General features: G+C 46.3%; 2 protein-coding genes across 5 annotated transcripts; both read right to left on the minus strand.

Annotated features, from left to right (window-relative positions):
- Positions 1 to 17,707: 17,707 nt before the first annotated feature.
- EDEM1 (ER degradation enhancing alpha-mannosidase like protein 1) lies at positions 17,708 to 32,686 on the minus strand. Of its 2 annotated transcripts, none has more exons than XR_012674960.1 (12): positions 32,174 to 32,686; positions 32,026 to 32,098; positions 29,015 to 29,118; positions 28,013 to 28,184; positions 26,637 to 26,820; positions 25,934 to 26,108; positions 25,248 to 25,368; positions 24,615 to 24,801; positions 23,930 to 24,003; positions 22,805 to 22,901; positions 21,878 to 22,063; positions 17,708 to 21,002 (listed from the first exon to the last, which is right to left on the minus strand). XR_012674960.1 is itself a non-coding variant. In XM_075158580.1 (12 exons), the coding sequence occupies exons 1-12, from the start codon at positions 32,578 to 32,580 to the stop codon at positions 20,913 to 20,915; spliced, it is 1,854 nt and encodes a 617-aa protein (XP_075014681.1). In that variant the 5' UTR covers positions 32,581 to 32,680; the 3' UTR covers positions 17,708 to 20,912. The 2 variants fall into 2 exon arrangements, 1 of the variants encoding a protein (XP_075014681.1); XM_075158580.1 differs by having other exon boundaries at positions 24,615 to 24,785; positions 32,174 to 32,680.
- A 2,225-nt stretch (positions 32,687 to 34,911) lies between these two features.
- Positions 34,912 to 53,923, minus strand: ARL8B (ARF like GTPase 8B). Of its 3 annotated transcripts, XM_075158584.1 has the most exons (9): positions 53,615 to 53,687; positions 45,068 to 52,971; positions 43,622 to 43,702; positions 42,907 to 42,980; positions 42,394 to 42,487; positions 41,671 to 41,738; positions 41,371 to 41,441; positions 40,369 to 40,564; positions 34,912 to 39,910 (listed from the first exon to the last, which is right to left on the minus strand). In XM_075158584.1, coding segments are annotated over exons 3-9 (564 nt in total). In that variant the 5' UTR covers positions 43,682 to 43,702; positions 45,068 to 52,971; positions 53,615 to 53,687; the 3' UTR covers positions 34,912 to 39,909. The 3 variants fall into 3 exon arrangements, with proteins under 3 accessions (XP_075014685.1, XP_075014683.1, XP_075014684.1); XM_075158582.1 differs by lacking the exon at positions 45,068 to 52,971 and having other exon boundaries at positions 53,615 to 53,862; XM_075158583.1 differs by lacking the exons at positions 40,369 to 40,564; positions 45,068 to 52,971 and having other exon boundaries at positions 53,615 to 53,923.
- Positions 53,924 to 71,114: the final 17,191 nt, after the last annotated feature.

Consider the following 71,114-nt stretch of genomic DNA (forward strand, 5'->3'; position numbering starts at 1 on the left):
CGGGCTCACCCAGCACAACGCCTCTTTGGGAGGCAGACACGGCCTCGCATCATCTCTGCGTCCGTGGCATTGCCGCCCGACGGACTGGGGACGGAGTGAATCCAGTAACACGGGAGCAACCGGCTGGGAGCATGGGTTCAACAGGAGAAGCAAGACCCGAGGCTGGCATCGATCAGCACCGCTTCGTGGAAGCCAACAGAGCTAATCCCTGTCACCTGCTGAACTTCCATCTCCTTACACGTGCCCATATAAGAGTGTGTGTGTGTGCACAGACAGCTCCATCTCTGCCGCGCACACCGCTGTCTGCCAGTCACACCTCACACTTTACAAATACATTGAACATATATGCAAACTGCAAGCAAAAATTACATAAGCTGTCCTTCTTCTACTCAGAATTGCATTTTTATTTATTTTCTCTACCCAAAAGATACATTTTTATACACACAGTTGTGGGAGCACACACAGAGGTGCGTGTTACACATTCCCACCCACATGAACTAATGAGAAACCATTCAGATGGAAACGACGAGATTGTATCTTACAGCTAACTGGGTAAATGGCATGGTGCGCTGAAACCTGGAATAATAAACCTGGAAGCAAGGTACAAAGAAGGATGAATATCAAGTAAATTAAAGTGTTTGCAGGAGGCTGATCGGAAAAAAAAACCACTCAGACAATTACCATCAAAAAATCCCCAAAGCCTCTAGCTAGAAGTCCAGCTTCAGTAGAGGAAGATGAAATCAAAGCAGAAAACAAGATTGGTGGTTGTAAAGAGTGGAGAAATCTGTTTTAAATCAGATAAAGATGCTGAGGTCCCCAAGAGGAGGCTCTCTGGTATCATTCACCTGCCGCAGGGAGGAAATAACTGCTTCGGAGGAGGTCAACGCAGAGCACTCAAAAGCCCATTAAACAATATAAACCACATTAAAATGTGAAGCACCATCAGCCCAGGTGAGCCCGGATTTCATTTGCACAAACCAGGATTCAGAAGAGGGAAGACACAGGTCGCTCCAGGAAACAAAACGCAAGGTTGCCGGAGCAAGCAGCACCCGTCCTGATGCTCCCCTCCGGCCCCCTCCTGCAGACCGGCTGTCCTGGTTTCGGCTGGGATAGGGTTAAATTTCTTCCTTCTGCTGTGTTTTGGATTCAGTATGAGGAGAATGTTGATTACACATGGATGTTTTCAGTTGTTGCTAGGTACCCTTCTAGTCAAGGACATTCAGCTTCCATGCTCTGCCAGATGCACAAGAGGCTGGGAGGGAGCATAGCCGGGACAGCTGGCCCAGCTGGCCAAGGGGGTATTCCATACCTTGTGACGTCATGCTCAGTATATGAATGGTAGGCGTGGTCCAGGAAGTAGCAATCGCTGGTTGGGTATCAGTCAGTGCGGGTGGTGAGCAATTGCATTGTGCATCCCTCACCTCGTATATCCTATCATTATTATTATTATCATTTTCCCTTCCTTTTCTGTTCTATTAAACTGTCTTTATCTCAATCCATGAATTTTACTTTTTTTTTCCCGATTCTCTCCCCCATCCCACTGGGGGTAGGGGAGTGAGCGAGCAGCTGTGCGGTGTTTGGCTGCCTGCCGGGTTAAACCACGACCCGTGAGCAAGGGGAGAGCCAGTGCTCAGTGCACCCACTGGAAAAGTCCACCCCAGCAGGTAGTTTTACCACCATCTGTGTTATGTCAGTGCTGGCGAACTGCAGCCAGGCCCTGGGTCTGCCCAGTGGAGCTCCACAGTCCTCCTGCAGCATCATTTCTTATCAACTGCATGCAAACCCTCAAAAAAGTGTATTTTCCTTAAGCTGCATTTCATGGATGCTGCAAAAACAAGCAGTGGACCCACTGAATAGTTCACCACACCGTAACCTCCAATACTGGTCAACAAAACGCAGATTCAGTCTCTAGCCCTCTCTCCTACAATAGCATGTGTAAAAGACATGTAAAAATTAAAAATAATCCCTAAATTTGAAAGCAGATGTGCAACTTCAAGTTCATTCAGGGAGCACAGTTAGGCACACACATCTGTGGTAATATCACCTAATTTTGGTCCACCTGCATTTGCAATGTCAAGAGAAAAATTATCTTTTTTCAACAGATTTGGGTACTTTTTTCCCAGCATATTACCTTGACCGCAAGCTCCTGTCCCCATGCATTCACTTTAAATAAGTCTTTTGACTTTGCCAAGGAGCAACTCCCGCCAAGTCTTCTAAGACATGAGCTTCTTCATTGATCTCACTGCATTATAAATAATTTCCATAGAAACTGGAAATATTCCCTAAACCAACAGAGGCTTCCTTATTTCCAGCAATTATCTTAAGGTCTGATTTGCATTTTAAATGTCACCTGTATAAATTAAAACTGTTTACTGCTAACACTGTCATTATTCTGAGTCATCTGGCAATAGCCAGCTACAGACTTGTTTTGTTTCCTCCAGAAAGCTCTACCACAAGTACATCCCCCGAAACGCTCGCTGGGGCTGTCTCCTCCAGACACCGGTGCCCGGCCCCTTCTGCAGGCAGTTAAGCTGTCAAACACACATTCTCCCCCGGCCCCTTGCTAATTCTGGCAATACAACTACTTCAGAATATCACTTGGGATACATTTTTAAGCCGTTGCTGCTGTTCTTCACTACTGAAAGGACATACAGATGACAGTCTCTGGTATTTTCAGGCACTGGTTTGGATTCTCCTACAGTCATTTTTTAGGTTATAAATACATTTTTTTCTTATACTAAACTTTCATGACAAACAGAAGGTCTTCTCCCCATTTAAAAAGTTTGAAACCCAATTAACCAAAATAAGTCAGGTAACCAACAGGCTGTGCTCCTAATGAACAACTGTCAAACTGGTTGGCTCCCAGTTCAGACTGGAAGACCTCTACTGATCCACAGTGCACGCAGGTTAGGTAAATCCTGAATTAGCTCCGTTTCCTTGCCAGCGAGGCTCAGCACCCTGGTTCACTCCCAAAAGATTTGGCTCGCAGACAATACTGCTTCTAATTTCCAACACTAAAGCCAGCAAAAGGCAAATCGTTCACCGAGATCCTGCTGTGCTCAGACCAATGTTCTGCAAACTTCAGGGAAAAACAGAGCCCACCACGTCTACCTACATCACACAGATAAGAACAAGCAACGGTGATGATTTGCAGTTATACCACATCCTTTCATCCTCTGACCTGAAAGGGGTTTATAAAAACGAGAATGCACTTGGTCTAATCCCGCCCGACGGCAGGGATGGGGTCAAGACCTTTCATCTAAACCTCACACCCCTGAGCGGGAACCAGAGCACGTTTCACCTGCAGCCTCAAAGCCTTACTGCTGAGGAACATCTCCCCAGCGTTTTACTAACAGCAAGGTCCCTTGAAGGTAAGAGAAGCTGGAAGTGTAGGTCCTGACCACCTGCGAAGACCCTCTGACCGGTTGGTAATCACATTCCCCCTGGTTTTTGTATCATTGTAACAACTTGCAACATTTTTCTTCAATTATTATTCTGGTTTTTTCCACCCTTTATCTGCCTGCACCCGGGACTGAAAACCAAAGAGGAGCTGCTAAAATCACAATTGCTTCCTGGAAATTAAAAATTGGGAGGAGAAAGACACTTGCCTTAAATATTCATGAACCAAACCTTTCCGTTATAAAAAAAAAAAAAGCAGAAACATTGAAGATCTTGGAGACCTTCCCATGAGGTCTGAGACCCACCTCAGCATCCACAGCTGTGCGCAGAGCATCCGAGACAAAACTTTCCCACTCTTGTTTCTAAAGAACAGCAGCAACACTTTTTCATCTTTCTTCTCAGATGCAGCGTAAGCAGGTATCAGAGCCCCACAAGGTGACTAGCTGATGTCCTTCAGCATAACTGTTCAGGAAAATTATTATTCTAAGGAAGTTTACGAAATGATTATTTTGTCCAACTTTCCAGTTCAGCTTAGAGATCAATCTAGGTGAACTAATTTCATCTCCCTAATGATTAAATGCTTCATATTAATATAACCCTGAGAAGGGAAGTTCGAGAAGCCTGGTTTTTCATTCCCTGGAATAATTAGATCTTGAGAATAAATTTGTACCTCCTTGGCTTTCTCCAAATTCGTTATTTCTTAAAAAAGCTTTCCTGCACCTTTTGTTGCCATCTGTCCTAATAGGCAAACCAGCATTTTAAGCCTGGCTTCACAGAGTAAATAAGCTAGAAAAGCAATGAGGAGCCAGGCTCAGAGAGCTGAAGAGATCTACACCAGTATCACTCAGCGGGGCCACGATACAGCCAGAAACATACCCCATTCTGCAACAGCACATTTGAAAATATGGAAGTCAAGGTTCTTTTCTTTGCCGTGTAAGTCATCACCAGAACCAGATTTTGCCAAGCAGAGGACCGCTTTCCGTAGGTATGACCTTACAGCCCAGCACTTGCTGGTTTTCCAGTGGTGCTGGCGAAGCCGGGCAGGGCGTGGGGGCTCTCAGAAGATGACTTCCCACCTCCTGTGTCCCTGGTCCCGAGCAGTGAGAAAAGTTCTTTAAACCCATCGATGTTTTCAGAAGTTAGGAAAATTAAATACGTGTGAGATTACTAAAACTAATGAAGGTCCTGTAAGAAGCTTGAGGCTCTGGTGCCCGTGCAGAGCAGACGCCTCTCCACCCACAAACTGCACGCCAACGCCAGGAGATGGCCTTGTGGACCCAACGCCTACAAAACGCACGGGGACTGCTTTTGCCAATATCAGAGGACTTTGTGCAAAGCCCTAACTTAAAAACATATCCTATCTCAGGCTTTCATTCCGCTTTCCCTAAAGCTCATGTTGTAATTTTGCACCACAAAGTCTCTGAATTTTCCTTCACGGAGGATTTTAACCGGTGGTGACAGGGTACTCTGCTGGGGCTGGAGGACAGTATTTAAGGTCTGACTGCAGTCAATTCTTCAACATCTGTAATATGGAAATGTCCCTTACAGAGGAATACTCCACTTGTCATTAACGAGTCCTTGCAGACAGACAGACACCCTGTCAGGCACACTTGAAAACACTGCTCTTGGGCTTGGACCTCCAGCACTGCCCAGCCTACGGTGCCCTGGACAAGCCTGGTAGCTGAAGCATGACCTTTGCATTAAACACAGCCCAAAGCAGCAGCTGAAAACAAAGTGCTTTCCTTCTAACCCTGCTCTGGCCTGCCAGCGCCGAGCCCCGGCTGTGCCCGGTGGGGCAGAGAGCAAAGGAAGGGCAAGGACAGCAAGGAAACTTTGCAGAGTGATGCTGCCAGCCTCTGCTACGCCTAAAAATCATCCCATTTTAGTTTTCTTTCTAAGCTATTAAAACTGATACAGAAGTTGTTAATTATGTCTTTGTTTCCTTTGAGGGCTCTCAGCTCAATTAATTTGTATAAAGCACCGAGGTTCCAGTTCAATCTTAATGACAAGGTCTCCCTTCACGTACCACCGATTCCAGCCAGCACTTAATTTTAATGATAGTTAAATGAGGAAATGACAGTTATATACTGCACACGCTCTGCTTAGGAAGCACAGTGTGAAATCTCCACTGTGATTTACAGCACTGTAGATCTTATCTTTCAGACATGGAGCTATGGCGGTGTATAAGTTAATTGCACTGATTTCTTTCAGGAAATATTGCCAAGGCCCTGATGGGAGCTGCTTTGTTTCGCTGCCATTCACATGGAGATATCCCACATCACAAGTCCAGCTTTGTGCTGACCTATAATCCCAGGATTTCTTAATACCTTCACTTGCAGGAAACACGACTGACAGTTCGGGAGTTTTTCTTTCCGCAGTCTGGGATTAAATCCGCGCATAGAGATAGGGGAATAGCAGGGCAGAAATCCCATCTTTCATATGAATTGCCACGTTTCTTCATGGTCTTTAACGGAAAAGAACATTAGGGTATATTGGTCATTATGGTCTCAACCCTCTTTGGGGTTTTTATGCACGATCAGGACAAAACCAGAAGAATAAAACAAAAAATAATATCAGATATTTATTTATGCTCAATTAAAAAAAATTTTTAAAGCCAACGTTATGCAAAGCTCACTGCTCCTTTAGGCAAAAGGAAGATATCCTTCTGATATCTTCTGAGTTAGATATATCAGCCCATTTGTGTCACCTGACAGCACCCGCTCTGCTGGGGTTTGCAGCACGCCGCAGGGCTGCCGCGACCTCCCCACGAGCACCGCGCACAGCCCGCACCAGCCAGAGCGCGGCAGCCCTACTGCAACGGCGGCAAGAAATCAAGCTCACACCTTCGAGCGGGACGCAGCACCGAACACACCAGGGAGGCCAATGCCTTTCACCCTTATTTATAAAGCAAAAGTGGTCATTATTTGCTTTGAAATAGCACCTAGGAGCTCAGCTCCCTTCCCCTCCAGGGACCAGGCTGCAAGAGCGATGCGATGCTCTGGCCGTAGCAGGGAAAGCTGCTCCCTACGAGTACACCTACGGGCTTATAAGGCACCACGTTTCCCAAACAGCTGCCTTTGCACGGCACTGCAGAGGTTTATGATGGCTGTACGCACCATTTAAAGCAAGAAGCAGCGTATCGAACTCCTCTGAGAAACACGAACCTCCCGGATGATCGGCCCGAGCTGCAGCCTGTGCCCCGCTGGGAGCCGGCGGCTCCAGCCCGTGGGTGAGGGCACTGCCCGCTGCGGACGCGGTGACAGCAGGGTGACGGCAGGGCGGTGCACAGCACTGCCCTGGGACACCCAGCAGCAGCACTGCCGCAGGGAAAACCACTGGAGCTCCTTTTCACCCTTCTCTCCCCCTTCTGTCTTTCCTTTTTCTCCCTCTCTTCTCCTGAGCAATTACAAAGCTTTCATAAATCCGGGTCCAGAGGCTCTTACAGACCCCACCCAGGGCTTGCAGCACAGCTAATTAGGATTGCCCTCATTGACTTCAACCCTGTGATTCTTACAAACCAGGACTTGCGCAAACTGCAAGAATCCAGGGTTAGAGTAGCCTTACTGATTGCTGCTTTATGGATAAAACAGCGTTTTACATAAATATATCTCCCAGACATCACCCGTATTGAGTTCCAACCCCAGGATTACCCCTCCCTCCTCAGGTCCCACCAGCTATCCCGATTTCCAGGCTGAGCCCCGCAGCCGCAGGAGCCCGGGCTCTCGGAGGGGGCCCCCCCACCGACCAGGGCACCTGCGTTTCCACAGCAGGAGCTCACCCCAACCTGCAGCCGAACCGGAGGTGAACACCGCTCCGTTTCAGTATGATGTGCCCTAATATGTTTTTGTTTAATCTACCTTTCATTTTTACTGTTATTACAAGGCAATGCAACTTTCATAACCATGCATTCATTATCATTTGAGTTATCCCTCCAGGAAATTACGCTGGAGAATCTGAGAACCAAAGATAAATTACACATTGTAATTATAGTGGCAAGCTCGCTACTACAATAGCCTGGAAGTTGCAACAGGGAAGCTATAAAACAGACACAGGTTAATGCTGCTCGTAGCCAGAGAAAATAAGATCAGACCCCAAAGCCTCGCTATTAGAAATAACCGCGACGGAGGTTGAACAGGAGTCAGAGCATTGCACTGCGAAGGATTACAGTTTGTCTCTCTGTTCAAAAAGGATTTCACATAAACAGATTTAAAATTAAATTGCTGTTGAGTGTTTACTCCAAAGGCCACTCTCAGCTGTTTGTGTATAAAATCATTCAATGCAACTGAAACAAATTCCTAGTGATCAGGTTTTATGTTCTTTTTTCAAGGTTTGAGTGAAATGTGACGGGTCACACTGACATTTTCTTAACGTTCCCTTGGTTGTGGCATGCCCACTAGTACCGAGACTAACAGATCTCCCCTGAAACCAGCGATTCCCCAGCAGCACCAGCAGCGTAAAGGCAACAGAAGTGCTTTTACGTGTAAAGAGGCATAAGCTTATCCCTAAAGCCTCTTCACTTACCTCCCAAGAAAATAAACCACTCCTGCTTTTAAGCTGCAGATGATATTTAGAATGCAAATTATAAAAGGCCCAAGAATCAAAAGTAAGTGTGCAAAAACCGGTGCAATTCAGGAGGGAAAAGCAGCTGCAGAGCTGGGAATTAAACCTCCTTCTAGGGACCAAGAGCTGCCAAAGCGGCCGGAGGAGCAGAGGCCGCCCAGACTCCCGGGGGGACCCCGGTTTCCACAGGAGCTCTCGCTTCTTCCTTCTGCTCAATGACTGTAGCTGGAAGTATAAAATAACCTTTTCTTTTTGACCAAGAGAAGTATCAGTAAGAAGACCTCACGGCACAGACCTCAAAGAAGTCCTTAATCTAATGGTAAGGTTTAGAATAGCGTTTAAAAATCATAACCTCTAAATTAAAAAGGCAAGTGTACACAACCTCCAGTATTGATTAAACCCCACGGCTTTATCACCAGGTAATTGCTTCATGAGCGGTTTTTCAGCAGCACAAGCCTCAAACTTCCTGAATAGGAAATTTTAATTTCAGGTTACCGCTAATTTATTGTGCCTGTTATTGCTACGTTACAAAAGCTAACGCAGTATCTCTACAGGCATGGCATTCTTCTTCTGGGCTTCGGCTCGATTCATTCCCCCATTTCCAAGTGACAAAACCTGCACTTCCCCTCCCTGCGGTGCGACTCTGCATTCACGCTGCTTTGCGCTCTCACCGCCGTCCCCACACACCTGAAAAAGCTGCCAAACAGAAAGGCTTACGGGGAGCACCGCGCTCCTGCCCTTCTGACCGAAGCCCCGCAAACCCGCGCTCTGCCTTCGGGCGCTGACTGCAGACACACGGCAGACCGCGAGATCGGGAGCGTTTCCACGTGCCCTAAGTTTGCACGCACCCGTTACATGAGATTCACAAGCTAAAAGCGATGCTCAGGAGTCGACACCACTGCAGCGGTGTCCTCAAGAGTAGAAACAGCAAAAAAAAAACTCCTTCACGTCAGAAATTCTTTACGCTTGCCGGCGCCGGCGCGGTGGAGGCACCAACACTGCATTCTCCCAAGCAGCAGCTGCCCCGTCTGGAACACGGGGTTGGAGCAGACGAACCGATGGAAGGACTTTCCCTCAGCGCAACCACTGGGCAAATTACAGTTTTCAGAAGCCTTAAATGTGCACTTATTATTTATGTGTCTTTTTATCCATTTCTTAATGAATCTGGGTTTCTCAGCAAAAACCGTTGGTTCTATGACGATAACAATCTGAGAGCTGTAGCATTTCACCATTACTACGGCATTTTGTACACCACAGAGCAGCTTACCCAGCAATAACATCTTTTGTTTTGAGGTTCTGTGATAACTGGTGACACCATTACAATAATTTATACGATGTTGAGGGGTTTAATTATTATTTTACAGTCATTTACCTTTATTTTAAAACTAAGAAGGCTATTGCCAAAGATAATTACTCAGAAATAAATGTCAAGCTACCTAATGACTTTATTATTATTTTTTTATTTCCTACAATATTTTCCCTTTACGCAGCCAAGCCCGGGACCCAGTAAAGTCAATATCAAAAACACCCGCTGACAGCAAAAGGGGATGTAGTTTGTAAAACTTTATGCACAATGTCATCAAGATTATTTTCCTCAGACCACCATATGACAAACTGTAGCACTAAAGGAAAATAGATTTTTTTCTTGTTATTGCTTAGAAAAGCGATCTCCCTCTTGAAAGAGCAGTGATAAATTATGCAGTACCCCCCTCTCAAAGCACCCCAAGGTTTGAAACATCTGCCTGCGCCTGCGCTTTTGGTTTGTACCAGCCCTGCTGTCAGTCGCTGGCGACCATCGGCAGAAGCCACGGGGCGAGGAGGGATCCTGCGTCTGCGCGCAATGATTAATGTCGTTGCTCCACTTCGGATTGCCATCGGACTGGTTTGGACTTTTTCTGGGGCTGGAACACTGCTTACATCTCCTAGTTTTCTCTCCTTTTCATTGTTTGTATTTATCTTTTTTTTTCATGTTGCATCCGCTTATATCTTTTTAATTATCTTTTAAACAGAGATTAGCAGTTTTTCCTCAAAACTAATTCAGCCGCAAGCTGTTGCGCCCAAAGTCAGCCAAACCACAGGCTTAACCTAAGGAGAATCCTGCAGCACCTACCGCCCCGTCACCTGTGTCCCCCTCTGTCCCCAGGGAAAACAAGCTCCTGGTGTCAGCCGGGAGCCGGCGTGCAGCGGTGGGTCCCCAGGTGCCGGGATGCACCGGCAGCTGCCCGAGCTCATCTCCAAAATCCCTCCATGCTTTCGAGCTATGACCATCAATGTTTTGACACGAGAGGGTGAAACACATAAAAAGAGATCCTCTGGATTCTTTCAGTGTTAAAGCCTCAAAATTGTTCCTGCAAAGAATTTGCTGAACTTTTATCACAGCAAATCCCAGTGAAATCCCTGGCCCCAGGCAGGAGGAAGAAAAGGCTAAGGCAATACGCTGGAAAACAAAGCAGAGACTTGTTTTATCGCATCCCTCCCGTAACACACTGGCAGCACCACTCCATCCAGACTAACCTGTTCAAAAGCTGTAGGGACCAAAATAATTACACAGCAGAAAATACAGGGGCAGGGAGGGGATGGATGCATTCAGACTGTGCAAATTCTTCAAACCTATGTCTTTTTTGTACAGCACCTTTGGGATGGAGGCAGGTGTAGCCCCCACCCGCGCCCCCAGCTGCCCCAAGCCGGGCTGCCCAGGGTGCCCGGCCCCAGGGACGGGACCAGCTCTTCATCTACAGAGAAGATTTTTTTTTTTTCCTATGAAAACTGGTATACAGTGTATCAGACTGGATTTTTTTAATAATAATACAAAATGCCTGGAGCAAGTTGATTTTGCTGTTCCTGTATTTATTATGCAGGGAGAGTTGTCCCTAATTAGATAATATTAGATTTCTTGGCTCACACAAAGCAATTCAGAAATAAGACTCTCATTATTGATGGGACAAAACATACAAAGAAACCGAGCAGGGTTTAATAATGCAGAAAAATATTCAAGGGAGAAAGGTTTTAATTCTTAATAAGTAGATCCATGGGTTTCATTAACCAGCATTCAAGATTTTTTTTTTTAGGGTCACTTTTATTACCTAATTAATTAAAACCTGACCAATAAGATAATCTAATGGAATCGCATCTTGTACTAATAGCAATACTAATTAATCACCAAACTGAAACGTTCCTCACTTGCTGTAGAGAAATCTTTCCGGAGTTAAGCTAGAGAGAACACTGAAACAGAAAGGGAAAGGATGGCTGAGCACGTTTTCCTTCCCCAAAATGTGGTTTGGGGGAAGCTGGGAGGTGAAGGCAAAGCTGCAGCTCTGCCAGCTCTGTGATGTAAGCTGTGACGCGCGTGTGACATCACACCCCTGCCATAGCACACAGGTCTAGCGTCACCCACAGCGGATGAACATGGCCAGCCCAGCTGACAAAAGCCAAACTTCAGAGTTTTACCGTTTGAGAGTCTCCGGGGCTTTTGTTATCAGCAGGGAAACACGAACCTGCAGGCAGACAAACGGGCAGGTAAAAAGGTTGCGGTGGCTCCTGCAGAGCACCGTCACATCTCGTCCCGTTCGCCTCTGCATCCCGACGGATCAGCCCTACGGAAGCCATTCGCTTGTTTTACTAACAAGCAGGCAACCAAAATATAACTATGCATCCAGTTTGGGATCGTCAGGATCACATTACAGCACAGGTCACCCATGAAATTACTACTGCGTATTTTTAGGGCTAGCGCATGCTAACAGACAAGGTCTATTTGTTTTTCTTTACCATCAAACTGATTACTAAATCGCTTCCCTGGTTCAAAAAGTTCTGGTGCTTATTTGTGTTGTGTCAGTAGCAAAACAAATTCAGGTGCAGTAATCCTCCAAACCTAATAATAGTGTGTCAACAGAAGTGAAAGGCTACATTTTTCACATCATGAGTAATACATTTTTAATAGCGTTTTCATTTCTGAAGTTTTAAATGTATCATTTTAAACCCCTTTCCCTGGTCCCATCGCTGCTTTGCCCCTGTGTGTTACATCCCGGTGCAAACGCATTCCCAGGATGAAGGCAGCCATGGATAAACCAAGACCGTACTGAAACACAGGGGACCTTATTTTTTTTTTGAATCACTGTGATCTCCATTCATACGTGAACTGCCTGAACTTCAATGAATCTCAGAATTAACATCAGACCTCCTTTCTTTCTCCTTATCACACATTTTCAGCCAGCACCAGATGCTGAGATTTCAGGATGTTTTAAGATGAGAGCCATTTCAAGAGCTGAGGAGTCATTAACCTTATCAAAGCATCCCCCATTAGGAGCTGCTTTACAGCAGCTGCAGAGCCACAACACCCATTACACCAGCGTTTGCAATCAAAGCAGGTTTTGAAGGATTCAGAGGGCTGCAGTCCTGCTGCAGTGCCTGGGGCTGCCCCGATGGCCAAGGAGAACATCAGGTTCCGATCCGACCCCTCCTGTACAGCCAGCACCACTCACTGCAGCCCCCGTGGTCACGGTGAAGGTCCCAGGCTGCTGGAGGCATCTCTGGAGGTCGCCTGGTCCAACCCCCTGCTCAAGCACGGCCACCCAGAGCTGGTTGCCCAGGACCATGCCCAGAGCATCTTCTGAGCATCCCCACGAACGGAGGCTCCGCAGCCTTTCTGGGCAACCTGTGCTAGTGCTCAAAGAGGAGGAGGAAGGTGCAAAGCACCCGTGCAAAGAGCTGACCTAACTCATACCACCAATTCGCACGGGGAAGCACGGCCCCACGGGACCTCCCAGCTGCACACACTGGATTGTTCCTTTGCAATATCCTCTCAGGAGCATGAGACGAGGAAAAGGGACATGCACTCACCCGAATTTTCTAATGAACAGGAATTTTTCACATCAACAGGTTTAGCACGAACAGCGCATTTCCAGCCTCCAGTCGCCAGTGTTTCATCAAGGTGCCCTGTGTCCTGCTCCCACCGGGTGATCACAGGTACAAAGGGTTGTACGGAACAGGTATCGTTTAAGGTTTCTTCTAGTTGAAGACTGGGACACTGCTATCGTTTGAGCGTCACATGGGTTTGGCAGCTGCCGAGATCTGAGGAGAGGTTTTGGGAAGGTTGCCCTTCCCGCTCTCCTGCCGACAAAGACGATGAAGCTGAAAGCCAAGCTGTAATAGAAGCAGCAGAGAGAACCTTCCACCTACGCCAAGGCACAACGGCGTCCGTGCCATAATTTAACTATTTTCAGGAATTTCACCCATTTTTAATGAAAAGCATCAATTCCAGTATCCTTAAGGAGCTTTTCTCTGGGTTTTTTTTGCAGGTCGGTGCCCACCAGCTCTGGCTGGTGGCTGCAGCAGCAGCAAGCAGTGATCAGCGCATCGGTCCCACACAGCCCGAGAAATGTCCAGAGCTTCCCGGCTGAGCCGCGGGGGACAGGACGGGGGCACTGCCACATGCCCCGCTCCACAGCTGGCAATACCAAAGCCTCTCGTTTCTAGCGTGCCCCAGCCCGCATCTCCACCTCTCCCTATCTGGGAGAGCAGCCGCCCAACCTCAGTGACCCGGCGAGCATAAAACTGCCATCGAAGTGTCGCTGGCTATTATTGCAGCTTTGCATAATATCATGCAACCTGCTCCGCCCCGGCAGGCAGCAAAGGACTTCAGCCTGTCAGTCTCCAATCACTGTACAATCGGGTGCAAAATGCACTGGCTGGGGCTTATATAGTGGGAAAAAGAGAGGGGAAAAAAAAAGAAAAAAAAAGGCTGGGAAAAAACCAACCCCAACTCTGTTGGATCTGATTTTTCTGTCACTGAATTATGGATTAATTATTCTTACTACACTCCGCAAAGTACCATACTGCTTAATGACAGCACATTAAAATGGCAACAAGCCTGTTGATGTGCATAAAATGCAGATCCAGGCTCTGCTGTGGTGTATCAGTGCTGCACTCAGCTGCGGGTATGGAAGCAAAAGGAAAGGAGGAGTAATCATTTGCAAAAAAAATAAAATAATCTGTAGCTACCGTATAATTTGTTTTTTCATTAAGCAGCATCCGAGAGCAAGGGGATATTTGTTCTATTAAAAATGCTTATTTAAAAATGCCTTTTAGAGTTAATTTTTCCTCCTGAAGGCTGCTTTAGAAATCAATCTCCTCTGTAAAAGAGGAGGGAAAAGCAATTTTTTCAAAACAGTTTTGTATTTCATCTGAAGTTAACGAAATGCAGCTCCTTGACAAAACCATATAATGCCAGATTGCTAGGACTACCGTTACATGATCAAGATAATTGATTCATGGTACTTTTCAAGAGCTATTAATGTTAAGAATTATTTATTCCACCAAATGAACATTATAAAAAATTAATAGTACGCAGATTGCCATTATTGCAAAAGCCTCTGGGCCTTACAGGGCAAGTAATTTCAATTATTCAAAAATATTAATGAAGTAAAAACTTTTTCATTTTTCTAATCTGGTTTTTCATGTTTTTAGAGCACCTGCCTCAAGCACACAAATGCTGCATTTTCTGATCTGCCTCTAAAAATGTGCAACAATGTCCTCCAAGGAGAGATCTGCCAAGGGAGCCGTCAGTACGATCTCCGCTCTCCCCGGGAGCAGGGGAGGTCGCTCCCAGCCACACTAATTGCTCCTCCTGGAGACTGGAATACGGTGCCGAGCCGCAGCGCACTCAGGAAGCTTCTTTACACATATTTTTCATTTGAAACGGTGGGTGAAATCATTTGAATTTAAGTATCCACTTGATGAATGCTTACAGTGAGGTTGCAGCACGGGCAGAGACTTCAGACGGATTTACGCTGCAAGACCGGGCTGAGCTGCACGGAGCTGCCTCAGAGAGAGGGACAGGGAGCGGGAAAGGTCTAAATCTCCTCCAGCTCCTTCCCCGACCTGGTGAATCCACACCTGATCAAAAAGCATGGTCCCAGCTCCCCCAGTTCACCCAGCCACCGCGGCAGCTCCTACCCCAGTCCGTCGCCCATCGGTAGTGTTCCTACCTGTGACTTGTGCAGCTCGCAGGACGTCAGTGCATCTTCACCAGTTACGGGCTGGAACATACAGGTACCTTTTTCACCCTTGTTAGCACTACCTAATTAAAAAATGGCTTTACAGAACTTCATAGAATTACTATTTTAAGAAGCAAACCTGCCGTCTCCTCCTGGAAAACGGGAGCAACCAACTCTTGTCACTGGAACGCCAAGTTGTGCTAATGAGGGCAGAGCAGCTCTCCCACCTTCTATAGCCATGCGAAATCTAAGGCAGCAGAAATTGCATTATCTTTGGGGGAAAAAAATGATGCTTTTCAATATAATCTTTCCAATCAAATGGCCTTCTCATCAGTATAAGTTAAGTGGGGGACAAATAAGGCAAAAGTAGTACAAAGCGGCTTTCAGCGAACACTTGCTGATCTCTTTTCGGTGAATAAACTAAGAGAGTGGTGATCGGCGAAACAAAATTTCTCCCTAAAAGAAGTTTCAAGCAAGGACAAAGGTAAACGTCTCTAGGAACTAGAAGAGACGATTCTTCCGCACCCGCGGAGAGAAGCACAGCGAGGGAGCGGTGCGGCTGGGACGGGCTGCTGGCAGCACGCACATCTTTGCCTTTCACAGTCAGGTTTCTTTAACACTTTGCAGCTCCCCTCAAAGGAGAAGAGGTGCTCCACAAAGCTATAAAACTACATTTTCCAACACTCCACCTTCAAGATATTACTGTCGTCTTGCTGCTATACAACAGGCAGAAATCTTCAAAGAGTGGCGCAAGAGTGGTCTCTGGTGGAAGCAGATCAGATCTACAGCACGGCCACCAAACGCACAGGAACCCACGCCAAAGACCTTTGTCCACAGCTACCAGAAGTCACTTCTGTTTAGCCGTAATACTAGGTTAGCCTGAGGCATTATACCCTAAAAAACCTGAGTTCTTACACACACTTTTGCACTTTAGATCTTTTATCACGTACAATCTTAGTGTGCTCAGATCTGCCAGAAAACCAAGAATGGGAAGAGTGGTTTTTCTGAGGTATTTTCTTAAATGGGGACTTAAGAGAAACTGGAATCAAAACACTCAGTCCCACTTCAGAGCTGTAACACATTGACCAACCAATTGTCTGACAGCAGATAAGGAAGCGAGACAAGGTAAGGAAAGACAGCAAACAGCACCTCAGGGCAGTGACGCCACTAGTAAATGTGCAACCACAGTGAAAACTTTAGAGCTCTGGTTCTTTCCCCAAAATCAGGATTTCAGCCCACTTACGCTTCCTTCAGAACTGAGACTTACCAAGCCTGAATCCAGCAAAAGTAGCATTAGATGGGCAAAAATCTCACCATCCAAAAATTCAGAGGAACTTTAAAAACATTACAAAAATCCACTCACTCATGTTCAACAGACATTTCCTTGTAACTTGGGAGTTTGATAAAGACAGACAACGAAAGTGCCCTGTTAGCTTCAACGGCCTTTGGATCAGGACTACAAAACAGGAAACAACAGAAGAGATAATGCCAATCAAAGAGAAAACAAATCCAGGAGGGGGAAAAAAAAAAAATCAAAATGATGGTCAGAGACCTTGTTTCTACATTCCTCCGTTTTTAAACACAGCACGAGCTATTTCCCAGGGTACGGTTACCCGTAGACTGCAAAGAGCCCAGCAAGGCTCTGGGTGCAGAATTCCCACCTGCACTAGGTTCTTCATGGACCAACTTGGAGGAAGCGGTATTAGGGAACACCAGCAAGTGGGTCAGTACTTACTCGGACTCAGCTACCTGCTCACAAGGCCAACAGCTTGACACCACCACACTTCATTTCTTCATTCCACATCAAATCACTGCTTTCAGCGCAGGCTGCCCCTCGAATCATTACACAGGGAAAATGAAACAGGGACGGGGGCAGAAGAAAGCAGCTTTTTGTTTTGGAGGTGGGGTGGTTTTTTTCTTTTCCTGAAGTAAGCAGCCATCCCTTGTTCCAATTAGATAAAAATCCAGCACACGTAAGAAGGCACGTCATGTCTAGTAACCAAGGCAGATGAAGCTGGCAAGAAAGCCCTCACCAGAGATTAATCCCTTCTCCAAACCATTTACTTATTTTGCGTGCTATTGCAAGGATATGGTTGAGAAGTCTCATTTCCCCCAGGGAAAATAAAAGCTATTTCTTGCACACCTCAATTATGCGTTCCCAAGCTAACCAGGCCTAAGGCAAAGACAGCGCCAAGTTATCCTTGGAGACAAAAACTGTTAAGTTCTGGTTGAGGCGGTCTTTTCCTTCCTCCCCAAAATACCCAGCAGTATGCCCAACCTCTAAGAAAGTGGAGTAACATGGTATTTGCTGTAATAGACAGCAATGCTCTTAGCAGCGACAGTTCATGACTAAGGCTGGCTCACAAAAAAGTGAACCCCCAGCCTACCCTCTTTGGGGCACACAGTCAGGGACTTACATTCTCCACACACGCACGACTGCCGTGGACACCTACAACAGAACTAGAGAACTGATCGGGGACTTTTGTTACTGAAGTCAGAGGTCTTGGGCTCTTCAGATGGGCCAAGTCGCAGAGAACTGGAATGAGAGCCACAAATCTGCTCGAACACAGACTCCAGATGTTTTCCTTTACTCACCCCTACTCCCAGGTCACCCTCAACTTCTGAAGTTTTCCTGTCTGGTGAATGGCAAAGATCAGGTATACGCACTCAAATTCATCTTTTCCCTGTGTTTGGGAGATCACGTGCAAGCTTTATGATGGCTTTACAAGAACTACACTATAAGAAAAACACACATGGAAGTGGTCAAATACACCATTTTTTAATGCAGATTTGTAAAATTTAAGCTCAGTTTTGAAAATTTAGGACATTTAATGAAAGAGCATTTGGTCCTCTTAAAAATTTCCCATCCCCAATTAAATACTTCATGGAAAAACAACAATTAAGCATACATTGCATTTTTAATTAGGAAACATTTATATTGCACATTATACCAAGAAATACAAAAGTCTGTTTCAGCAAGTTATTCCAGCAGTGTTACCAATTTCATTTTGATACCATTGACTTACACAAAAGTTTTAATTTTAGTGCATTACCATGTGCCCTGTCATTACAGAGTAAAAACATATTTTTAAAACAAAGAGGAAGAAAAATTGGCTCCTTAAAGAATACAAAGCCTTTTACCACGTAGTCAGCACCAGTCTCCTCCTAGACAAAAACCGTTCCTATGGAAAGATGACTGTCAGATCACCTCGGCAACACAAATTTCAATGCAGTTTCTAATGAGAAGCTGACCGTATACTATTTGGCACTCTAACGGTCAAAGTCACTAAGGGCTGAAAGGCTGCAATACCTGCCCATACTGTTCCCATTCTACAGCTACCTCTCACTCTATTTCTGGCGATATACAAGAGGGAAAAGCATGGTGGCAGAACAGTTGTGCAACTTCATTACAGTTGTGTCATTCTCTGAGGAAAACTCTGAAACAGATTTCTGTGCGTAACACTTGGCTGGAACCCCCACCAGGGTTCAGGTGCTTCAGAAGGCACAAAACACCGAGAGGCAATTGCAAGGTATATAATGCACATTCAGAGAGCTAAACCGCGAGTCAGGGAAAAATCACTACCAGACGCAGCCACCAACACACCTAGGGCAATGTCCGTCCTGGCATCTGCTACACCATGATTTTAAATGGCCAGCTGTGGAATGCTGCGTTTGGCCTCCACACTACCAAGCGCTCCTCATTTCAGAGCTACAATTAGAAGATCTGGCCCAGTAGCAGCATTTCACAAAGCCCAGACATTTTTGCTTTCTGCCTCCCTCGCTCGGCAGAAAGCACTCCCTTTATGCATCCTCCTGCATTCTTTACATGTTGACAAACTGAAGCGTATCTGCATGCCCAGGCAATGTTTACTCGTTAAGAAGCTATACCTTGAACCTCTCCCAATACCTCTTTGGATTGTAACACCTTGAATTTATGTTTTGCTTTGAAATAGGCAACTAAGACATTCCAGCAATAGGTTTGCAAAGCCAATTCTACAGGGGTTGGAATTGCCAGCTGCCTCAAATATCAAGGCAACCGATTCTATTGCAATGTTTTGGGAAATCTGAACATGCTTCGCTCTCCCCCCTCCAGCCCTGCCCTCCCTTAAAACACACACAATAAGACTAAGAAGACAGGATTTTTTTTTTTTGCCTGAATACAAGATCCAACTATCATGGAATAGAAGATTCTACAATGAAGTCCCTGAGATGCATCTGTATACTAAAAGATTCAAACAATAACCTCTTCAGCACTAACTTCATATTTATTAGAAATGTTTTGAGTTGCAACATATGGTTTATGCAAACTGATGTTGTTATAAAAAGGTGAAAATACAGCAGATCAAGCTTGCCCTTATATTTAAGCCTTAATTTAAAAATTATTAACCCAACAGTAACACTCAACCACTTCAACTATCGTCAAAAGTAAAAAGCATGTAAGCAATGGGGAGCCACTGAAAAAAAACTACAACTGTTATATTTAGAATAAGTTGTTTTGGCCTCAGTTTGTTTTCATCCCTCAACCGCCCTGCCTGAATTTAACTGCTTTCTTCCAGAAAGTTCATAGACAGTTACTCCTCAAACATAGCTGAGCCATATTTCAAGATGGTGGGACGAAGCAACAGCATTTTTTCACCATTCCTCACGGGAACCAAAAGGCACGGTTTACAGGTACAGTATAGCACTACCGTCAGCACCGACAGCTGCTGCAGCCATGGCCCTGTTACGATGGCATGTGCCAAACCGCCTCGTGGCAGAGGGAAGTTAGCATGCTGCAGGCTCAGACCTCTTACTGACGCCAGGGTGATGCAGAGGCAGCCCCGCTACTGACACTGAGAATAAATACAGCCATGAGTATTCTTTGGGATGGGCACAGCAGTTGATATTCTTCCAGTATATTTAAAAAAAAAAAAAAGAAAAAAAAAGGAAAAGTCATCTCATATATAAGTTACTTTTTAAGTTACTTTGGGATCCACTGTATTTTGTAACCAGCTAATCAGAAATACTTTATCCACCTTCCCAAGAAAGCTCAGTTTTTCCTGCTAGTGAAGAAAACTTAAGGCACTAACATATTAATGCTGTCAGGAATGTGAAATAGTTTGTTCTTCACGTACTGTTATACCAGTTCTTAGCAGCATCTCTCCTGAAAAGGCACTAGATACATGGCAAACAACGAAACTTTTGGAACTTCTGCTCAGCTAAGCTGTATAAAGCTAGCTGCTAGCTGAGTGGCTTTGCAATTCCCCCTTCCCTCCCCCCCATTCCCTTACAAAAAAAGGCACCTGATTTGTTTTATTATTGGTTTCTGTAGCCACAGGCTCTTGTGACCATGCAGGTCTATACAACTGTGTATATGAGGGATATCATGACTATACTGATAGCTTCTTATATTGATCAGGAGTTATCTTTTCAAGATACTATTCTAGATACAGCGTTTTTGTTTCAGCAAAACCCATTACCAGTGGGTTCCTACCTGAGTAGCACTTAAGGTTGTGTATTGCTAGTCAGAATAATTCAATGATTAAACTTGGTGTAAGAAATTGCACTTTCCCATTCCTTCCCCAATCCCAAGATCATTTCAAATTAAATACTAGACCCTTTTCTAAAGGGACATTTGTAATACAGCTACAAAGAGGTAGCTAAGTGGCACATGCCAATCGTCTTTTTTTTTTTTTTTTTTTTTTTAAAGTATATTCAGCCTTCATTTGCAACAACGTTTTTCATAGGAAGTCTTAAAACAAGAAATCTCTATTCAGGTGGCACATGGAGTTACCACAGTTCAGAAGTCAAAACTCATAAGAGAACCTGATCTCCCTTCACGTCCATAATTAAAACTAACAAGCATGGGGGATACCCAAGTGACTCAGCATATGCAGGTGTGTAGCTGAAGAGGAAAGGAATGTCTACAGCCAAATCCTTTGCTCCTCCTGACATATGATAAAAGTTACTCCGAAGAACCATTCAGATCAAGCCCACCATTTGATCAATCTGTCTCATGTAGTTACTCTTCAATGGCAGCAAGTATCTCCTCTCATCCGGAACTCTGTTACACTGTTAACAAAATGAGAATGTTTTTAAGAACTCAAATACAAAAACAGGCAACCCTATACCCTCTGTAATCTAGCAGGCGTTTCGGCATCAGTAACCATAGATTTCCCCCCAGTACCAAAAATTGTACCCAACAGCACTTTTGGTCCCGACTCCCCCTCCCTCTTCGCAAACGTACAGCACAAACCCCATAAATGAACAGCAAGTGTTTCCTTAGTGCAGGCTGCAAGCTTCCACATACACGCCAAACTATTGCAGCTTGTTATTCAACTGAGACTTCCTTCACTATGACAACTGTGAATGTTTTTTAAATTAATGCTCTTTTTCTGCAGGACTGGGGGGAGGAGGAAAGGAACCATGCTAGAACCTACTAGCAGAGATTTTAAAAAACTGTTCTGTATTAAACACATATCTATTTCCCTGTGACAGGCACTGGATCTGTACTCAGTTGATGCCTAGCTAAGAAAGGTCACCTTTACATGCTTCAAAACCATTCTGAGGAAAAAATAGCTCTGTTTAAACGACCCTCTGCTTTTCTCTTTCCCCATCACAGCAACACTGGAAGATTTTAAGGGCAAAGAAAAAGAGAAGGGAAAAATAATTGGAAATAAATCAACAAAGAACAAACTAATTGCTGCAAAATACTTAAAAGGGGACAGACCTTCAACATAATCACTCCCACATTATCCTAATCCATTCATTCCACTACTGAAAGTGTTTTTCACAAGGGAGCTTCTCAGATATTTGACATTTATAAAGGAAATACTGCAGTGCCCTAAAGTAACACTTCCAAATGGCTCTTTTTCTACTGCCTAACCCAGTTCAACATACATCCCTTCTCCAGCAACACAACCAGGAACGCTCTGTGTAATCCTTACATTAGAACTGAAGTTGACCGCCTTTAACTCGTTAGGTTTAATTTTTTCTGCGCTGTCCTCTTCTCCAGGGAGGATGTCTTGCCACAGTGAGTTACGAAAACGTTCATCCACAGACACAATATGTCCCTCAGTAGTAAACATATACTTATTTCCAGATTTGTGCAGTGGATTCTCTTCATCAAACAACTAAACAAGAGATGGGAGAGACAGCTATAGTATGTGTGCAACAGTCTTCATGTCCCATCAACAATAAGTTAAAACGTACGCACTTATGCATTTGAAGGATCACACAAAAAGCATACCTTTTAGTGCTAAATGGGTAACTACCATTAGAGCAAATGGAAATAAATAGTTTTAATGCAAGAGATTTATTTTAACAGTTAAAAGGGGAGAGCAAAAGAAAAATTTCTCACACAACTTAAACTGCCCTTATTTTTCCAAGCCGCACTATACAGGCATTTCTAGGCTGGCATCCACTGCTTTCATTCAGTCACAGATTTATTTGGGTTTTTACGCTAAAGGAGATTGAGAACAGTAGCTAAAGCAGTGTTGGCTCAAATGCTTTCTCCTCTGACTGCCAAAGCCTGATGGGGAGAAATCGGAGGCTGCTGCGAGACAGCAAAATGGCTACAAGCAGTAATTTAGCTCAGAGCTGAGCAGTAGCTTCCTTCAGTCTTGCTTCCCCTCCTTTCCAGCTCCCCCCAAAAGAGCTGCCAGCTCTCCAGCCAGCAGCTGCCCAAACCCCCAAGATTAGGGTAGGGTCAAAGAAAGAGCAGCGCATTCTCTGATACACTCTGACACCTAAACCCTCCTCTTCCCCAGAGCGCAGCACAGTTTCTAATTAACAATGTCCCGCCTCCTTGCTGTGTCATGTTTGTGCACAGCGCACGCAAGAGAGTATCTTTGAAATGAAGTATACATACGTACCAGGTACAAATATTTACATGTTTCACTGAGAAAAAAGCTCTCCATTCGATCTTCCTTTGTCTTCTCTACAACGTGGTGTAACGTGGCATAGCCACACCTGCAAGATTTAAGATTAGCTTGGGGTTAGCTCCCACGCATTCTGATCTCAAAGTGCTCCCTAGATATTCCTTTACTTCAGACCATTCCGATTGTCACTCAGGGTGACGTTAAAATGAAACGAGCCTCTTTTACAAGTAAGCACTGATTATTGGTTTCTGGTATTCTGATGAATTCTGGATTCTGTAATCATTGACCCTGTGGTTCATCTATTCCATCATGCAGATTTATTAAGAGCCTCTCAAAGAAGCAAGATAATCTCAAGGCACCCCGCACAAAACAGGTAATTTCCCTGTACTGAGCACATGAGAAACCCAGGTCTGGAAGCCTGGTCTCATGCAAAGGTTTCTTCCCAAACTACCTACTCTTCCCTCCCACCAACGCTTAACAAACGATGAAGCTGCAAGCTATCACAGACTGCACTTGTAATTCTTTCAGTCAATGCCCTACACAGCATCTAAATCCCACTTAACTGCAGAATGGCGCTGTTTTATACTGTCCTATGGTTAGTACAGACTTGCCTACAAAATCAGTAAATACCAGTAACTGAATAAAAATTCGCTATCTTCCCTCTGAGTCTTGCAAGAAGTTCAGATACTCAGTATTACAGTCAGGATTCACTGTTACTGTCTTGAGATGAAAGCTGATATGCAACAGCATCTATCTTAGAAGCCATCCCTCCAGTTTAGTTAAACACCAGGGGCTCATGAGGTTAGAAATATTCTTGCAGGATCCACAGAAAAAAAAAAAGCCTACAAATTTTACCAGTTTTTAGCAACTGATCATCCACAATGCATTTTGAAAGGTAGTTATAAAACTCTGAGGGCATAAAGTTGTCACTGGACTATAATTTCATTTTCAGAGGAGAAAGAAATAATTGCTCAATAAATAAATCATCACTTGTGGCTTTCATGGAGGGTTGGGTTTTGTGGTTTACCTACATTTGGCAGATTGGATTCTATATAATATTTATAAAATAAAATATACGTATATAGCAGTGAGAGAAGACAAAGAACATCGAAGACTGACTTTGCTTTTGTATATTTTTCCAAACTCTGCAGAATATCCATTCCCACATGAAGGTAAAATGGGTTCTTTGTGGCCTAAATAAGGAAGACAGACAAGAGTTAGAGTCAGCAATTTCAAAATCTTGTAAAAATAACACTTACATCAAAGGCCTAGTAGTATCAGATTCTCGTGTATTACAGTAAACTTATCTTTATAGGAACATGACTTAGATTACTCTGTGCAAGCTTCTCACATTTGCTTTAGTGCAAATCCTAATAAAACCCGTAGTAAATTCAAACTTTTTGATAGCCTTCTTGCAGCCAGAAAGTTATTTTAGTTTACTGTATCTTCTGCCAGCTGGAGACCGTGCCTAGACAATATAGCAAGGAAAGCTATTACATTTACTTCAACAATTTCTATTAAGAAGTCACAAGTCTCTACCTTGTAAAAATCCGCCAGCTATTTTTTGAAAAGGTTGTTTAGTCTCATTTTTGTCTGTCTTATAAAAAAGGCTATTTTTTAAGCAAACAACATAGCAACTACATTGCATAACAATCCAGTGCCTAAACAGAGACCTCTGTATAAGAACAGGCAGATGCAGAGGCACAAATTTTAGCAGGCCAGAGACAAGGGGCAGAAAAAGTGACTTTCTGAACGAAACTATTTTTGCCAAAACATGAGCTGTAAGCTCAGAAAAGTCAAGTACCTGATAAAGCAGATATGTGGACTCCACTAACTCTGGCCTCAGTGGATAAAAGGGAACATCCGGTGCTTGCAATTGCCAGTTGTATCTTTCTGGGAGAGCTCCGTATCGTTTCCATATGGCATAATAAAAAGCATGGAGACAAATAGCATCTTCCACATCTCCTATCAATACCTAGGCATAACAACAGCTGTAAACATGCACGCTTAATACTGCAAGCCAGCAAATTGCTTTCTGCTCTGTATAAGAACATACCATATAATAAAACACTCCCCTCATAAGGATAGACAAAAAAAAATCCACCCCCCAACTCCCCCCCCCCAAAAAAAAAGCTAATGTATTAATTCCTTCGCACTAAAAACTTTAGCGGAGCTCAGCCTCGCAACATGATATACAAACGCTGAGGTTAAATGAGAAAAGCTAAAAGTATCTCAAATCTAGTAGAGAGCAGGCCAGGCCTTCTGATATTGTTATGCTGATGCAGAAGCTGAACAGCCCTAAGGCTCTCTTATCAGAGCAGCCAGATGTAAACCCACAGGTTGACGCTCATCTCAGAAGAGATGCTGAGACTCATTCACAGCCTAGGATTAGAATGAGCCTTTCTGACACCCCTCTGCTGTGTCGTTCAGTCTTTACCTGTAGTCCAGGAAAAAAGGCTTGCAAAGAGTCAATCCACGTGTTCATCAGTTGTCCTGTGAACATGTTTACATTAACGTACAAAGGAGGGTCACCTTCACCTTCATTGCAAGCTTCTCGACTGCCAAGTAACAATAAGCATGTGTAAATATTCACTATTTTAGAAGAACACAATGCATGTTTCCTTTCACAGCACTGCCACCAGCAAAGAGAATGAGCCGCAGATTTGTCGTGCTGGGCTCAAAGCCATTTTGAAAAGAACAGAAATGTCAGTCATGCTCTCAGAAAAATTAATTCATAAAGGTATGTATATCATATCCTAAACTTATGTCAGCAGAATCTCTACCAAAAAGTCATGCTAGGTAAGATCAGGCCTTAAGAAGTACTAAACCAGCCAATTTAATACATTTCCTTTAGAGTTCTACAGCCTTCTCTCAGCCTAACATTTATGGTAACCAGTTTAGCTTCTTTGCACCAATAATGTTATACAGATCAGTCGACTAAAGAGTGAAGGGAATGTTAAAATTTATTTTCACAGTGACTACCGCAGAAATAAGATTTTGGTTTTTAAAGAAAAAAAAAGAACACAGATTTTCTAGAGCACGACACAAAACACTGTACAATTCCTCACATCTTGCTGGAGTACGCATCAATTAAGGAATGGATACTCATATGAAATAACATACCCTCTTCTTAAGTGGTTCTGAATGTTCCGATAAGCATCATTGAACATCTCCAAGTCTTCCTTCTCTCCAAAGAGGATGTAAGACTTCAGAAGGTATTCATAGAATGAATCCGACCCCGCTCCCAATCCACTTTGCTTTCCAACCCAATGACCAGTTTGAATATTCACAACATTTCCTTTCAGAACAGACAAAAAGTTTAGTCTAAAGTTGCCAAGTACATCAGAGAAAAATAATCAAGAACCAGAACTTAGAAATATTACATCTTCAAAAAGTCTTAAGGAGTAATGATCAAAGATTACTACCAAAATGAAGTGTTAGGGCATATTCATCCCAGGAACTAGCACACACATGCAGTTGTTTCAAGTAGTTTTAGTCATCTGCCAAACTAAATTGTATTGATGGGGATACAAATGCAAGAACTTCAGTTTCATTTCCCAGTTTCATGAAAAATTCATCTTTGGAAACCTGTGCCCTAAGAAGTCATTCAGATACTCCGTTTTTTCTTACAAAATTACAAAGTGCCATTTGGTCAACACAAGCCACGAGTACACAAGGAGAGCATGACTTAACAGCTACAGAGGAAGCAGATCGACAAAGTTTACGATACATGAAAGAAAGCTGTAGCATGATGGCATTCTGCTACAGGAGACTGAGGCAGGTTAAAACATGGAGCCAGTCAATACAGCATGACCTCAGAGATTACCTAGCAGCCCGGTGTTATTGCTCCTGAGACTCCAGAGTGCTTTGACAGCTCTCCTGGCCACCCATTCAAACGTGGAATCGCCAAGCAGCCTGCTAAGGATACCAAACTCCACCAGCAAGGAACCGGCTCCTGCAGTACAAGTTTCATTATTGCTGTCTGGAGGTACCCCCTTCTTCAGATTGACCTGTGAAGCAGGTAGAGAGAGTGCTAACAGCAAGAAGGCAGGCTGCACCTCCTACAGCTGTGCTCTCATCTGCAGTTTTCTATTTATTATAAAGCCTTTTTATTAGTTTTTGCAATATGTAGCATGCAATGTATATACAGTTAGAAAGCCAGCATATTGCCTTGCTGTCAAAAAGCTTTGCTGAAGAATTCCTGAAATTCATCTTCCAACTTTATAACATCATGCTCAAGGTGGGCAATCCTAATTTTGCTACTCTTGTACTTGCTAATCCTTCCAGATTTCAGTCCACTTTTTCATCATTTCTACTAAACATTCAGGTTCTTCCAAGGGTGATGCACGTACTGCTTCCCCTCATTTAGTGCTCCTGAAACCAAGAGTTTCCTCAGTGAATGCTCCTCAACTTCCCTACAGAACAAAATGCTGAAGGGAAGTTACACCACCCTCCACTGCTTTACCAGACTCTGAACAGAAGTGAAAGTTCACGTTCATGTTCTTCCACCCTGACAGGTCTGGAGGAAAAGCAGTGCTGCTGTCCCCAGAAATTAAAAGTAGTCAGGCAAGTGCTAATTAGTTTTACAGTTTAGAGTTGTTCCACTAGAACTGACAACCTTCTCCTTGCAAACTGCATCTGCTTAAAATGAGAGGACGCAGTATTCAAGAATACCACAGTATTCTTGAGTACTCACTCAGCAGTACTCAAGAAAATTACAAATTCCAAGCCCAGTATGACAAATATTTCAGATTAGTTATATTTTACCACAATTATCTTAGTACCAAGTCACCAATAAAGTCACTTTCCCAGGCTATTTGCCTTTACAGTATTTCTTGTTAACCTTCTTAATGACAGCATTGTTGGTTGCTGCATGATATATAGGAAGAAAGCACGGGGCAGGGCATGTTCCAGCCAAACAGCACGGAAACAAATGACTACTGACCTGTACGGAACAATATATACAGAGTGAAAAAACAGCCTAAAGAAAACATTTACTAGACATAAGGAACAACTTATACATCGTCCACGTCACCGTAACTTAGCGCTGTTTCCCCTCCATGCCATTTTAATGTAACTTAGCGCAGGTTCAATACCCCAAGTGCGCATATAGAGGCACACACAGGGCACAGAACTCAAGTTGTAGGACAGGTGAATTACCACTTTTAGATTATTTCCCACTGTGTTGGTGTGCTCACTTACCCGAGGATATGGAATTCCAGTTTTGGTGTTCTCAAAGGCTGGAAGCAGTCTCACTGCTAGGTCATGAGCCATATGCAACAGTTCATTGTCATAATCCTTAATGGTCATATCACCAAAAGGCTGTTTGGTATCTGTAATTATTATGTGGGCAGAAAGCAGGCTTCCCAAAACCCTATGAGAAAAGGAAAAGATCTTCAGTTTTTAAATCTGATCTGAACCTAGTTCTTCAGCTAAACCCTTATCAGTATCATGTGTAACAGAAGTACTACTCTGTGCACCTTACAGGCATTACAGAAAGAGATCTGCTTTTTTCCCCACCAGTAGTGAAAACATCTAGAAGTCACGTTGCTTATCACCCACAGTAATCCCAAAACCCGGTTCTGCAAAATTTACCTAATCCAGTAGCTCCTTACAACATACCAAGTCTATTTATGAGTGAAGACCTCCTTGCCCCTGCAAATGGCAGCAGGATTGTTATATAAACTTAGTATTCAGAAAAAAGAAAGCTTAGCCGAGTTAAGCAGCAATTGAGTAAACACTGTTTTAAGACATTCAGAAAATGAAATCATTTAAAATCTGATAGTATCATTTCCAAGACAGACAGGCTTGTTTTTCATCTGAAACGAAAGTGAAAGCAAGGAGCAGGTCCATGGAAGAAAACCACAGCAGAGAAAACCTGTCAGCAGGGTTGTTTCTTGTGCACAGATCTGAGTCTCCACAGCAAGAGCAACAACAAAAAAGTAGCAGTCTGCAAGCCAACCACAGTTGAGACTACCTTTGTATCACTGCTTCAAGTCACGTGTGACTCATTAAAATTGTTTTAATTGAAAGGATGGAATATTTTCACAGAAGGTTAAAAAACAACTTACTTAAGGAACAATTATGGAATAAAGCCTACCAAAAGACATCCTTATCAATTATTTTACTTTGGTTCTCCTGTATATGCACACCAAGTCTTTAACCTTATTACTGTTTTAAAGGCAGAAACTTAGAGCGACGTACCTGATCGTTGCCTCAAAAACTTGGACTGTTGAGTCTTTATCAAATGAAACTGTGTCAATCACCAACTTCACTGCTTTCTGGAATTCTGAGGAGTTTCCCATGACCTTTTATATAAAAACAAAGCTATTTTGTCTAATTGTTGCTTCAGAAGAGGGTTGGGGAAGAGAATGGCAAGTTCACATTTTAGACCAACGGTCATATTACCTAGATACAGAACAGACCACTTCAAGCTCCTGCTAAAAAGACTTTCCAGAAAGTTACCCATCCTACTGACATGCAAAAGTGCATCGTTTTAAAAGTATGTTAAAACAGGGAAATCCACAAAGATATATTTTTGCCCGTTTTACTAATCTATGTACTCATGTATGTACTCATGTAATCTTCCACCCCGAACATCAGCCTTGTGGGTGATCTCTTAGAGCAGGAATCTAAAAATTCTTAAGATCTAGCACACTGAGTGGTTTAACTGCTTAAACTATCAGTTTAAGAGTTAAGTTTAGCTTAAGTAGTAACACAACTTGCAGAACAATGAAGTCTGATTTGACATTTATTTGACCAGGGGAGTCAAACCTTTCAGGCTTTTGACTCGACACTGCATGCCATGCCGCGGAGTTCCCTCGCGCCAGTTTTCTACAGGTATACCTTAGCAATTGATTTCCACTATATCCAGAGACAAGACGTAAATTCAGCCCCAGCTTCAAGGAAGCAGGAATGTGGAAGGAAAACACAGGTTCCCGCTCGCATAAGTTCATGATAAGGCCAGGTGCTCAGGGAACCTACCTAGCTCTTTAACCATCAAAGCACCATGTGCCAGCCAGTCTGCTCTTTCCATTACCCACACCTAGCGGGAAAGCATTCACATGCTTGATCTGAGCAGACGAAGAGCAAAATAGGCTTTCTCCATGCAGAAGCTTCTGAAACACAAGAGACTCTAGGAACCAGAAGTTATATATTTGAGGAAAAAAAGTTATGTACTGCCCCGAAAGTATGGGGGCAGTACTGAGCCACTGGTGAATGAGGACAGGAAGGCAACTGTTTAGCCAGCGATCAGCCACGTAGCACAGATCCCTAACTGCTCTTTCAGTTAAAACCAACGTTTTCCTCACTTCCTGCTTTCAGTTCTTTTCATCGCTGCCATGTTCAGTTAAACAGCCGAGAGCTGCAATTCCACGTTAGCAATGGGAAGCCTTTCACAGCCTGAAGCACACATATAGTCCTTGCACACACCACCTTCTGAGGAGAGGAGAAAAGTGCACCACAGATCCCGCACTGGTGGGCCGCGACACTCCAGAAGGCCAAGAACCTGCCCTGGCTGCAAAAATGAGACACTGAAACCTAAGGAGGTTTCTAAATATGCATCAGGAGGTTCAAGGAAGGGGCTCTTTCCATGATACCATACTACTGGTACTACTAACATAAAACTGAGTTGCTTCTCACATTATCTTCGAATTTTAACAAAAATGAATATTATAGTCTATTTTAGCAGGCAAGAAGCAGCTTTACAGCTTTTCCCCTCCTTCCTTTCACGGCTCTTCATACAGACTTAAATGTCAGTCAGGCCCTCTCTGCCAAGCAAAACAATCAGAGCTCTTTCAGTTGCCTTGAATAAGACGAACTCTCCTCCTGACACATCTCTCAGCAACCCATGCAGATTCCAGCTCAAATCCACCCTTCCTGAACACCAGAGTACGGCAGTATTCCAAAAGAGATCCCACCTGAGCCTTAGGGAAGTTCTCACTTCTGGAAATCTCACTTCTGATACATCCCCACGTACTCTGACCCTTCCCTGCTAGCTCGCGAGCCAGCTGTTAGCTAGTATACACCCAGCACCTTCTCCTCAGAAGTGAAGGAGATACAAATTACAAAATATTAGACCCTTTTACTTCATATTGCTGAACTTCATTACGATTTTTAATTGGTTCCTCACGATGCCATCTCACCTTCTCTTCATGTTAAGAATTGATCTCTGTTTCTGTCAGCAACTCTGCATGAAACATTAGCACTTTTTGCATTAGTAACATTAACACAGAGGGGCTATACAGCCTTTGCCCCATGGCAGGTCCTTAGAAACCACTGTGGAGTAACTCCCTCCAGTCTGGAACTTCCTGTTGCCGTCTTCCTTCAACTTCTCACCAAGTTTCTCTACCAAGTACCCCTCCCTCTTCTTCAGCTCCGCTCGCTTTTTTTTTTTTTTTTTTAAATATGGAGCTGATTCAAGATGTCAGATCTACTGTGGTTGTAAGTTCAACCTCAGAGCACAGGACAATATCAGTGTTGTTCAGTACCAGGGCAGATGAACGTAGGAAGACTCTATTCAATGTTTTCTTGAAGATAAGATCCTCATTTTCCCCTTTAACTCTTTCCTTCAAAGTCTGTTCCAGCACGCTGCCTGCTGTCGAGGTGACCACGCTCCCACCTCAATCCAACCGTCCCACAACTGAGACCTGCAGCTTCACAGCCCTTCTAAACAAAGCTCTGTGCCCGAGAGCCAGCTTTGACTCCCGGTTTCCCACACCAGGGTTGGGAATAAACCACCGGGTGAATTGCAAGAGGCGCCCGCTTCGCTGCTGGCAGCGGGACTAACGGAGCAGAGCAAGCGAGACTCAGGCGTGTTCAAGGGCATCTGGGGCTTCTCATCTCTCAAAGCCTCTCATCAACCAACTTCAGCCTTTCAGACATTGATGTCCATATCTGCTAGGACTGTCTTCAGAGTTTAATTAGCAGAAGAATTACTCTTTGGCAATACATCCCAGCGACATTAATGTACCCTTAAACTAATTTGCTAAATTCAGTTTGCTCGTTCCAGCTGCCGACGCGAACCTCCTGAACCTCCCTCCCCATTAAATTTAACGGGGCGACGCACCGACGCCGGAGCCTTCCCGTACGGCCAAGCACCGCGACGGCCGCCGGACGGAGCAAAGCCTTCCCGCGGCTCGGCCAAGCCGTGGCAGCACCTCAGGGCCAGGGCGCGTCTGGCGGTGCCCCCCAGCCGCCCCCCGCCGAGGACTCACCGCCAAGGTGTCCAGCGCGTCGATCAGCGTCAGCGAGTAGTTCCCCAGGACGTCGTTGATGTTGAGGTTGGAGCTGGAAGAGAAGAGCCGAGCGTCAGGCCCCGCCGCGCCCGGGCCCGGCCGCCCCCCGCCCCGCCCGGCGACTCACGGGTCGTGGCGGTCGGGGCCGCGGCCGCGGCAGTGGAGGGGGTCGAGCTCGTCCCGCGGGAAGGCGTGCTGCATGTAGCTGTCGTAGCCGAAGACGAACATGCCGCGGGCGGCGTCGCGCAGCCGGGCCCGCAGCTGCGGCGGGAAGGCGCCGCTGTACCGCCGCTCGTACTCGTCGCCCCCCGCCGCCCCGCCGCCGCCGCCCCGCCGCAGCAGCGAGCCCCAGTGCGAGGAGCCGGGGCCGGCGGCGGCGCCGGGCGGGCCGAGGGCGGCGGGCGGCGGCGGGAAGGGGAAGGGGAAGCGGCGGCGCAGGCAGAGGCCGGGCGCCAGCGCGGGCAGCAGCGCCAGCAGCGCCTGCAGCCCCAGCCTCAGCAGCAGCAGCCCCAGCACCAGCGACCGCCATTGCATGGTCGCCCGCGCGCCGCGCGCATAGTTTAAAGGGGCCGCCCGCTCCCCGCCCGCTCGGCTGCCCCCGCCGCGCTCCTCCGCGACGCGGCTCCTTTAACAGCGGAAGGGAAACACGGGCCGCGGCCGGCACAGGGCCCGCCCCGCCCTGCTCCCATTGGCCGAGCCGATCCGCAGGCGGGACCGGCCGTCGGTCATAGGGCGCGCAGCGGCGTCACTGAAGCGCCGGGGCGAGGCGGCGGGGGCGGGGGGTGCCCGGGCTGTCGTGGCGCGGCCCGGGGGCGGGACGCTGAGGGGCGGCGGCGGCCCCGCCCGGGCGAAGGGTGAGGGTGAGGCCGCGGCCGGGTCTCTGAGGCGGGGCTGGCACCGCGGGCTCAGCGGGCACCCCTCGGGGGAGGCGGAGAGCCGGGGCAGCGCTGCCCGGGGGTGAGGCGAAGAAAAAACAACCGTTCAAGGGAGGTTTGTCATCGGTTCCTCTGCTGCCAGGACAGCCCGGGCCCACTTACCCACAGACCCTCGCCGCGACCTCGGCAACGCAACACGGCCGGGGAGGACGAGCCTTCCTCCTCGCCTGAGGGGGAGCGGGGGCAGCAGCTCAGAGGACGCCATGCCGAGCTCCTGGGCCCTGAAAGCGGGGGCGATGGATGCAGGGCTTCCCTTCACCCAACGGCAGAACCGACAGCCCAACAGCGAGATGGAAGACGGAGCAACGGGTGCGACTACGGCAGCGCCGAGCACAGTGTGGCCGGCGTTCGATGCGGCACTGGAAGAGAGCAAAGAACAAGCTCCAAGGCAGCTGGAGTTCTCAGAAAGCAGCATAAATAGAAAAGCTGACAAATGCCACTGCAAATTGTAGATACGAAAGTGAAAACAGTCAGGCAGTCCTGGTGAAACCAAAACCCTTCAAAGACAGTCAAAAGAACAGAAAAGTCAGAAAAGAAACTATAGCTGGGAGAGGCAAAGAGGAGACACACATCTCCGGGCTACCCCAGAAACCTTAACAGCATCACCAGTAACTGTGGTTGTAAGCGTGACTGCGTTATCGCTGAACTAAGGACTGGTGTTCACTCAAGCGTTGCATCCTTTTAGCAAGAAAGGGCATGATTTGTTACAAAGAAATTTCATAGAAATAATATGAAAAATCCCTATGCGGGGGAAAAAAAAATTTCAAGACTTGTTATGCATACACAGACAGCCAGACATTAATGATTTATCTTCGGCCTGCATTTTATACTTTCTATTTCAAAGTCAGATCTTGCTCTGTTTTCCATTCAATGCACAGAAACAGCAGAACGAATAAATCTAAGGAAAAAAAAAAAAAAATCACAATTCAGTGGTCCATCAAGACTTCTGTATGCTGATTCCTGTTAAGATCCTCTAGCCCGTTCAAATATAGCAGCCTGAGGTTGCGCTTTCAGTTCCTTTCCTCAATCTGTGGAATTCATGCATCTTTTTAATGTCTTTCCCCTTACGGACCAGAAATATTATCTATGCACAACAGGAAGGGGATTCTTGATTCTAAAAAATGAGGAAAATTCCTCATTATTGAAAAGACTGAAATATCTTTCCACATCCCAAGTTAACATAGTTATACAGAAGCAACTTAGCAGTTTACTTCTCTCTGAATCAAGTTTAGCTTTAAATTTCACACATCACAACAGCTTTTTCTTTCTCTATTCACATATTTGCTTTGTTTACTGAATAATATGGTTTATGAACTTCTACTCAATAGGTCTTTTCAGAGAGAAACACAAGTGAGACCAACAAATGCTTTCAGCATCTAAAGCAAAGCTTAATCAGAAGTGATAGGAGTTTCACAGACCAACTACCCAGAAAGTTGTCCCCCACTGAGCACAAGGCTTACAGAGATGAAGTTACACAGTTAACGCTCCCACCAGTTTCCACAGAAACCGCTCTGTAACACACAGCGCACGCTGACCAAGCACCAACCAGGCAACAGCATTCAACTACTTATTTTTTAAACAAAACAATGAAATTTAGAATTCATTTAGAATTAGCCTCAACCATATACTCAAAATTACTGTTTTATGACAGTGTTTAAAACGTGCAGTTTCCTAATTAGGCCAGGAAAGACTTCTTGAATTTACTTCTTGAATGTATCTGCCTACCTGGAAGCAATATCACCTACTCTCTTCATTGTTAGAATGACTTCAAGGAGTCAACCTATTTGCTCCTCTCGCAGATGATCTAAACAATTTTAGCATAGCTGTGTTGAGTTTAGCTTGAGTGTAACAATGTTTCCCACAATTTGGTAATGAGGGCTTCTTACATATTTCTAAGAATAATAAAAGCAGCTGTACTACTACAGATGAATGGTTTTTAACAATACTTTATTGAAGCACTTCAAAATGATCACAATGATAGATGTTGCCTTTAACAGAATAAAACCTGTAATGTCATAATTAAAAGGCACTAATCCTGGCACAAAGGTCTACTTACCCACCTTCCACTGTGACGGAAATAAAAACATCAAATATTTTACTTCTCCTTTAAAAGAGTATGTGCATACCCCCTTTGAGTGCTGTTCCATGTTCGTCATTGAAGTGACATGTAAAAAATTCCCTGATGTTTCACCAAGGCATAGTGTAACGTTCAGCATCTGTAGCCTGAAGCAACAGACTACTCATTGAAGGTTTACGATTTAGTGAGACAAGCCATTCTACACTCACGTTTTAGGGATGAAAGTCCTGAAGCACATACCAGTCTCAGGCATTCACGCATTACTCCTCCTGTAACATGATTCATTGCTTTGCTGTTTGTGTAACCGGCAATGCACCGCTCTTAGAAAGATCGCTTAAATAACCTGATTTACACCCCCCTATTTAGAATTCACACAGCTCTCTCTAGTCAGGGTCAGTGCAGAAGCAAGCCAGCAGGGAGCAGGGCTGGGGCATGCTACCGGGAGGAAGCGCGTTTCTTGCGCATTCAGTAAACACGCACAAAGCAAATCATGACATGCCGTTGCACAGCCACAGTAACTATAAAATTAAACCTTAGAAAATTTAACAGCTTGATAATCCAGCTAAGTCATACTTCAAGTTATTATAGATCCCTGCACAACATTCCTATATTAATTTAACCAGAAACACTGTTTAAGGCATTTTCTTTGGCCTCCTTTCTTCTACCAGAAAGTGAAGATTATGCAGTTTTATATATCCGCATCCAAAAAGGACCATCCTTCCAACCTGTTTCCATAAAGATGCAAAGAGAAAACACAAACCGATAAGAAACTAGACTTTTAGTTCCACAGATCATGAAACAGCTCCACATTTGTGGATTTTTCGTATTGCCAAGTGGTAGGACAGAACTGCTCTGTGCAACTGCTAAGACACTCAGCTGTACTCAAGGTGATGATGAGAATTACGCTGCTTTGTAATTGCACTTAAGGAAACCACCATCCACACTAACGTTGACAGGACATTAATACTCCAAGGAAAACTTCCACACAGCCCGGTGCTGCGGGTGCACACACAAGCTTTTCTTCCCAGTCTAGTCTACAGACATGCTGCTCTATGATCAGTAAGAGCGATCACTTGTACTGAACAAAAGCAACAAGAAGTAATTAGAGTTGACGGCTATTTTAAATGATACAATACCAACATATCATGAGGTCATAAAGGTATGACTGGTGTCTAACTAACATTCATGACCAAGAGTTCTCTCTGGCTCAGTATTTGCCTTTTCACAAGACCCAGTTTTCTTAATACGCTAATGGTCAAGGCCTACTGCAGATACATCAGAAGAGAGTTTCAGGACTACAGCTATTGATGTTTAAGTACAGTAATTTATGTTACTAAAATTCATCCCCAAAAGCAAGTTTTGTTAAGCCAATGGGAAATTTAATCAGTCTCTCTTACTGTCCAGACTCACTACAGAGATTAGATTATTGGGCCAATAGATTTCTAGAAGCAGAACACAGCTATAGCATCCAAATTCAGCAGACAACAATGCTAATACCTATCTTAGGCTCCACACCTTTATTAGAATAGAAAAGGTTTAACCTTGGACTTAACTGTGCCTGATGAGCAAGTAGTTTTTTCAGTCCAAGGTCGAAAGGTAGCAAGAACAGCCCCAGTTCTGTGGAAAGACTTACTACACTTCCTTTCTGTTTCAAAATCAAGGTAGGTGGAAAGTTAATCAAGCCCTCAAACAGAAAAAGCTTAATCCTCTGCACTGTGTTTGGATTCAAAGTCTCTTCAGGGTCTACATTTCTGCCATGGGAGTAGCTAAAGGCATCTGGAAGAACTGTACAAGAATAGCTGTGAAAACCTAGGTGGAGTCATTCCGTAAAGTAATACAAATGTACTTTTTAGAGTACATGCATCATAGGTGGCCAGTGTAGCTCTCCTTGCTATTTATATTTAGAAATAGAAACAATGACTTAAATACCACATCAAGCAAACAGCTGTTGGCCAAGTTCACACCACCGCTGATTTAAGTACTAGTACTGGTATCAGACCAACCAGGGTGACAAACCTTCAGCAGTAATACTGTTTTCAGATTTTGCATCTAGAGGCATTTTGCTTTGAATGTTAACTCCAGGTAGCTTGTTCTGCATGCAGGAAATCCCATCAAGTGAAGAAATATGCACATGATCTTTTACTCAACAGTTCATCAGTCCTTCCCACCAGCCGAGTTACACGTGAAGGATGCTAACTGACCAGTACTCAGGCCTAAAAACTAACCTGTTACAGCTCAGTAAATCTGAAAGCTTACATGGAGGCAAGCCGTGAATAGAAGACATCCAATTTGTTACCATTACTTGGAATATGTTGACATATGGTCCTATAAGTTAATAAGTGACCCAAGAGAAATTAATGCAACAAAGCATTTGGGAAGAACAGGCAGTGTAACTTCAGATTAAAATCACAACAAAGATCTTGTTCAAGACCTCAGTCAACAAAAGCCTCACTTTCCAATGAGATAAGAATCTTTATGCTTTAATTGGCAGTGAATGATCAGGCACTGCTAGATCTGACACTTGTGCTGGAAAAGCAAAGGCTTGAAGACAAGAAACAAGCTTGTAGACACATGCATTTCTCTCCTGAAAACAGAGCTCCAGAAGGCTGCCCCTACTTAAGACTCTTCAGCTGACCAGTGCTTTTCATAAACATAAAAAAGCACTGAAGTCTGCTGAGACTGACTAACTAGGCTTGCCCATGTAAGCTGAGAAAGCCCCAGGCCTGAAAGGTAGTTTTATAAGCATTTCACTTGAATAGCTGAACCACAGAACATAAAGCAGCTCAAGTATTTACCGAGCCTTCTTCACCCACTGTAATCTTGTGGGAGAGAAGACAGGCATCCCATAATGTATTTCCATGAGTTAAGCCACATCAACTCAAGTCAGTCAGTTAAGTGTCAATACAACCCTCAAAACATAAGTTTATTGAGTAAAGCTGAAGAGCAGTAAACCAACATATGCATCCACCTAAATAAAAAAATTCACGTATTTACAAAGTTCAGTAATTGTATAAGTTGTTCACATGCAGAGAGTAATGCACAGGTTAACAATTGGTAGTGTTTGGATGCCATAAATGCTGAAAGCAGTGAAGTATATAAACACCAAACACATCAAGTTTAGCTATAGGCCAGTTAACTAAACAGTGACCTGGTCCCCCACAAAGATTCACACATTCTAGTTTAGTTTCCTTATTTTAGGCACAAGCAAGTTTGCTAAATAAAGGTAACTGTAGCAGTTCCTGGTGAACTAGGGACTACAGTAGCAAGTTAATATACCCTCTCCTCTACAGCACCAGAGTATGAATTAATTGAAATCATGCTTCAGAGAACTGAAAGGGGACAAAAAATTAAAATGCAAGTTCAGACTGAATGCAGGCAGCACGTAGTGTCTGTGCAACAGTGCGATAGTTGGTACAGAACAGTAAGGCCATGGCAGTCTAAATTAAAACTGGCTTGCCATAACTGATACGGACTAAACAGTGTTTCCAACCAAAGACTCCGACATAATGCAAACTACATTTAGGTGAAGAATCACACACAGTGTGAGGCAACACAAGCAGGTGTACCATGTATTTGCATACACTAGTAAGCTACATTGACATTACTGTATGAACAAACCAGTCTTAACAAGTCTGTCCCTTTAAATATACTGAAGTCATTGAGAAAGTAAAGCTACAAAAACATTACAATCTTTAGTTTATACACACTTCCCTATGCTGTAGGAGCTAGTCAAGAAACAGGATCAATTCATTGGCTCTCTTGTGCTTTGACACAGTAGAACATTTCATCTTGCAACTTACAGACTTTGCACATGGTTACATCAAGAAAGCAGGCAGGTCTAGAGTTGTCACAATAGCCTAGATACTCCATAGCACCAGGTGAAACTGTGCCCAGCCATTTCATGAGCAGGAGAGACACCGGACAATTACACAGATATTGTGCTAAAGGTCAACAACTGACTCTATACAAAAACATCAGTAATTTAAGTGTCATGCAGCTGCTCAGAATGTGTGTTCTGGTTTCAGATAGAGACCACTAGTATCTGTAGATAGAAAAATGTATTTGAACAAAGTCTGATGTTCCTAGCAATTTGTTTTCATGCTGGAATACTCCAATTTTTGAAAGCTTGACAGAGCAGTCCATTCCCATCCCCTACGCAAATGTTAAACAGAAGCAACGAAATGATTTTAAACAGTTGACTCTTTCCTAATTCATCATGAGAGTTTTCTTTTTCAAGTGACAGGATAAGATCTCAGCTGTAGATTAGTGATGCTGATCTATGCCTTGTGCTCCCCTCTGCAAACAGTTTCCATTTCTCTGCTTACATACACACATCACATGCATTTGTGAGATAAGTCAGTATCCCACAACTCACGCTTAAATGTTTTCTAACTACTGTATGTGGCATCTTACAGAATCTTAATGCTGTCAAGCATCAGCATCTTCAAGCCACTAAACACTAGAAATAAAACACTTGCTGAAAATCATATAAAAACCTGGCCCTGAAAAACCAGAACAGAGTGTACCATCATAATTAACATGGTAGAGAGATTTTTTTTAAAAAGCCCCCCCACAACCCTCCCACCATAGATGGTTGTAAAATAAATATTTGTGCTGACTTTATCATGACAACTCTAGTTGTTTTGTGACAGAATAGGAATACAAGTCTTCAGCAGTGCACATGAGAAATGAACCGTGAAAAGGCAGATTCTTGATACAGGATTTTTGGGTAATATCTCATTATGGAGGGAAGTGGACAATTGAGATTATGGCCAACTGGTACTGGAGATTCCAGGAAGACTTCAGCTTCTTCTAGATTTTGAATGCTGAATAAGCCACTGAAGCGTGATATCTAAAGAGAGAGAGAAGAGAAGTTCCGTATTCAAGTGTCTATCTGTATTTGTATAACTGGCATCGCTTTGGTATGCCAGTGTCCTCAAATACATGACAGGAATACCCAGCCCTTCTCAAGGATGGTCCAAGACAGATCAACAGAATTATTTTTTGAATGCTTGCTGTCTGTGCTTTGGTCCTATATCTGCCCAGCATCCTTCAAGTAACATTTAAAGGAACTGCCCCAGACATCCCAGCTCCTCAGTCAGCTACACCTCTAGGAAAAAGACATCCCTTAATCTGATACTTTGGTATGGCTCACATAATTAATTTTAGATCAACATTGCTCTTTTTAGCCAGTCTGCCTCTCCTCACCTGATGAGAACAAAGTCAGTTTAGCCCTACAGTACAAGGCATCAAGCTCCTCCATGCTTGAAAGAGGGTCTCCTAAGGAAGTGAAACGCACTAGCATCACACCAGCCCAATGCTTCCAGCAGCACCTTCCCTGCAGCATCAGTGATGCTCAGCTGTGCCGTGAGCCTTGTGCAGGAGATACGACAGAAAGGAGTATCTGCTTCTCCTATCCACCATGTCTGAATCTTTAACTGACGGTAAGGTGACAGGCGCTTCTTGGATAAGAAGCCTAAAGAGTTCCACAGGCTGTTCATTTTTCCTGGAAAGAAGTTGAGTCCTTAATATAATGCAGTTCTGGTATCCTCTATAGCTTGTTCCTGAGACCAGCAGCCTGAAGTTTCCCTCATCAGTAAACTCACGTTAGCGCACCAATGGACCAGTGTTAATCTCATGGCAGTCACAAGAAGGCAGCAGGAGAAGGATGGCAAGTGTTGTTAAGTACTGTGTTCTCCTTCAGTTGAGACTGCTCAGTTTACTTACAATACTAGTGTCAAGTACTTGGTATTACACAGTACTATGGTTTCTGCCTTTGAACTCCAGAAACTCTAAAGCAATTGATGTCAGCACCAGAAAAATTTACTGTTTGGCTGCATGGAGTAGTGGCTAGCATAGGCCACAACATGAACCGCTTTGATAAGACAGCAAGGGAAGATGATTATTTCAAGGGAATGACTGTTGAGGAAAAACTTGCTGCAAGTACTTGCTAGGCTCATGAAGTGAGGCAGAGTTGAGAGTACTTGATAGAAGTATAAAATCATTTAGGCCAAGCTAATAGTGAGATTAGTCAGCTATTTGCTGCAAACTAACTGAAGAAAGGCAGCAGGTTTCACAGGAGACTTGACATATGTTTTGATAACTACAATCCCTACAACTTTAATACCAGTCAAGCTTGCTCACTCAGTACAATCAGGAGTTATACCGAATTTAACCAGCGCACTTACACATTGTTCTTTGATTTGTTACCAGTTTCCTGAAGCCAGGAAGCTTGTGTTTAAGAAGTTACAATCCCCCAATCCACCCTCTGACAGCTCTTCACAATGCTTAGCATTTTAGGTTAATAGTTACCTATATTATCTTTCTCTTTGCAAGAAATTGAGTAGCAGCAGATTTCTCTGTCCTGAATAGCAGCAAGGTTCCTATGAAAGAGAGAACATTTCAACATACACTTCACTTATGACAAGGACTCATACTGAGAATCTAAACTGTTCCCCTTCATCTTCTCCACATAACTTGTTTCTGTACAATGGTTCAGCTGCCTCCTGTTGCTGGGTTTTCTACTTACACATGCAAGCTTCTTGCTCTAACAACCCCATGTACATGAATTCATTTATTAAGTTAGCCTTTCTTAGGAAGGGTTAGACTTACATCTTTTCAATTAGCTGTTTCTCATCCAAAGCATTAGGAAGATCTCTCTTATTTCCAAGTACTAGAACCTGAAATCCAGAGCAGAAACAGTTGCAGCTTTGCTAAAAAAAAAAGCAAAAAACCACACAACACCAAAAAAAACCCAAAACAAAAACTAGACACAAAAAAAACCAAACAAAAAAAACCCCAACAAAACAAACCACCCCAAAAAACACAAACAACAAACTTCAAGGGAGTCTGACAAGCAGTCTGGACTAGGCTATTAAATCTTACAGAATGAGACATTCACTATTAAACCAGATCAAGAAGGAAGATTGACCTAGTCACAGGGAAAGGGGGTACAAATAAACCGTTATGTGCAAAAAAAACCAAGCATGAGAACACATCAGCTGATAAAACTGAGAACAATCCCACTAGATTTTCAGCTGAGATTCCCCAAACTTACTCTATACTTCTGTACTACACTCTGGTTAACCTCTACTATAGTACTGTTCCAATTTTTTTTTTTTTTTGTGGGCACTGAGCAAGAATAAGATCACTGAAGGATTGACTGAGGTCAACAATTTGATTTAAGGCACTAGGGGCAGATATTGTTCATGCTTCTAGTAACCAGTAAGGTTAGGCCTTACACTTGACTTAAGAGTTCAAGCCAGACTTCAGAGTTGCTGAAGTTACGCACATTCCTCAAGCAAGTTTAATACTGTGTAAGGCAATATTACTTACAGGGATTCCTTGTAACTGTGGCTTATCTAGAAGATTGTGCAGCTCATTTCGAGAGGCTTCTATTTTTTCACGATCTGCAGCATCTACCATGTAGCTTTAAAGAGAATTTAAGTTTAGGTCAGTGAGACTGAATTATTTAAGAAACAGCAGTGTTTCCTTTACACTGTCAGTTTTGAGCACATTCAACAAGGCTTTAAACAAAGCTAAGTCTTCTAAGCAAAGAATTTGGTTCCTTTAAAAAAATTCTCTAAGATCAGATGAAAGATTCTTTCAGTTAGACAGCATTGCCACCCAATTCAGACAGGAAGTAGTTAGTACCCCAGATCAGACACTGATAAGAAAATATCCCATCTTAAGCCCTGAACTTAACGGTAAAAAAAGTCAATACAGTTGCAGTACAGTTTCAAAATTAAAATGAGTACTACCGAGTCAGGCATGCACTGTTAAAAAGGCTACACACGGAAGAGATGCAAATCTGAAGTTAAGTACTAGCTGAAGGAAGACGACACTTACACAATAGCATTAACTCCTCTGCAATATCGCTCCCACATGCTTCGGAATCGTGGTTGCCCTCCTATATCCCAAATCTTAAGGCAAGAGGAAAAAGACAATTTAGCCATGCACTATGTTTAAACATGTCACGCAAAGATAAAACAAGAAATCAAACCACAGTTTTTCCTTTCTCCTTAGGCCAGCTGCAAGACCTCTCACATATTTGAACAGAAATAATCCCTTGTACAGCGGCTCAAAGCTTGCAGGCCCAATAGCATAAGATGCAAACTAGAGCATCTTACACCAGATGCAAGAACACATCTGTGTACTAGGTTTACACACAGTGGTATACAAGAAAATAAAATAAGATATACCAACTTAAAACTTTGCTTTTGATGTAAGCGTTCCCTCAAACAATATTGATGAGCAGAAGAGGAGGATCTCTGGGCCCTAAACATGTGAAAATTAACTCAGATTAAAGCCAGACCGCATTATCACAACATTGTTTTAACTAATCCATGAACCTGGAAATCACACACAGATTCTCATTTAAGAAACCCTATAAATAAACATAAGTGTATTCTTAAGCTATTTGACAAATTTAGCTGAGCCTCTTCAGTTTTCCTGTATTTGTCCCAATGGTGGAAGCAAAACAGAGCAAACATAAATTTTAAACTAGAAGCTGAAGGCAACCTTGCATGGGTTTAAAAAGAGACAGTCAATGATGGTGACATACCTTTATTGTAACATTACCCTTCGTAACTTTTCTCATGTTGAAGCCCACAGTAGGAATCATATCTTCACTGAATTGACCTGACTGGAAAAAAATAAAGTTAAATTTAGTGCTTATCTGATGCAGCTAGTTTACACAGTAAAATATCATAAGCTTTTTCCAACCATTTGCCTTCCAACTGAAGGCTTTATAGCCAAGAAGTCGTAGATATTACATTCATGTGTATTGAAGCTTGCGTGAAGTCAGTCAAGTAATTTCTTACAAGCACTTTCATTTTTCAAGCCTTGAGGCGGTCAGGGGAGCAAAGTTACTTGGGGAGAAGTGCTTTACATAGCTTAACAGATGGACAGCCAGGGCAAGTATAGGAAAAGAACCATTCACCTACTTCTGCTGGAGCCAAGTTCTGTACATTAGGATCTCCTAGTTACCTGGAAGCTAGAAATATCCGGAAGATTTTCCTCTGATGCAAGCTACTCTATGGACAACATTTACAGTAATAAATCACTCTTGTGGAGTAAGCCTCCAACCCACAGGTATGGGTTAACTCCCTGAGGAGTTTTAAAAGGCTGGAAAGTGGAAGGACCTGACAGGTCTGCTTCCTGCTAGGCTACACAGTGTCCAACTTGTTCAGCAGTGGAAGAGGCAATCGAAATGCAACTGGAGAGTATTTCAGCCCGTTTCCACCAGCAGTTCAGCATCACTTTAAGCTCTGACATAACTGCTGCAACACAGTGATGTATTAGAGAGGTTCTCTAGTGGCAGATGTTTTACTATCTGTTACACTTTTATCGGTAACAGCTTGAAAGCCAAGTTCACAGCTATCTCCTGTAGCTAACCCAGGAGCCATAACAAGCGTTATCAACAGTAGTACAGATTTCTCCCACGCTCCCTTGGCTATTTGGCAGAAGGTGGATCTCAGCCACAGTGGTCATTATGTATCTGACTACATCCATTATGTGTAATAGAACCAGACAGTCAACCAGATTTGGAAAAAAGGTCGAATCAAATGCATTCAGTTGTTTAATTAGGGTTTGATATCACAGCAGCAGAAAGTCTGCTTCTCTCCCCTGATGTTGCACAGAGAAGCTTGCCCGAGTTAAAAGCCCTTTAGGATCTATGAAGCAGACGTCACATCATCCTATAGAGTTAGGGCCCAACTGCTCACAAGCTGGAAGTAGTAACTAAGTCTGACTGGACATGCTTTGAGTACATGCTGTTCAGAAGATGCAACCAGAAGATGATCAGCTTGTAATACCAGTGCTTTGTCATTCACTTCTATGCCTAGAAGCCCACATTTCCTTCAGTTTGTTCCCCCTACCTCACCCCCCAAAGAAAACTGTGATCTTCCACCAGCAAACCAAAGCTGCAAGCTTCACACAATACAGACTCCACTATAATGCTGATAAACATTAGAAACGTACAGATGATAGCAGTCTCATTTGGGCTTACTTGGCCAAGTCCTTCAGTTAAATGACATGTTGATCTTGCTGTTGACCTCCAAAACAGAAATACATCCAGAGCTTGGATTTGAAGCCAGCAGTCCCCTGAACAGGTGGTGATTTTTCACATTTAAGATCTGCTTTCCAGACACATGGCTATACAGACTAACCGTCTTTTAAAAGGAGTTAAAAAAAACTTAAGTCCTTGAATCCAAGGAATGCAACAGTAAAAACAGTGACGACCTGAAAAATGTACAGCTTAAACCTCATTAGGCAGGTGTTCTGCACTCATATTTGAAAGAAGTTTCAACTGTTTAAGCTACACAGAAGAACACGTATCAATCTCATGCAGCACTGTTTCAGAAACTACTCTAACCTTTCTGCTAACTTAGCAAAGTAGGTGCATAACCTGAATGCCTGTTCATTAGCTTCTCGTTCCTGCCCTGAAAGCCCGGTGTATGAGTTGTCCATTTCAGCCAGTTTGATTATGTGTAGCTCAGCAGCAGATGGTTAACCATGCTTTCCATGCCTGATGCAGTTTAGTTCAGTTCATAAAGCATGCACTGCCAATCTTGCCTTTGAAGAGTCAGCTTGCCATGGTTGCTCCAGAACCACTGCATTCCTGCCTCTACAGTCACACCCTACACCCACATCTTCCAACCAAACTTCTCCCAAGCACTCCCTGAACCTCCATCTCTTTGTGCTACTTCGTATTACCCCATATGCTGTCAGCTCTTCCCACTCAGATACTTCCAGATTCTTCACTCAAGAGCTGTTCCTATCACTAGTTCGTGCTCCCGCACTGCTCTTTTAGGATACAGATTCCTTCAGATTGGAGCAGCACCTCATTTGCCACGTGTTTAATGTAACATTAATAAGTTACTGTGATCCACCACAAGGAAGCTTTTACAGAATCTTCAGAAAAGCTGCTGCACCTTATACTACTTTCCAAGTACTCTCTACCCACGCTACACATCCAGGTGGCATAAAAACGTGTTCTGACTTGCTTAAAAACTACACTACAGAGTCGCTCAGTTACAACCTGCGTTTCAGCTTTCTGTACTCTGCTTTGTAGGCAGACAAACCAGCACTATCTGACATACTTTCTGACCTGTCAAACAGAAGGTGCCTTCACTGAGCTGCCTCCAACACGCAAGCACGCCCTTTCTCTCTATAGAAAGTTTGGAGGCTGTGGATTCTGAGGTGAGGTGGGCACTTACAGCTTTGAGGGGCACACCTGTCTGCAGGTTTTGAGCATATTGATCAACTTAGATCTTCATTTGAAAGACCTTCCTCTGATATAAGTGTGGGTGTTCCTCTGTTCACAGTCAGTGTACCTAAAGAAAGCTACTGGCAGTCACCTTATCTTTTAAGACAGGTCAAAAAATGGTTAAAATGATTGTAATGGATTTTGCTAGCAGGCAGTGATCTCCTTCGATAGGTTCTACTATTGTATCCAACTGTCTTGGCCCAGAAACAGCTCTATAAACCCAAATTTTAAACGGTTTTTGTTTACTACCTCTACAGAAGAAAAAAGCCAGGAATTCAGCTGCATCTTAAAGTATTTATATGCAAAAGCTACTCGCACCACAGAACAAGAAGAATATGCTTTTATCAGTAGGCACTTCTGTTTGAATCAGACTTCCCTCTGCCCTCCCCAGAGCAGATTACTCAGCCCTATCACTGTGTGTTCACAATATGATGTTTTCTCCTTCTAAAATAGGCACCAGCTTTAAAACAAGTCTGATAAGCACAAAAATATTTTCAATTCCCAATCTGAAAGTGCTTGGCTGTTGTCATAACAGTAGCATTGCTCAAACACTCATCAAGGACAGCAAGGGTAGTTGCTTACAAATCTAGCAATAGCACCTGTGACTATTCCAACAGGCAGACACTGTACTTCATCCAGGTCTCCTGGAAGATCAGCCTTGTGTACTGGAAGTGATTATGAATTAAGCCATTAGCTCTGAGGTCATACAGACCATACAGCATTAATACAAACTGTTCGCTGAAGGTCACAAAACAAAGTTAACTCTTGCCCCTATGTGAAAGATAAGAAAGAGGGAGACTAAACAGACCGAATTTCAGAGACCACATGCAGAAAGAACATGCAGGACTAGTCTTTAAGCCTCCTGGTTTAAGAGAGACTCCCGTTTTAATACTCCAAGCTCCTGAAGAACCTAAGCACATGATATTCTAGAAGTTTAGTGCCATCTGATTCCTAAAGTCAGGCACAACAATGGGCACTGAAGTTCCACAGAGTTCGTATTAAGGTAGTTGAAGATTAGCATTCAAGTTTAACCTCTATTTAATGGAGGACAGTACTAGTCACTGTTCCAGTGACCGAGTGGAGTTGTACAGAAATGCCCTCTAGTATATATTCTTCACATACCTGGATACTGTATCATGACTTCATGTTTGGTATGTTATGGATAATGGGCATACAACCCATCTTTTGAAAACTCACAACTGACTACAGTCATCCCCCTATTAACTGGGCCCTGGTGCAGGAAAAGAAAAACTGAGCTTCCATGTGTTGTTGGGACTTAGTGTGGAATTGTCCAGTTAAAGCCTCCTCGGTCCAACAGGTCTTATATTCAAAATCACTAAGTCACCCCCAATGCTAGACCTGAAGCACTTTAAGATGGGGATTACTACTTAGCTAAGCAGGCAACAACAGACCAGCCCTACATGATGCTTGCCCACTCCAACAGTTATTCTAACAAGCTGGCAAGCGAGAGACACAGATAAGATTGTATCATAGGGCAACATGAACCCATTTACCTGCCCGAGTACTAGCTTACGTTGGATAAGGATTATTCAGAGAGGCAAAACTGCTTCCAGACTGGACTAAGCCCCTGCACTGTACTCCAGTAATGTAGGAGTACAGGGCCAACACCTACCTGCATGAACCAGTTTGGGTTCAGCTCACCTCGTATCTCGTATTAGCACTGACTCTTGCACAGACTGTAGCACTTACAAAGTGCACTCTCCATCTGGCTACCAGATCCAAGCCTGGCCCACCTGTTACACCCAGCTAACGCTAACTTTGGTGTGCGCTCTGAAACACCACCATACGTGCACAGCCACATCCACAAGCACTGCTTTTTACCAGTAACTCTGGCAGGCTGCCTCTCTGGGTCTGCGCCCTCTCCTCAGCCACCAACAGGCCAGGGGCAGCTTTGCCAGCCAGCACCCGCAGAAGTCTTGCCTCAGGAATGAGCCGGCGGCGTGCCGATTACAGGTACAGTTCATTTCCCAGAAGGGCAGGATGAGAAGACTTTGGACAAGCATTTCACTTACCATCACCTAACATTCCAGAAGCGTACAAACAATGCGAGTTTAGTCTTTTTTAATGCTTAGTTAATATTGAAACAAGGTGCTTCCTAAACCTAGCATTTCCAGTTGTCTTGAAAGTCAAAAAAAGCAAACCACACCACACTCTGGCTACTTCATCTGCCTCTCCGTAGCCATAAGCTACAGCCAGAAGACTGCCAACTTCCAGGAAGTTATGCTTACCAGACTGTCAGCACCAAGCCCTAAGCATCTTGATCAAGTAATTGAGCGTAAGACTGGAATTCCTGCTTCCTGTATCTTCCTTAAAAATTCATTTCAACACGTTAAAGGAACCATTAAAGGCAGAACTCATACTGCAGCAGTAGAACCAGTGCTCCCTCTTCCTTCTTTCCAGCTAGAGCAGTAGCTCTCTCCTGCTGGCACCGGAAAGCATGCTGCCCATAATAGCCCATCCACACGGTCCTCAACCACCAATTCACAGCTACGAGATTTTGATTCCACAGCCTGCACAAGGAGATTCTTTACGTCAACAAAAAAGGTCAGGGCAGCCTTTAGCTTGCATCTCATAAAGCTAACATGATTCATTACTGTTACAGGACAGATTTCTTCATATAGGCTTTGTTACTACACAACAAAGATTTTTATCTTTACTTATAATACTTTTCATCCATCTAGAAGAGATCACAAACTTAGCCAACTAGGAGACATCATCATGGGAGTACAGATTCCAGCCAGGACGCTCCCAATCCACCCGAACTAGCTTACTACCTTAAGCCCTGCTGTTCATCACTAAATTTCTTTCTTTTCACACTAAGAAGAAAGCCGCATCTCTCAGAAATCTCTTCTTTAAGAAAAAAAAAAAAAACAGTGTCATTTTAGCATTATATAAAGCTACCCCTACACTAAGCCTCCTCTGCAACATTCATAGCCTCTACCAACAAGTGCATCATATATGGACAAATCAACTAGCTTCTTTCTGGAAATACTTCAGTGTTTCAGCTACTTGTCATCACATTCAGCCGCTTGAACTCTAGTTTAGAAGCTTCCATCCTTGTGATCTAACAGTCCCTTGAAAGGCTTTACAACAGCACTTCTGTGAATGATTGCTGCAGAAAGTAAAATAGCTTAACCTTACAAGAAAATAGATTTTTATTTCCCCAACCCTGACGTCAATGGAATATTTAAAAGGATATGGACTGCTTATCATGTAACTACCACACAGCAGCAAAACAAGACCTAAAAAGGCATATTTCTATCTAGAAGTCACTCTTGTAAGAGCCTCCGATAGTCATGAAAGCATCTTTCTCCAGGTGTTACTGCTTAAAGCTCTTCCATTGCTTAAAGAGTGCTATACAGGAACTTAAGACCACAATGGAAAAAGTAGATTCCGATTTCATTCACCTGTTTCAGACCACCTGGGGTACAGCAAGCAGGACCTCAAAGAAAGAGTATTAACTGGAGTATGAGTCACCTCGTATTAGCTTTATTACCTAATGAAGTGAGGCAATCCATTTCAAGAGACTTCTGCGATTAAGAAACACTTCACTTAAAAACGTATCAACCTTCTCGCTTAACTACTATGTGTATGAAGTGACAACATACGCTATTTATGACCTACCTGGGTGTTTCAGAAGGCACTAAAGCAGCAGGTAAGCTCTTTAGAGCAATCTTTTTCCACACTTCTCCGGTGTGGCTTCTTTAAGTCGAAGTTACTTATAACAGTCATGAGGACGGAGGGAAGTCACAGCTCCCAACTGGCTAAAGGAATCTTTTGTTGAGAGGCGCTTCAAAAATGGCCTCTCTCTAGAAACCGAGGCCTCATTCAAAGGCTTGTCAGATATCCCAAGTTAAAAGAGAAACCACACTAATTCAGGCTTTGACACAAATCCTAAAAACGGATCTTATTTATCCTGTCACCACAAACAAAACAGGTTGAGTTCAGCTCTTAAACCTGACAACCCTATCGGGAAAGTCTGACTCGATCCCACTCCTGCAGTTCTCCTCGCCTGCCCACTGACAATCAGGCTATCGAGCTTCAGTGTTCCAGTGCCAAACGCCTGGATCAAGGATCAATCTGCCAGGCTTCAAGCAAGACTTCACAGTAGGAAACGCCACTCTTCCATGAAGTACTTTTTTGAAACTGAACAAGTGTCCCATTATTCACCAGCATGCAGCGCCTGCAGCCTGGAAGCAGAGTCAGTTTACTTGAGTCATGTTTCAGTTGCATCACATGGCTGTGGAGCTCGGTTGCCTCTCGTACCCCCCCACACCAGCACGGCTGGGACTCGCAGCTTTGACAGCAAGTCTGATGAAAGCCTGTTCACAGACACTAGCTGCAGAGATGCAAACGACGGAAGATACTGCAGACTCCAGTAAATAATGGGCACTCCATGCACTCCGGTAAGATGCTAACAATTCAAGATGCGATATCGGGATGACATGCAGTTTCTCTGAATAAGAGCCATAAGCCATCTACATTATGGAAATTAGGACCAGGAAGAAATTATATCCTCCCTTGTGAGCAAGTTTACTCATGCACACGGGAAACTTATGCTTAATATCTAATTAGAGACAGTGACTAATACCGAGCCTTAGCAAAGCAGAAGCTGCATTAGTTGTATCCAGCTATAACTAGATTTCAACGCTAAGGTTGGTTTTTAAACCTTCTAGTTAAACTAAGTTTGGTCTGATTACAAACTAAGTGCTTGTTTACACTGGAGGAATAAATATGGTCCAAACCAGCTACCAATCTAGAAAAAGATTATTCTAGAACGGGGTTGTCTGCCTTTCACGGCCTTTCCACTTCAGTGGCAGTCAGGCGTTGTATCAAGCCTCCTGTGTAACTGGCTTAAGTTTTTCCTCTAGTTACATATGCCTGATTTGATTGGCATAGATTATATTAGAGATTTATATTAGATTAAACTCACTGTTGTCAAGAAACTGCATTTGTTAGACAGAATGCAACCTTATAAGACATACTGAGTCCCTGGTATGTAATCCAGCTTTTAGAACTATTCTATAGGACTAGCATCTTGCTGTGTCATTCCTTTCATTTTAGTTTTATAGCATCCCAACGCTTGACAGCTACATCCATCCAAACCATTAACTGGCCTGTAGAGAGCAGTTATTCTTTTCCAGCACTCATTTCCAAATGCACACTCTGAATTAAAGTCAGTCAATGAAGCAGCTAACAAGAAGTTAGCTCTTCACGCCACGGACGGCACTACTCCTTCTGGAAGAAGCAATATTGTGCTGATAACTGAAGCTCATGCTATTATGTTTTTAAAACCAATAATAAAAACCTGAGCAAGTCCCCTTGCTCTGTATTTTTGTAAAGAGTCACTAGATTCCCTAACTAAAAACTTCAGAAATGTGACTTGCTACTTCCAAACCTAAAACAGCTAACTAGGCTGTGTCATTATGCGGAACAACTTCCTTATTTCACTCAGTTTTGCAAGGCTATTTGAATGACACACACTCAGATAAATTTCTGGGTGTGATCCTAATGTGCGGTTGAAACCTTGCGAGATTCAATCCCCAGCAAAGCAAGCTGGATACAGATGTCAGCTTTATTTAGGAATACTTTTACCATTTGAGACAGCTTACATGGACTAAACTGATGCGCAACTAGTGCAACGATTTTGTACTACTCCACACATCTGCAGCACAGTTTCACAGACAACCCCCGAAGGAGATGTGCTGCTGGTACTATACAGACAGAACGGCAAAGCAGTACTTTGTCAAGTGCCACCACCATCCAGGACTCCAGAAGACAAAAAACCTGCAGAGTAATCTCAGTGCCCAAAGTTGCAAGGACACACCAATCAGTATCAGCTCAGCGGCCACAGACTGAGGTTGTTCAACAATTTCAGAGTTCCATTTCTAGAAATCCAAGCCCAGAGGTAGCAGCAGCCACTACTGTGTGTGAAAGAAAAGGCTTCTGGCGTTCTCGGGTTAGTCCAGCAACTTTCACCTAGCATAACTAGGCAGAGGAAGAGTTACCTTTCAGGAGGGCGGACTCATTTCACATGATTATCATGAAGCCCATCAAGCGCTCACATCCTCAACTACACAAGAGCTTGGCTACATTTTGACAGCTAGTCAGTGTAACAAGGATTATGTGTAACTGCAAGAGAATGAGAGTCTTCTTCCTATCCAGTAACTCATTCAACTGACACTTAAATAATTCCATTCATAAAAACACTCAGTAATATTAAGGAGGCAGCCTCAAAAAAAAAAAAGTTGAAAGTCTGCTTAGGTCTGAGGTTGAAGACACCAGCTTTCTCATTCTAGGTGCACTAGACTCAAGTCAGTCATGCTCCCTGCAAAACCAAAAGGTACCCTGGTTTCCCATTTCAGTCTCCCTACAAGGGCTTCCAAATTCCAGCTTGTCTCTTTGAATGTTTTCTGTCACATGCATCCGCAGAACAGGATACTGATGAAGCCGAATAAGCCATTTAAGCAAGCCACTCTATCTTGTTCGACAATGGAAAAGCTTCATGTAGGAGGATTCCCACACCCTTCCTCCATCTGCTCCAGGCAGATCATCAGATAAGTAGGCCCAAGTTCAGCAGTCTGCTGCTGTTAGGCTTGGAAGTTGTACTTCTTGGCACACACCTTAAGAGAAAGGAGATTATTCCATACAGGTTTCAGCAACCAGGATAAGCAAAAATCTGAGAGAACTGTGAGTGGCAAACATTTAAATCATTTACTGAGGACCACTGAAAAAAAGCCAAATGGGAAAAAGTGGCTGAAGACACTCTTCACATTATGCTAACGTGAGCCCAGGCATACCAATCCTGACCGAGACAGGCCTTCAGAGCACTGTGGGGCTGTGCTCCGAGACGGCTATCGGTGTCTCCACGGGTCCCATTAGCGCACAAAGGTTTAGGGAGGCACAGCACGCTATCAAGGCTATCCACGGCTGGCTCAGCCACCTCCCTTCGAGCCTACCCATGCCTGCTTCCCAGCGGAACAGCTTCACCCCAGCAGCTCAGCTCAACCCACGAGGCGTGCGAGGCACGGCCGTGGATGCGGGGCAGCCCAGGCAGGCCTCAGCCACGGGCTGCTGGGAGCGAGGCCAGGCACAGGCCGCTGCCGGCCCGGCCCGGGCGCTGCCTCGGCGCCAGCCCCCTCCTGCCGGGCCTGCACAGGCCGCGGCGCTCCCCCGGCCCCGCGCGGCCGCTGCGGCCACCAGGGCCCCGCCGGGCCCCGCCGCCCCCCGCCGCGGCCTGCCCCCGGCCCGGCGCGGCCCGCTCACCGCGATGACGTTGACGAAGGTGGTCTTGCCCGAGTACTGCAGCCCCACCAGGGTGAGCTCCATCTCCTCCTTCCAGAAGAGCGAGCGGAACCAGTCCAGCAGCCGGGAGAGCAGCGCCAGCATGGCGGCGGCGGGCGGGCCGGGGCACGGGCAGGCTCGGGCCGGGGACTGGCTCCGGCGGCGGCGGCTGTCGGACACCCGCGCGCTCCCACACGGCCCGGCTCGCCCCCGCGCCGCGGTCATATGACGCCTCGGCGCGGCCCGCGCGGCGCACCAAGAGAGGCCGCAACGCCGCCAGCCCCCGCGCCGCGCCGCACCGCCCCCTGCCGGCAGCCGCCCCGCACCGCGCCCGGGGAGGACCGGCGGCGGCGGGGGGGCGGGGCGGAGGCGAGGCCGCGCCGCGCGGGGCGGGGCGTCTGCAGCGAACCCTCGGCCCCGCCATCTTGGGCGGGTGCGGGTCAGGGGGCGTCCGCTCGCACACCCTCGGCCCCGCCATCTTGGGCGGGTGTCCCAGCCCCTCAGGGCTGCCCGGGTGCGGCGCCGCAGCTCCGCGGCCTGCCGCTCTTGCTGCCGGTGGTCCCCTGGCAGCCATGCTGCGCTCCCCCCCAACACCCCCTCACCCTTCCCCAGCCGCCTCCTCCACCCAGCCGCCCGCTGAGGCCCCCAGAGCCACTCTGGCCACTCTGCCACCCAGCGGGGTGGAAAGCAGGACCCCACCAAGACTGCATGGTGGGTTGAAGCTCCAATTACAAACGACATCAGTTGTGGGGTATTTTCTTGGTGCACCCTCTAGTTTGTTAGTCTCTCCGGTTGGCCATGTGGGAGCTGCTGTTCTGTCCCCAGAATCACTGAGCGGGTAGCTGGCCTGCAGGCAAATCCTGGACTTGCAGAGGACTAGGGATTAAGAAATATTAACCATATTTTCAAATGACAAATGCAGAGTATTTTTTAAGCAAGTGAAATATCTCACAAAAGCTTGCATGTGCTCCTAGAACTTCTAAAAACTAGGGGTCAGCCCACACATCCTCGTTATTCTCAGTTATTCTCACATAACCAGCCATTCTCTGGAAGTTTCTGCCAGGAATCCATGCATTTTGCATGGACTTTTTGAGGTCATTTACCGTGGACCTTGCCGCTGTGCCGGTCAGGTAACCGTAACTGGTTATCCTCATTCCCAGCCACGTTAAGCCTAGTTCTGTACAGTAAAGCCAGTAGCAGATGGAGATTAGAAACCCCTCAACTTCAAAGAGCAGCAGCATGAGAAAGCAAACCAATGCGCATGCCTGCATGTTTTTTAAAAGGAAAGGTGACTCTGGTGATACAGATTTACAAGCTCTAGACATCCTCATTTACATAATAAATTCCACACCTTCTCTAAACATTTGTCCTCCAGAGAGACACTGCCAAGGATCTCAGTGTTTGTATCGTTCACAAATCATGTAGCTCCTGCTCTCCGGGTAGTTAAATGGTGACTTCTGCAGTGTGAGGCCAAGGCGGGAGAGACATGAGCTGAACAAATGAAGATGTAGCTGAAAAAAAATTGGGAGGAGTCTACGAGATGCCCAAGGAATGGAAGTATTTCCCTTCACCTGAAGTAGAACCTTTTTCCTTAGGATTTCATATGGTGTTGCAGAAAAACTTTCATGACTCAAATGAATCATCTCCATTAAGAGATATTAATGGCTATTAAACAGGATTTGTACATTGTCAATTGGTTGGAAAACAGCTACTGTTTTGCACTTGTCTGCAATGGTTTTCAAAATATTTACTAAGGACCTAAGTCACTGCCCAGTGTTGTATGAAGAGTGGAAACAGAGTCAAGGCTCTCTGCCATGCTTTTGCTTCATTAATTCTGCAGCATTTTTCAGGGCACCATGATCAGGCTGAGGACGACTTTCCTCCCTAGTGAGAGCTGAAGTGCAAAGTAGCCCTGGCAAAGCTGGAAGCTTCTGCCTCCGGACTCTCACCGCCTCCATGGCTGTTGGGGACCCCAGCCCCAACCCCAACCCCGCAGCCTCTGTAACCCCGAAGGACTCACCCAACGCAGACGAGAGGCCAGTGCCCCCCATCCCAGCACCGTGCTGGGAGAGGAAGGACCAGCACGGGCTGGGCTCCATCTCCCCCTCGCCCTGGCTGAGCTACCTAGTTACGGACATCCCAGCTCCAAGGGGAGCAGGGGAAGCAGGTTAAGTAGTTTTATGGAGGCTGAATAATGAAGAGAGAGGGGCCAAGCCGCTCAGACAGTACAGAAAAGCACACAAGGAAGCAGTACGATCAGTACCGGGGAATTTTGGCATTTTTTGGCATTGTTCATATTGGCAAAAAGAGCAGCAAATACAGCACTGGGTATAACGCAGTGCCAGCAGAAGCTAACAGGCCTTTTCCTTTTTTTCAGAAGAATGCTACAGCTTAGCTAGCCTAGTCCCTGGCTAACAAAAATCACATATAGGAACTGCTTTTAAACACGGTCAGGCCATGCTATAATGAATGCAACTGGCAGATAGTCTTTCTACTCCTGGATGAAGAGAGCAGCGGCGTGTGCAGCTGATGAATTTCGAGCAGCCAAGCGCAGCACGCACTGCCCTCCCGAGGCTCCCCTGCGCAGCACGGCTCCGCTCTCCCCGCTAGTGCCTCAAGATCACAGTTCGCCCCAAACACGCAAGAATAACACATTAATAGCTGAGACCAACCGTATTTCGAGGTCCGTCGCAGAGATGCGGTTCCTGCGTGGCTTGCCTCCGCGTGCCTTTGCAGGCTTACCTCTGGTTTGCAGTCCTGCATTGCCAGCATTGAGGTAAATGCAGCCATAATACTTGCATATCACAAGCATGGATTTTAGCATGGACATAAGTAAGAGGACAGATGAAACATGCAAGAAACATACTGGTGTATCCCAGTACAGTCATCACTAATCATCAACACAGGTCTCATCTGAAAAGACACCGAGCACCCTGAGCTCACACTGGAGTGCTGGGCACTCGTCAGCTTGCTGCAGGAGGCAAAATAATGGGTTGTTGTTTATATTTCATTCCTCGTCCAAGGACCTGGCAGCCCACAATATTCTTTATTGCACAGGAGAATAATACCTCCAGAAGTCCCTTTCTGATTGTGGTTTGCACTTGTATACGTTCAAGATTTCACGGAAGGTAGAAGCTATGCCAAGGCACTCAGATTACAAGAGCCAGCTAAGAGCCGGTCTGCGTGGTCAGTTGCGTCCCTATGTCCATCATTATTTCAGAGATAAAAGCTCCCTGAGGTACACATCGTAACTCACTGCAAACAGATGTGGAACAGGCAACAGCACATCTTATACAGCAGACATGTTTTCCACAAAATGATGAATGAGTATTTTACTCCTGGGAGCAAATCCAATTTGCTAATTCACCCACTAGAACAAAATAGCGCGAGAGGTACCGAGCACTTTTATAGCTGAAAACAACATGATGCTCCCTCTCCCCGTATTGCAAAGATATCACAGACACTTTCTACATGGGCTGCAAATTGTGCGCAGAGGAAGTCTCGTCTCATTTGTGGCGTGTTTTCAGGCAACAGACTTGTGATTTACTGTCAGCTACTTCCAGAGCCAACAAATGGGGATGCTGGGTCTGTTCTCTCAAGCCTGGTGAAGTCGCAGAGTATTTCAGGTTCTCATATGTCCGTGTTTGAACACCATGAATATTTCTCCCAATAAAATCCTGCTATAACGTGTAGCATAACAAAAGCTGTGTAAGTGTGTCTAAACTCAAAGGAATGATAAAACTCATTACATCAAGTTAATAGTATTTCTTGGCATTCACCGCAAATTATGGGACTCTCCAAAATGCCTCTCACTGATCAGAAAGGCAGCACTGAGCACTAATCTACATAATTCTGTTGACTGTTCCACACAGGGTTTCTCAGGCCTTTAGATTTCAACTCTGCTTCCCACTTCCACCGTCAGCTGTCTGCATAAGCACCCTGGGAATCTTTGCACTCATTAGTGCGGCAGTGCAGAGCGCTTACAGCAATGCAGTTACTGATGCCGTGGCTTGCAGGGTATTTCTGGCATCTGAGGAGGACCAGTCTGCAGACGGCCATATAAAAAGAAGAGAGCACATGAAAACAGGATCAGATCATCACTTTCTGTGTCTAGACATTTCCTGGAAATTCTCTGGAGGTTAGAGGTTGCACAACACAAGAGAAGAACCACTGGATTCACCCAGGGATACAATACATCCTTCCAACTATATTGTGAATGGCATTTGTTTGGCATTTGTTTAAATTACAAATTACCTAAATTACCAAAGTTCTGTAATAACCATGAAATGGTATATTGCTGAATCCTCAGATGAAACATAAAAGTTCATAATGTGTGGATAATGAAAGAAAAAATACTCTGTTACTGCTACTAAGGACAGAAAGCTTCAGATTTTTCCATGCCTGCTCAGGAAAATACTGACTATTACAAAAGATAGTGGGGAGTATTTAATCAGTATTATACGGTGCCAAATCAGCGCTGACCAGTAAGAGGTGTATGTGTGTGTGTATATATGGGGGTGTTCTGTTTCACCTGGTAACCTTAGGGTCCCAAGTCATCGCAGTGCGCTGTTGTCATTGGGATCCTGTGACCCAATGCTACATGCTGCATCTGGGACACCTGCAAAGGGTTCTCCTCCATCACTGCCAGAAGGAAATTTTCTAAATCACGCTGCATTATTTCTCTGAGCCATTGGGTAAGAAAAGGGAGGGACAAATCTACTCTTACAGACGAGTTTCGAACAGGTGCAAAAAAGCAACTAGGATGAGATTGGTATAAAACCACTGGGACTGCACGCTAGAGCACAATAGTCTGGCATCAGCTATGCCGGCCACATCAGGAGGATCCGCACCGCCCTGACTGGCCCTTTATCTGCTTGGCAGCTCCCCTGACCTTGCTGGGAGAGCTGTACTAATTGGTTTCTCTCCGCAGGGCGTTACGCAGGAGGAATGGTAAGTACTGCACGCAGAGAAAAAAGCCCGTTTCTATCCTTCTCGGCTGCACGGCGTGCTGTGGAGTGTTTGCGGAAGGTGCCTGCCATCAAGTGACACTATGCTGTGGCACCGAAATTAGAGATTTCCCAGCCCTCCAGTGGCAGGGAAGGCGTCTGTGCATGTGCTTTTCCACCCCAAAACATGGCTTTCCTTTGTATCCATAAAAAGCCAAGTAATATACTCCTTCCAATTAAGCTGTGATATGAACTGCACTTTGAAAGTTTTTAATCCATTTTATGGTTCATTAACTCAGAAAATTTCATACCCATGGCTAGCTGTATCAAAGAGGATGGAATGCCTGGCACCAATTAGTTCTAATAATGAGCTAAATTGTGCGCAGATTTCTGAGTCTGTCGTTAGTATGAGAAAATAGGACAGCTTCTCTCAAAATAGAATATCTTACTGGACGTTTCTTTAATTTGTCTTCGGCTAAAGACTACTCCCACTAGCTGATGCAGACAAAGAAACTAATTGATTTGATGAGTTGCAGATGCCTGCTGTGTGGCACTTTCCCCTGCTGCCGAGCAAGGAGCCATGGCAAAATAATAGTGTCAATCCTGCTCTGAGATTTTGCATTTCTGCTTGTTCATGTTTCGTGCTTTAAGGAGGCAAATACACATGCCCTGTATGTGCCATCAGTTCACTTTGGCATTTTCTTTCAAGAAGGATTGAGCAGGCCATTTTTTACATGTCTTGGAAACTGTGGGTGCCTTCCAGGTCAGGCATCCTCCCTTGTCAGGGGAGGAAGAAGCTCTCTGAGCTGAGGACACTAAGGAGGACTTGTATGTACAAACTGGCCCTGGCTGGGGACAGACATTAAAGTAACTGATGGTTCTTAAATCTACCACACATCCTATAACACTGTGTCTTCCCGTAGTTTTACTCAGGGCTTGCTCTTTTGCAAGACTTTTGGGTACTGCCACAGTATAAATACTCACTAAAGAACCTGAAGAAACAAAGGAAGGATTTAATTGTGTCTTTCCCACAGCTTCCCTGAAAAAGAAACGCATCTACTGTGCTCCTATTGCTTGAGCTAAACCAGAAATATTCCTTTGCCATTAAGAGGGAGACACGCCTTGAAAACTGAAACGTAACTCTTGTTTTCTTAGAGATGTTTGCATGCTGCTAGCATGCCTTTCAGTCCTGCCTCTTCTCCGCAGCCCAGGACAGAACAAAGTCTTCAACACACTGGGGAGGAGAGACGCAGAAGGGGAGGGAGGTGCCAGTGAGGGAAGCAGAGCCAAACTTCCCCAGGGACGCTGGGGGCTGCAGGCAGCGGCGTGACTCCTGCGTGAAACCTGACGTGAGCAGATGTACCTCATTTCCCAATGTCTTGCATATTTGTCTGAGAGACAGACTGGTATGCCAGAGGGGTGCATGTTTAGACCCTACGTTTTCCAGATCTCTAAGAGGACTGCCTATAGGTGAGCCCAGGTGAAAATCCTCAGGCTGTCGTGCCTGTGAGATGACCTGGCGTCAGGTTTGCAGGGAGGCATTACCTTTCATGCACCTCCTTTACCTTCTAGTAGTCTAGCAGACTGGAAACGTGGCAGCTACAAGGCTGGCAAGCTGTAAGATTTTCCATCACTGACAGTGAAAATATAAATGATCACAGTCGGTTTAGCATTTTGATTTGGTAGATGCTGGCAAACACTTTGCAGTGTGAGCTGCTGCATGCAAGTGATGACCTTCAGGAATGCTGGCGTCTCCCCGTGGCGAAGCAGCAGGAGCATGAATCAGCAGAAGGGAGAGGGGAAAAAATGATGGTTAAAAAAGAGCCTGCTGTTAGCAGTAAGTTAAAAAAAAGTTTCCTCCTGGTCCTCCAGTCAGATTTATTAGCAGAGACCTTGGCACTTGCACGGACCCCTGCACAAAAGCCAGGCCCATGCTTGCAGATTTATTGCACAGTCAGGGCCTTCGCCAGCTCAGTCACAGCATTTCACCCTTTCTGTAATTTAGATTTAAAATCCAAAAAGAAACAAAACCATTCTTCCAGTGTTAAGTCTAAGCACAAACAGTCTCCAAGCGGCAGTGGAAGAAGGGCATAGAGCCCTGAGCCTCCAGCTCTGTGCAGACACGTGTACTACCAAATTTAGAGGAAGCCAGCACCAAGGGGAAGCCCGCAGCAGCAACCTCGTAGAGGTCCTCAGTTAGGCTGAGCCATGAGCCTCCCACCCAGGCACCGTGCACAGGGAGCCACAGTGATGAGCCCCTGCTGCTGCCACAGTCATGCGCCCTGCTTGGGGCTACCACGAGCCCTGCGTCCCAGCCCGCCTGGGCTGGTGGAGAGGAAGAAAGAACTTCAGCAGCAGCGCTTGGGGTAAGGGAGCTGCCTGCCCTCACAGCCCAGCAGGAGAGGGTGCCAGGCCCAGGGGAGCTGCCCTGACGCCAAAGTGCCTCCATACAGCCATGCCTAGAAATGAAACCCCCTCCCCGCTCCCTGCCGCTGCTCGGCGCGGCTCTCGCTGCTGCCTGTTTCCCCAGAGCGCCGGCTGCCTTCGCTGCTGACACGCTGCTCTGTGCCCGACAGCCACCGGCGTCTGCCTTCCCAGCATGGAGGACAAGAGGTGACCCACCGGGATGGGCCAGGGGAGGCATTTTCTCCAGCCTCCAGTTTGAAGTAGGGCTCCCTACCGGCTGCCTGGCAAGAAACCACAGACAGCTCTGCAGCACCCTTCCTGGCAAATTTAGCTGCCTATGGTTCAGGTTTCCTTATGTATTTAAGTCCCACCAAGGTGTTTTGCACCTCAGTACCCATCAGCCATGACCCCTCCGCACCACCTGGGCTACGAAGCAGCTTTGAATCCAGCATCAAAGCACTGACCTTGTCCATGCAATTTGCTTAGTTATGGTCCTGATTTTCTGGCTGCTGTCAGAGCCCACCTAGTAGTCAGGACCTGCCTGACCCACGGTGTCACCCAGCGTGCTGTCCCAGACCCCTGAGCAGGTCAGCCCTGGGGGGACACCCAGTGCCCAGCTCCTCTCCGTCCATCTCCCCTTTGCTGACCAGTGGCTGTGTGTGTTTGCCGGCACCCAGCATCGCTGCCCTGCCCCACTTGCCCATTCCCATGATGGGGAGTGGGATTACGCCTGGCACAAGCGAGACACGGTCCCCGTTTCCACAGGGGACTGATCCTCCCCGGCAAGAGCCCTCTCATTGCGGCCGGCAGCGGACGAACCTCCAGCTACAGACTAGGCTGGACCCCGGGGGACCGGGGCTCACTTGCTCTCTTTGCACATTTATTTCCTCTTTTTCTCACCCCAGTTTTCTCCCTGGCCGGCGGGTGCTCTTCTGTCTTTGCTTGGCTTTTCCAGCAGAGGGGGATGCAACCTCACCAAAAGTGTCCTCCTCACCCAAGGCCTTCAAACATGCCCTCACCTTCATCCTCGCCCTCACCTTCATCCTCGCCCTCACCCAGGAATGGGCTCCCTATGCAGCATGGCCCCCCTGGCCTGGCACCCACACCCCAGCGCTCCCCGGGCACATGGGCACCGTGGGGTCCAGCAAATCTTCTTTTTTATGACACGTAATAAATCCAAAGCAAGGGATTTGATCTGCGGTAAGCTGTTAACGAGAGATGAATGAACACAAACAGCGACGCGATGTCCACGTGTCAGCCCCGGCCTCCACGGCGTGAATGTCTTTGTTTTTTTTCTCCAGTGTTGTCAGGAACAAGGGGGGAGATAATCCTGGGAACTGGGCGTCACTTTGAAACACAGGAAACAGAGATGTTTATTCCCAGCCACCGTGGCTGTATAACGTACATCAAGCCAGAAGGACAAGACTGTCTCATTTAATGCTTTTTCATCAGTGAAATTCAAAGTGCTTCATAAAGTGGGGGAAGCTGAGGCAGAGACGGGAGAAGCGATGTGCCCAGAGGCACAGAGTCAGGCACAGATGCCAGGTGGGAGCTGTAGTTTCACTTGCAGCCCGCAGACCAGATACTATGAGGCGATGCACACGGAAGCGTGAGTTCTTGCTCAGCTATCGCTCCCTGCTGCGGTCCTACAGCATCAGCGTGGAGAAGCTGCCCATGCTCTTGCCTTGCGGTGAGGGAGTGTCCGACCTGCGGCAGGCGAGGGGCAAGTCCCAGGCGATGTCTTTGCCTTTAGTGGGGGAAGAAGCAACACATCTACAGGTACAAACATCCTCACATGAACCAAGTCTGCACTGATTTACACCAGCCGAATACTCGATTCATTGCCTCAGCACCTAGCAGGAGTCCTAAACTGAACAGGAGGAACTTTACATATGTCGATGCTGAAACCATTTCTTGATGAGGAGCAGAAGGGAGCACCCAGCCCGCTCTGCAGACTCTTTTGCATTGGATTCTGCATGCTCTGGTTGTCTTTATTGTCCTTTGTCATCTCCTCTGGAAGCTGCGTTCCCTGTTGGCATTTCATGGAGCACGGTCGTCTCAAGAAGCTGGGCACCTCGCACGCCGTCATGTCAGAGAGCTGTGCTTCAAGGTTATTTCCTATCAAATGCTCCTTCTTCCAGCCATCCAATTATTTTCTCCTTGGCTAAATCATCTGAAAATAGAAATAGTCTGCAACCATCCTAGTTCTTCCTGCTTTACATGCACGAGCAGGAAGGGGAATTCAGGATTTTACTGTAATGCCATACACAAAAGCCTGCTGGAGAGCATCACTCTGATTAACTCTTATTCTACAACCAAGAAAACAAAAAAGAATAAAAATAAGGGAGAGCCCAGCATGTGGCTTCTGTGCCTTGCTGCTTCAAGGCTCCTCAAGAAAATCTGCCTGGTTGCTCAGGGCCCTCATCAATGGCATATTTGTGCATATCCTAATAATTGGTTGGGTTTTATCCTCTTTTAATAACGAGGAAACGAAGTGCAGGAGCAATGTAATGATTTGCTCATTATCACATCAGAAAGCTTTGACTCCATTTGGCAATTAACCAAGCCAGTGCCTAACCTTCAGGCCTCCCCTTCACTCAGTCGTTGCTATTGCAGGCAGGTAAACACCTCCTGACATCTCAACATACAATACAGGGCATAACAAAGCCGTAACAGCTTCATAACTGCAAAAAATGCATCCCAGCTTGTGGAAGTCTGAGATGGAAAAATTTGATTTAGATCTGGGAATTAAATTAGCAAAAGGGATGAAAAAGAAGAAAAATACCTCACATCCAAGCACGCATCTTTGGCAGAACTCATTGCTGGAAACAAATGTTAGGATGTGAATTTTGCAGATAGCTCTGATGCATGATGGACTGGACTGAACTCCTCGTTCTAAACTCCCTGAACTTTGAGGATTTGATGCAGATCCAGATTTAAAATTTCCACTGGGGCCTTTCTCATTAAAACCAGAAGCAGAAGGATCTCGTTTCCCTACAGAGGCTGTAACAGATATTAATTTGCCCCTTCTCCTTCTGTGTACTGTCCATCCCCCTCTTTATTCTTTCTCAGTTTATGTGAGTCTTGACATAAGGCACTTCAGAAACCGAGTGATCTTGGTTCTCCCTAGACACAGGGCACTCTGGTTTCTGAAAAACTGGGCTACAGAATTTAGTGTGGGTATCTGCATATGGGATTTTTTTAATAAACTTAATCCCAAATAAAGCTCATCCGAAGCTGTGGGCACTCAGAAATTATATTTAAAACCACAGGAGAAGAGACAGAATGCAAACGATGCATCCCTTCTTCCCACCCCGCTAGGCGAGCACCAGTCATGAGACTCACACAGCTTAAATCCCACTGTTACACTTTCCCACCAGACAAATCCTACTTTATTAAACTAAAGTGCAAGGGAATTAGCAAAACTGCCTGCTTCCTTCACACTATAGTATATATAAGCAACCTAATCCATACGCCAAAGCTCCCGCTGCTCTTGAAACCCCTCAGCTGGGAATTCCCATCAGCAGCTCGCAGCTTCCCTCCTGTCAGCTCGCAATTACCTCTCCCTTCTGGGGCACGGGAAGGAGAAAAACGCGTGGGCGCCTGCCAGAACGCATCTGCGCCGCTCTCCTTCCACGGCGTCTGGGTGACCCCCGCCTGAAGGAGAAATACACGGCCTGGCTGCTGGGTCAAGGAATTAGACACCAGGCTAATGAGGGCTCGGCTTTGCTGGTTGAAAAGGCTCGTTTGCTGACCTGACCAACTCTTTCGGTCCACCCCGCCGCTGCTGGCTCTGGTCAGCTGCCCGGGGAGGAGGGGGATTCGGCCGGTCGGACGGGGAGGGCTCCCCGGTCCCGCTGCCTGACCTGCCCTTCACCCCGCCTGGCAGGGGCAGCCCAAAACTCTGATGAAAGAGAGAGGAAGCGCGAGTCAGGGTGAAGACGGCGTTTCATTTACATGAGATAAGCGCCTTCATGTAGCAACTAGAAATCAAGGGTAATTGGCGTGGTTGGGAGACTGGTGTCTTTTGTTACACAAGGCGTAATGGGCCTCTTCGGAGGGAGCAGAAACCAGCATTCCTGTGAGTGAATATCGCAGCCTGGAATAGCGATGTGCTACATCCTATTTCTCAGGAGGGAGGAAGGAAGGAAGGACACGTGAAAAGAAAAATAGCAGTAAATGATCCCGCTTCATCGGTTTTTTTCCTGTAACCCTTCTGGCCTTACAAACAGGAACTTCATTTTAAACTAAAAATAAAGCCTGATGCCTATTTCACAGTTGCAGATGGGTGTTTCCAACTGCGCTGCTAGGTTTCAGCCCCTTTCTATATGCAGCCTGAGCAAGGCATGGTAGGAAAGTGCCTCGCTTTGCATTTGCTATATTTACATATCATCAGTTATCAGGAGAACAGGATGTCCCAGGGGATCTGAAATAGGATACACCGCGCTCTTCATCCCCTGGGCAGTTCAGCCACAGGCCAGGTCCCTACGACTGATGCTGTTGCTTGTCTGCCCGTGGCTCCGGTACCGCCGGCGGTGCCCCGGTGGGTGTTACCCATCCCCAGCCCGGCTGGCATGCCGGCCGAGCTGCTCTGGCATCCCCAGCCTTCCTCCAGACCCAGTCTGACACGTGTGGCTGAGGCAGAGGAGAGCTGGGGGGGGAGTGGAAAGCTCCCATTTCTCTTTCTGCCACACCTTTTTTTGCAAGGGCAGAGGACATTTATTCTGCCCTCAACAAAATCAGGTCTGTATTTTCCTCCACACTTTGTTTTTCATACTAAATCCCCGGCAGCCGTCAGGAGCATTTCAGTACGGGGTGATGGAGCACAAGCGGAGCGGTGCCGGGGCATGAGCAGTACCCTCAGCACGGCTTCCCACAGGCCCACGGAGGTCTCACAGGGATGCAAAGTGCAGAGTCGGAGCGGGCGGGTGGGCAGATGGAGACGTTCGATACCCGGTTCTCTGCTGGAGAGGTTACACCTGGCATTACAGACCCCGCAAGGCAACGAGCCGTCTCCCTCGGAAGCAGGTTGGATGCCCTGCCTACCTCACCACCTTGGATTTAAATGCCTTTCTCACACATTGGGCGTAGCTGCCAAGTATTGTGCCTTCTGCACATCACTCCACCTTGATTTCAAACCACTTCAGCTTGTGTTTGGGAGTGGTTTCCAAGCATTCAGCTCACCCATATCTTATCCACACTGGTTTCCTTTATGAGCTGCACCCAGTACAGGTCCAGAGCTTTAAATGCAAACCCAAACAAATATGTGGTAGTGCTTCCCATTCCCACTGGGCTGGCCTGGAGTGGGAGTGGAGTGAGTCAGGAATACCATAAAGGAAAGTGAAATAGATCCACCCTGAGCAGACGATAGGATCAGGGCAGATTAGTAGCCTTGGATCAGATTCAAGGGTCAGCATAAATCTTTAATCTTTGCAAAGTCCTAGAGACTCCCTCCCCTACACTCTGTCTCACATGCATACACACCAGGCATGACTAAACAGCTCTCTGCGGGGATGGCAGACACTTCAGAAACTCCCGGCTGGTTTTGGTTTGCAAAATAAAACAATAAAGCTGCTCTCTGTTCTTTAAACGTGAGAACTTCCCTATGCAGGCAGATCGCGACTGATGCAAGCCCTGCTCTCGAGATGCTGCCCGGGGACTGGTGTCACGCTGCGGCTGCCGCTCCTGCCAGCACCTGGGGGCTCTTGGCCGACGGGTCCCCTCCAGTTTGCTCCGATCTCATGGTCAGACTGTAAAACACTCGCCTGCTTAATGCAGTTGGGTGAGAGCTAAGTACAATCCCCGCATGGCGTCTTATTCGGTCCCGACAACACGATCAGCCAGGACGTCATTACTTATTATTCCTCTATATTTGCTCCCCACTGACGCTGTGCTCAGTGGACATAATCTGGATAGTTCCCAGGTTTCAGGTGGAGCTGCAAGTGGTTCGCTTGGGGTAATCGGAGTGGGGGAAACGCCGGGCTGCCCTGGGAGGGGGCAATCCCGTGGGGATGCGCTCGGGTCCGTAGGGAGCAGAGGGGCTGGAGGAGAGGCGTGTGCCAGCTTTGCACCCAACTGATGCGCTAAGGGAAAAGAAAGAAAGAAAAAAAAAAAAGAGCAAAAAGCCCTGGCCTAGTTTTTGTTTCACTGTGCTGGGCTCAGGCTCGAAGGATGTGGTTTGGTGGTCAGCGCGTAAGACAGCAAATGAAAAAAAAAAAAATTCCTTTGATTTAATCCAGATCGGGTCTGTGCATGCTCTTCCTGCAGCCATCGGGAAGTCACACGAGGGAAAACCCGGCCCACGCTGCCTGCGGCTGGGCGCTGAGGGACGTGGCACAAGTCCGTGGTGGCCCTGTCCTGCTCACAGGGTGCTACAGCTCGCTGAGCGAGGTCTCCCCTCCCGGCGCCTGCAGGACCTCAGCCCCACCGGGGCTCCAGGACATCCATCTCCTCACCACGCGGCGGGCTCCATCTCAAGCTTTCTAAATGGATTTGTAACAATTCAAGTCACTCTCGCCACCACTCTGTGCACAAAGGGCCAGGCAAGTTCTGTATAAGTGCATACTTACATATTCCCATAAACATTTTTAATGGGAAATTGCCTAATATGTCTTATTAAACGGAAAGCACGAGCAGCTGGCCAAGGGAGCCTGGCAGTGCTGCTGACGGTGGATGCTGCACCTCGCAGCTGTAATTGTTTCAGGAATCCTTTGACTCATCTTCCGAGTGGCTCCAGGATCTGCACGGAGATCTCGGTCTTGCTGGTCTCCTTAAGAAACACCTTTGCCTCACTCCTGGGTTCAAAAAGCTCGTGTTGCAAATACCTCCTGACCTCAAGCACCCAGGTGTTTGCCGGAGCCCGGCCGCAGCTGGAAAACCCCTCTGTGGTTAATGCCTCACCAGCACGCAGCGGCCGGGGCTCGTGCTTGTCACACGCGTGGCAGCGCCTGGCTTTGCCAGAGCAGGTGCCCGGCTGACCGCCGGCATGGCGTTCGCACCAGCGCGCCCCGCGAGCCCCGGCGTGCAACCACTTGCTGCGGGCACCGGGGACGAGCATCTGCCACCAGCCCTGGGGACAAGCCTCTGCCACCAGCCATCCCTCGCCCTGGGCAAGCTCTTACCGGGTCCTGGCCAGCCCCACGCCTGCCTGGCTGTGCCGTCCCTCGGCCGGCAGCTCTTGTTTGCTTTTCCAGGGCTGCACAGAGACAGTGAAAACTTGACGTGCTCTGAAGTGCAGGAAAGGCGTCCCCGGGCTTGTGTGCCCCACCGAGGTGTTGGGGTACGGCACGCGCCGGGGTACGGCCTCGGGGGCCTCTGTTCCCGCCTGCGGACCAGGGATGTCACCGAGTGCTGCAGTGCCAGGCTGCTCTGTTACTATGGGGACGAGCACCACGGGGACGACAGGAATAAATGCAGAAAAATCCCCGGCAGCTTTGCTCCGAGGGCGGCAGCGGGGATCACTGGGGTGCCGTAACCTGCCCTCCCTCCCCGCCCCCTGCCCGGCTCCATGGCCGCCCACCCCTTGCAACACCCGGCTCCTTCGTATCTTCTCCCGATCTGCGAGGCTGACGACTCAGAGCTGTGCACGCAGTTGTGGTTACGCTGGCCCGGAAACGCCTCGCGGCGGAGGCGGCGTGCCCGCTGCCCTGCCCGCTGCCCTGCCCGCTGCCCTGCCCGCTGCCGGGGACAGGCCACCCCGGCTGCCCGGGGAGCATCCCCTGGGGGCCGTGTGCCGGGCGAGGGGCCTCATGCAAGGCTCGCGGGCTGCAGGCACGGCACAGCGGGCGACACGCGTGCTCCGTGCTCTCCGCCGGCGCAGGTTTTGCAGCGGCCGTGTCAGCACGGGATGCAAAGCGCCCGGCGGGTTTGCACGCAGGAGCGGATTGAGTCAGGCGTCACATACTCACTCCTTATTCATTCGGCTACGTGAGCCGCTGGGCAGAGGCTGAATTCTCCGTGACCTTTGGACACTCATTTAAGCCGTGGAAAGAGTGACGGGCAGCCAGCGGGCAGGGAAAAGAGGCAAATGGCCTTCACGAGAGGGCAGCGGATGCTGCCGTCAGAGCCTCCATCCCGGGGTGGTCCCCGAGTTGGGGCGGGTGCCCGGTGCCTGGCACTGGATGGCGGGGCTGACCACCATCCTCCGGCCTTTCGTCCTCCAAAACCAAGCGGTGTGGCTCGTGGGACACCTCCCTGCTGGCCGTCACTTACCTGTCCCTCCTGGGGCAAGCCCCTCTGTGCTCTGCAGACCAAAAGCCGGGCTCAGCCCCCGAGCTGAGCCCCAGCCTGTGGCCTTCAGGGGCTCCTGCACTCCTGGACCTGCTTTTGCTCATCGACACTTCCATCCGGCCAAACCGAGCAGAGATGCTCTGATAGAAACGGGGCTGAGGAGAGACCGAGACCGGCTGTGCTGCAGGCAGGGAGCCACCGCGGCGCAGCCGAGGCCGATGACAGCTTTCCCGAGGGCATCGTCTTAGAAAGCGGCTCTTCGGAGGCGCGGTGATTCAAGGGGAAAGCTCTGCAACAGTCATTCTGGGAAGTTTCCATTTGAATTGCTGCAAAGAGCAGTTTTTCCATGATAAACAGATTGCTTCAGTTCCCCAGCAGCACTGGGGGGGTCACTGCCACCCCCTCCCTCCGCAGCCCTTCCTGCACGGGGCCCTGAGTCATCCTCCACCCAAAGGCTCGGCCACCGGGACGGGGACGGGCAGGGCCCCAGCAGGACCCGCGCTCGCAGCCCACCCACACCACGAGGGGAATTCAGCCCCGGAGCAGCCGGTACGGCTTTGAGCTCAAACGCTTGTTTGAAATCAAGAACCAGCCGGCTCCTGACCGGCGTGCGCAGAGCCAGGGCCTCCCCCAGGCTCCCGGGGCGTGCGCGGGCTTTTTCATTTGCAAACCGGGGCTCTGGGGGTGCTGCTGGGGTCGAACGGTTTGATGTACGGGCAGCGCTTTCAGGAATCCCTGTCTCACCGAGGGCAAGCGGAGCCTCCCCGCCTGCCTTGGCCCCGTACCACCCAGGTATGCTCGTTCAAGGGGGGGTGCCCAGGTATGCTCTGGGGCTGCCCAGCACCTCACGTCTAACCCGCACCCCCAGAGTCAGCAGCTTGGCTGACCTTCGGGAGCGTGGTATTTTGGCACTGCTGCGGCTGCCGCTCGTACGGCTGTTGCAGGCACCGCGGAGAACACCCCGCTCGTCTCCTCCCTGGGCAGTCTCCGAAACCAGGACGGGTACCTCGTGTCCCAACCAGCTCCAAGGCAAACGTCTAAGCGGTAGAGATCAGCGAGGGAGAGGAATCCCACTCCCTGCACCTCTCTAATCCCATGGAATAATGCATACTATGAAGTGAAATCTGGCCCCGGTCCAGCACTCACTGAAGGCAATGACAGACCTCCCACGGATTTCAATGGGAGCAGGAGCAAGCTGGGGTTTTTAATCAGCATGGTACCAGCGACAGTAATAGCTCATCAAGCCCCGGCGTTACCCGTGCAGCGTAACGCAGCTAGAATACATTAGAATGTGGTTGCCTATGCCCATAGGTCACATTTCAACTCAAATCACACCGATTTCCCAACGACACGTGCTAATACCACGCGATAATCATCAGCGACTGCTTCCATTCGGGATGAAATATTACCCCCGCTGCGCACCAATCGATAGCTGAAGTAAAACTCTGCCGGCAGGTTTCCAAACCCCCGCTGCAGCAGGAGGAGAGCGCTGGGAAAGGCCCTGAACATGGGCACAACCTTATTAATGATTCGGCGTCAAGAATAGAAATAAGAGTTAAATCTTCCGTAAGCTGCTCAGCTCCACATTCATGTTGTATACATCCTCAGGCAAAAGTGCAAATACGAACTCCGTGCATACCCCGTGACAAGGATAAGTAATATTTCAGGCCTAACTGTTTGCATATTCATCAGTACTTTCAAAGCAGAATATATCTTTGCCTTTTTCCTAGCTGCACTGAAAGGAGGCACGCAGCGAGGCTACGGGAGAGCCCCGCGCGGGAGAAGGGAACGTTGCAATACTTCCAGCAGCACCACGGGCTGAAGGAAAGATAAAGCTGTATTGCAGAGAGAAAACTAATTATTCCTTCTTGTGTGACAGCTCTGGCGACGACAGACCGCTG

This window comes from Calonectris borealis, chromosome 10, assembly GCF_964195595.1.
Source record: "Calonectris borealis chromosome 10, bCalBor7.hap1.2, whole genome shotgun sequence".
Classification (NCBI taxonomy): domain Eukaryota; kingdom Metazoa; phylum Chordata; class Aves; order Procellariiformes; family Procellariidae; genus Calonectris; species Calonectris borealis.

Coding starts and splice junctions, on each gene's coding strand:
- EDEM1 (XM_075158580.1), bottom strand. CDS start 32,580: ATGCAATGGCGGTCGCTGGTGCTGGGGCTGCTGCTGCTGAGGCTGGGG. Junction 29,119..32,025: donor ACGCGCTGGACACCTTGGCG/GTGAGTCCTCGG, acceptor TTTATATAAAAG/GTCATGGGAAACTCCTCAGA. Junction 28,185..29,014: donor GTTTTTGAGGCAACGATCAG/GTACGTCGCTCT, acceptor CTTTTCTCATAG/GGTTTTGGGAAGCCTGCTTT.
- ARL8B (XM_075158582.1), bottom strand. CDS start 53,857: ATGACCGCGGCGCGGGGGCGAGCCGGGCCGTGTGGGAGCGCGCGGGTG. Junction 42,981..43,621: donor AGGGTAATGTTACAATAAAG/GTATGTCACCAT, acceptor TCTTGCCTTAAG/ATTTGGGATATAGGAGGGCA. Junction 41,739..42,393: donor CACAGTTACAAGGAATCCCT/GTAAGTAATATT, acceptor TCTGGATTTCAG/GTTCTAGTACTTGGAAATAA.